The sequence below is a fragment of the Phalangium opilio genome, unplaced genomic scaffold (genome assembly GCF_054372755.1).
Source record: "Phalangium opilio isolate 3A_F unplaced genomic scaffold, DU_Popi_V2 ptg000200l_1, whole genome shotgun sequence".
Lineage (NCBI taxonomy): Eukaryota > Metazoa > Arthropoda > Arachnida > Opiliones > Phalangiidae > Phalangium > Phalangium opilio.
The window spans coordinates 2967248-3039336 of record NW_028324213.1 but is presented as its reverse complement, the minus strand read 5'-3'; positions in this window follow the sequence as shown (position 1 = coordinate 3039336).

Genomic DNA, 72089 nt, shown 5'->3' with positions numbered 1-72089 from the left:
CCACAGCTAACCGACAGCGCCCTATACTAACTATTACCGTTAACCTCTGCAAGTTTTGATGGAAAGGAGAAACCGGGTTAGACCGCGGAGGAAAACTCCTTTGACAAGCGGGGAGAGAACTTGCAAACTCTACGCAGAAGGATTTGTTCCCAGATTTTCACCCGGTGCCACAGTCCGGGATCGAACCCGGGATCCTCTTGCTGCGAGGCGAAAGCGCTAACCGCTACGCCACCCCACCTCCCCAAAGATGAGGGACTCCCTTTATAAAAATATATCTCTTAATCAAGGGTTTAAAATCTAATAGAAAAATACGTACATTATATATAATTTTAAAATTTTAGAAAAATTACAACGAAACGAAGAGGTAATGCGTAATTAAATCAATTTGATGGGTTAAAACTAAACAACAGGAAAATAAGGGTTACTAATGAATAACCATTTTAAAAATACGGGAAAAATACATACATTTTATAGTTTCAAATTAAGAAGACTTGCAATAGAATCAGTAAAGAAGAGGTGATGATTTAGCGAAATATAGTTGAGGCGTTAGGAACTAAAAGACACTAAGATAAGGGTTAAAATTGCCTAACCATTTTAAAATACAAGAAAAATACTTGCATTTTTGCAAGACTAGCAGAATAAGCGATAGAGCTTTTGAAAGTTTATTGCGTTGTAGAGAATCCAAAAGCTTTAATGTTGTATTTATACATAATTTTTCACCCATTTGTATACTAGGACTCCGATAGTAAGACGAAACCGTTCATCGGCGATAGGATAAGTTACTTATAAAATTGTCTATAACTAAGTTTAGCCATTAGGTTATAAATTATCGAGTTTGATAAATAGTAAAAAAAACAGATGTGCTTGGAGACTTAGAAAAATAACAGATAGGAATGAAACAAAATATCATTGAATATATAATAATGAAAATATAGACTTATAAATGAGCGAGTTGGATAAAAAGTGAAAAGAAGCAGATGTCGTTGAAGGTTTAGAAAATAAAAGATACGGATGAAATTTGATATTATAACGCAAATAAAGACGTTCATCGGCGATGGGAAAAAGTTAGTTATAAATTCTCACACGCCGATAACTAAGTTTAATCATGGCTCTCGAAGTTGAGAACGCAAGCTAGATGGAGTGCTTCTTTTTTCTTGCTTTGTCCTCCCGCTCTAGTTCTTCACTTTGCGCACGCTAGCTTGGGTCCTCATCAATGCGTTGTACCACACCTCCTCGGTGGTGAGAACTGGTAACCACTACGTTTTGTGGGCTAAGCGGATACGCGCCCTACCCAAGCCAAGGGCTAAATGGTACTGGGGAAGTAAAGCTACGGTATCGCTAACGATCCTCTCGGGGCGCCAGGCGACACCCCGTTGTAACTAGCCTTCCACCCGGTTTGGGGGACTACTGGGTGGCGACCATTTACTTGACCCTTACTCGTGGGATCTTATGGATTCTAAGCATAAACTCAAAACTAATTGTAAAATTACTAATTCTACAGTGCAATGGTCTGCTTGAGGCAAAACTCTCACTGGTATCACGACGCTAGGGCCTGGAGCCAGCGATAATTCGTTCCGATTTGAATATTAGAAGTATACAAAAAAATTTCGATGAATTATGTGTTTTTGGATAGTATTCATGGTAAATTTGACGTAATAATTTTTACTGAATGCTGGTTAATAAAGACGTAACAATATATAATATAGCCAATTACACACAGATAACGAGTAAAAAATATCTTTATAATAAAAATCATGGAATAAAGGCCTTTATTAAAAATGATTTTAGGTTTAACTTTTCAGAGACTGAATTGTATAAAAACAGTCAATTGGAAATTGATATATGTTTGAATGGGGGGTTCCCATTCAACCGAATCTCAATGGACAGAATCGCATTTGACAGAAACGTTTTGGCTAGAATTTCAAAATCTAGCCCAATAGCTATATTCCCGATGGACCGAAATCCCAATCGTCCGAATATGCCCTAAAAAGTACATCAATATAACTTGAAACACGATAGCCGTCAGCGATTCGGTGGTGTAGTTTTAAAATATATTAATTAAATGTTTCGTGATACTAATTAAAACGCTCACTTTCATTCCTTTCAAGGCAAGAGATATTTAGAAATAATAAACGAATTGTGCTTAAAATGAAGTATAATCTTAATGGTAGTTACATCAAGTTTTAAATTAAAATTTTAATATTTTGGTTTCGGGTAAGTTAGGTTATTTTCCTATTAATTAGCTACCACCTTTTCCAAACATTCTCCTACTAATTAGCTACCACCTTTTCCAAAATATTCTACTAATAGTTAGCTGCCACCTTTTCCAAAACAATGGTTCCAATAATTCGTTGCCACCTTTTCCAAAATATTCTCTTATTAATTAGTTGCCACCTTTTCCTAAATATTTTCCTATTAATTAGCTGCCACCTTTTCCAAAATATTCTGCTATTAATTAGCTGCCACCTTTTCCAAAATATTCTCCTATTAATTAGCTGCCACCTTTTCCAAAATATTCTCCTAATAGTTAGCTGCCACCTTTTCCAAAACATTGGTTCCAATGATTCGTTGCCACCTTTTCCAAAATATTCTCCTATTAATTAGTTGCCACCTTTTCCAAAATATTTTCCTATTAATTAGCTGCCACCTTTTCCAAGATATTCTCCTATTTATTAGCTGCCACCTTTTCCAGAACATTCTCCTACTAATTAGCTGCCACCTTTTCTAAAATATTCTCCTATTAATTAGCTGCCACCTTTTCCAAAATATTCTCCTAATAGTTAGCTGCCACCTTTTACAAAATATTCTCCTATTAATTAGCTGATAACGTGATAAATATGACTTAAAATAATAAAAAAAAAACTACAATTCCCTTTAAAAAGTAAATTTTCGGGGATCTGAAAGTATTTGGTTCTTCTAAACTAAAATAGGTGCTTAATATTTTATAGAATGTTCGCGTATGGTGCTCAATTTCTTTGACAATTATTTTATTATAAATCAAGGAAATTGTTTGCTTGCAATCTTTGCGCTCCCGGGAATTAAATTAATTTTAGTTCCATCGGGTGTATATGCGCATGCATTCTTGTCCCAATGAACCGAATCCGAAACCCGGAGAAGTCCGGGTTTTCGCTCCAATGGGACTGTCCCATTGGACCGAATCCGCCAAAAGTGCGGGTTTTTCGGTTGATTGGGACTGGTTTCGGCCGAATGCGATTCGGTCCAATGGGGCAGAGCCGTTTGAATAACCATTTTCTGAAAGTAATTGTAATATATAGATCTCCCTCCTCAAATATGACAAACTTTATTTATTTATTTGAATCCTACATAGTGACTCTCGCTAAAAATCCACACACTGTTATTTTGGGTGATATGAATATAGATATAATGAACCCTGATGTACATGGGAATGAATATCTGAATATTTGAAATGGAAACGGTTTTGTACCGTACATATTGGACTGTACAAGGGTGACTTCTACCAGTAAAACGTGTCTTGACCACTGTTTTATAGGAACGCTGCCTGGAGTAAATCCTATTGGTATGATATTAAAAAATTACTGACCATATTGCGATTTTAGCTAAATTGAACCTTAACGAAATTACACCAAAAATCCCAGAACCCATTATTGATGAGAACTGGCCAAAACCTTTTAAAAACAGCTAACGTAGGATTGAAAAGAGCTAAAATGTTCTTAGACAAAGACTTATTATGTATTAATGCAAGTGAAACTAAAATGACACTAAAAGTACATGATTCAAATTGCCAAGATGTAAATAATGCAACTATAAACTGTGCATGTACAGTCATTGTTGAGAAAGTACAAAGCGCTAAGTATCTTAGGGTATATTTTGACCAACATCTGCGATGGGACCTTCACATTACTAATATGTTAAAAACCTTACGGTATCTCCTGCATAAATTCTATCTATTGCGTAAATTTTTTAAAATCTCTATTTTCTTCGGATGGTGTACCACGCGCTTGTCCAATCAATCTTGTCGTATGGTTTGGAGTACTGGGGAACCTGCTCCAATAACTTAATAGATAAAATTGCGAGACTTCAAAATAGAATTATTAAAACATGTCTGAAAAGAAACAACCTCTACCCAACTAGACTCATATATAACGAGTTTGAAGTACTTAACATAAAATAATTATTAATATTTGAGATAGCTATGAGATATCGTAAACTAACATCGTACTTTATAAAACTAAGTCCTATAGGGACGCCGCCAGCTCAGAAAAGATGGACATTGTTAAAATTGAATATCCAACTGCGGTCATCACGGAGGAAGACGTGGGCCCAATCCAGAAGGTGACTCTGGGGTCGCTTGATGGGATACATTCGGGGATCCCTCTACCACGCCTTGCGAATTTCAAACTGATGGCCAGGGCGCTAACGTACTCCTGTGAAGACGAGTTTTCTGGGCAGTGGTTGAAGAAAAACTATTTCTACTCTGTGGTGGGGGATGCGGTGCTCTCAGTGATGAGAGCTAGCGAACTCCCTAAGCCGTTTAAGGTGATGTTCCAAACCAGGGACCAGATTATCAAGGAATCGGTGGTTCTATTCCGGCGCCTGAAGGTCCTCAAAAGTTTTTTTGCCACTGAACGCTAGAGATGTATACAGACGTACGTGGATCGGGACGTACGGTACTGGGTACTGTCCATTGATGGTTCCTCTTCCGATGCCATTAAGAAGGCTGGTTTTGTGGGCTTTACTGGAGTGGATAAAGGTACTTTTAAGCTCCTACAGCCAAAGGAAACCTCTCAAACCGCTGTAGCTGAGTCTGCGGCAGTGGGCGGGAGCAGCGAGCAAAGGAATCTTGATGTAGAGCTCGCTGGTGTCGCTTTAGGTACAGAGGGAGAGAGAGAGGGGCTCATTCGGAAGGCTTATCTTTTATGGATGAGTCCACCCTACTGGAAGAATCGGATGTGGCCCTCCGGGGTCCAGACGATGAGTGTTCTAGTGATCCTGCCTGGGGAGGATCTTGGAACTGGGAGCTTGCCTGTCAGAGGGAGGTGCTACTGGCCCTCTCTGGGGATGATGAGGTGCAGCCAGGTCCCTTCTGAACCCCTCTCTTAGGGAACATGGGGACGCTACGTGCGATTCAAATCAATCTGCACCATAATAAGGTGGCCTCCGCGGTAGTCTGTAGGAGGTTTGCTATAGGGTCTTGACGTGGCCCTCATACAAGAAACGTGCATTTGCCATGGCAAAATCATCGGTCTCGACAAGGCTGGGCGGCTCTTCTATGACCATACTGCTGTTAGACCTTGGGCGTGTATTCTGGTTCGGAAAGACCTCTCTACCGCTATACAGAGTCTCAGGATACGGCGGCCGTGAAGTTGGTATTGGACTCTGGGTGGGCCGAGATGACGTTCACGGCTGCCTCTGCTTACTTTGCCCACGATGTGGACTCTCTCTCGATAATGAAGGTGCACAGTTTAGTCGATCAATGTGAGAAGAGAGGCGATAAACTTTTCATTGGCTGCAACGCCAATGCTCATCACGTCACGTAGGGCAGTTCTGACTGCAACAGGAGAGGTAATCATCTATTGGAATATCTAATTGGTTCTAAACTCTTTTTTCTTAATCAAAAACAACGAACCTACTTTTGTTACTTCTAACAAAAGGGAGGTCATTGACCTTACGTTAACGACGGAGAACCTTGAGTCCTCTGTGTCTAATTGGAATGTATCTAATGAGCCGTCTCTGTCGGATCATAGCCATATTTGCTTTACTGTCGCGACTACTTCTTTCCCGGTGGGGACGGAGATACGCAATCCAAAATGGACCAATTGGGCCGGTTATAGAGAAGACTTACTCCTACACTACGGGGGTGGTCATACTCCTAAGCTAACTTCACCTAAGGATCTAGAGAGGGCGGCTGGTTTCCTACAGTGCTCTATCATTGAGTTCTATCACCGAAACTGTCCACTTAAGACCGTAAACCGCTCGAGGCTTGTTCGTTGGTGGAATGCGGATCGTAGCCAGTTTCGGAAATGTATTGAAGGCTTTTTAATAAAGACAAGCGTTGAGGAGACTAGGCTAGCTATAGGCAGTCTCTTAATACCTAGAACAGGGCCATTGGAGCTGCCAAGAGGGACTCTTGGAGGACCTTCTGTGAGCAAATCTCTAGTGTCCGGGCTACTGCAAAGGTCATGAAGATTCTCGCGCATGCTAACACACATCGGCTTGATACTATTAAGTTGCAAGAGGGTGTGTACACTAGGTCGGGGGCTGAGACTCTCAAACATGCTGGGGTTCCATTTTTCTGACTCTACTTTAATCAAACCAAGAAGACCTGAGTCTCTCCTTCCTGTTTTGCACAGGACGAAGAGGGAGGACAGGCTTTTAGCCAGGCAGGTTGTTACGATTCCTGGTCTTCGTTGGGCTGTCAATTGCTTTGAGCCCTACAAGTCTCCGGGACTCGATGTGGTCTTCCCTCTGCTTTTACAATCGGGCTTAGACTACATAATCTCTCCGTAATGCAAGATCTATAGACTTTGTATCGCTCAATGTCACATACCTTGTGACTGGAAGCGCTCTAGGGTCATCTTTATTCCTAAGCCTGGGAAAGGTTCCTATAACGAGGCGAAGGCATTTAGACCCATAACCTGACCTTCTTCTTCCTCAAAATTCCAGAGAAGCTCGTGAACAGGTACATTAGAGACGAAGTACTCTCGGTAACTCCCCTCCCCTCTCCTCTACACAATTTGCCTATCAAAAAGGCAAATCCACTGAGACGGCGCTTCACGGCCTCACGAATTGCCTGGATTCCAGTTTCATGATATTTCACTGGCCGTCTTCTTCGATATTGAAGGGGCCTTGGGTAAGGTCTCCAGCTCGGTTATTACTGAAGCTGTTAAGAGATTTGGTATCAGCGATACTCTTGGCCGTTGGATCAAGTTCATGCTTACCGACAGCGAGGTTACGGCGTGCCTCCTTGAGAACTCTCTGGGGGTGACCACCAGCGTGGGCTGCCCTCAGGGGGGCGGAGTCCTCTCCCCCCCTGTTGTGGAGCCTGGTCGTGGACGAGCTCTTGGGGTTGCTCGAGGGTGTGGGGGCTGCCGGTGCTTCGGATATGCGGACGATGTGGTGATACTAATTACCGGGAACTTCCCGGCTACTATCGCCACGCTTATGAGCTCTGCTCTCTCTAACGTGGAGCAATGGGGCCGGGTGGTTAACCTCACTGTTAATCCTGGCAAAACTGCCCTTGTTCCTTTTACGTGGAAGAATACTAAAGATCTGTTCAATGATATCTACTTTTTGGTCCGGTCCTGTCAAAGTCCTCCGAGTTAAAATACCTGGGGATGACTTTCGATCGGTGCATCAAGGAGGCCAAAATGCTCTTCTGGATAACCAGGAGCTCTGTCGGCAAGACTCGGGGCCTCAACCCTAAGGCCGTACACTTGCTCTACACTGGGATCATTAGACCCATAATATCCTAAGGATAGCGCTTGTCTGGTGGACGAGGGTCCCGCTCAAAACGGTGCAGGCTGACCTGCGCCAGCTTCAAATGTTGGCCTGAGATCACGGCCATGAGATCTACCCCGACCGCTTCCCTGGAGATACTCCTTGACATGCTTCGTCTTCATCTCTTCTTTGACGAGGTGATTGCCATGGGGGCCTAGAGGCTATACAATAAAGGCTGCTGGGTACCCAGACTTTGGGATCACAGCCATACTAAACTTTTCCGCGAAAATGCTGCACTTGAGCCATCGCTGACGATGTGCTCTTTCAAAACCGTTACCAGTTTTGATTTTACAAAGCCATTCAGCACTTTCCCAGTCTTTTTTGAAGAGCAATTTGCAAAAGTTAAAATTTATAAATTATTAAAGAAGCGTTCAAAGCTTTGCGAATATACATTAAAGAAGACGACATTTTACGTCAAATAAGGATATGTCATGTACACATGGAAAACATTCAATGGGGAAAAACAGGACATGAAGAGTATAAATTTGGAGAGAAATTACCTTTATGTGTTTGTAAAGGCCCAATTGTCCACAACCCAACTCTATACCCTTTATCATCAAAACTGCAATCACATCTAGATTGCCGTGTAAACACCATTCTCTTGTTTCACCTCAACTATATTCATAGTAGCTATAAACCGACTTCAACCAGACCTTTCAATGATCTATTGGCCACCATGATGCTTTCTTTTGTTTTAAAAGGTAACAGTCATGCTAGCAAACTAAGAATATCGTTAAGGCATCGCGTGCTTTAATTACAGAAAATGTTTTATAAACAAGAAAGAAAGAGACGATTTGTCTTTCTAATTTATGTGTTTTAATTAACATGAATGTGTGGGATTCAACAGCAGAATCAATATCTAAAAATTTAGGTTCTTTTTAGACGCGACAATTAAAGTTCTCTAAGCTTTTTGGGTCAAATACAGAACTCTTCAAGAGTTGATATTTTGATTAAATATTGTTCAGAATATAAACTTTATAAAGAATAGACATCTTTAAACTAAACTGTCGATTGTGCATGACAAGTGCATAAAGTGTTTACCACTGAAATACATAATGTACAGTACATACAGTATACCATAAATTTATAAGATATACTTCCTATACCTCGTAATACTATACTGTATTTCTCCGCAGCAAAAAATAATTAGTTTTATCTCGGATTGAAGCCAAAAACTGTCCATACACATTTGTTATTTCGTTTATACCGTGCATATTACCGATGAAAAACTCATTTATTATTGTTTTACATTTGCTAAGGAATATTGAAATTTGGTAAGGGTATAAATAGTTTAATGTAAACTGGGGAGAGATGGGCTCAGATTTTCAATTTCTAAATCGCACACAATATTTCCATCACTGTTATTTTTCATTTAATAGTATCACTGATCAATAAAGGTTTTTTTTCCCAAAAGAGAGATTTTACCTTAATGCCATACGCAACATTTGGCAATTATTTTTCAATGATTGTTTAATACGACGCTTTTCCAATTTCACTCGACACGCAATGAACATAAAAGCAAGTACTAATAACAGAAAGAGAGACAATGGGTGTAGGAAAATCCTGTTCGCAAGCCGTAAATACGAGAAAACCAATTCACCATTTCTGGACTCCAATCGAAAGCCGATCGATTTCCGAAGCAATCGACATAATTTCCATAGCAATAACATCATAAACAAAAAAAGAAAAATCCTAATACTGCTTTGGAAATTTTTCGACTGTACGATTTTCAATTTAAAGGTAGGATTTTCGAAACATTTAAGGTTTGCAAAGAAAATCTCCCCATAAATAGTAAAATAATTGCAACGGATATTCCACATAAATATATAATGAAAATGCCAATAACGTCCGAGGCTTTAATTTGGGAAATATCATTTTTCTCGATTCTTTGAAGGCAGTTAATATAATGTTCGGAACTTTTGTGGATATCTTGTTGTATAAGTCCATTTTCAACCAGGTGAAGAGATCTGATGGAAAATATATAAACTTCCTGGGTAACGTCAGTGATAAAGTTTTTGAAGTGTATTTTTCAAATCCTTGACACTAATTCATTGTTGTTTATAAGGGTGCAAATAGAGCGTCAGGTAACAAATTAGAAGGTTTGGTACAAAATTACCTTAATAAATTACGAGCATCGAAAGATGAGATTCATTACGCCCTAGCATAATAAAATAATATACAGTATAGCTCCCCATAAGTATGAAACGTAGTACATTTTCATACTACAGCATTTGCTTCCAAATTTGGCGCGTTTACACTTTTACGCTACGTGGGAGAACTTCAAGTAAAAGGAGGACGATACCGATGCCGCCACCTAAGGTGTGTGCGAAAAGCAATATGGGCCAAGGAAATATGGCCGTGCCCGAAGAGACACAAGACACTCCTTACCTCGTACCAGTGTAGGCGCTAGCCTCGGTTGCCAAAATCTCGTGCCATCTAGCTAACTGATATCAAGATAGCAAGTTCTATTTTGCATTAAATTAGCAGAGCGTGGTTTCTATCCACGGACCTCTGGGTTATGGGCCAAACACGCTTACACTGCGCCACTCTGCTTAGATCACCGTTGTATGAACAAACTAACTGATATCAAGATAGCAAGTTCTATTTAGTATTAGTTTAGCAGAGCGTGGTTTCTATCCACGGACCTCTAGGTTATGGGCCAAACACGCTTACACTGCGCCACTTTGCTTACATCACCATTGCATGAACAAACTAACTGATATCAAGATAGCAAGTTCTATTTTGCATTAGGTTAGCAGAGCGTGGTTTCTATCCACGGACCTCTGGGTTATGGGCCAAATACGCTTACACTGCGCCACTTTGCTTACAACACCATTGCATGAACAAACTAACTGATATCAAGATAGCAAGTTCTATTTTGCATTAGGTTAGCAGAGCGTGGTTTCTATCCATGGACCTCTGGGTTATGGGCCAAACACGCTTACACTGCTCCACTTTGCTTACATCACCATTGCATAAACAAACTAACTGATATCAGGATAGCAAGTTCTATTTTGCATTAAATTAGCAGAGCGTGGTTTCTATCCACGGACCTCTGGGTTATGGGCCAAACACGCTTACACTGCGCCACTCTGCTTAGATCACCGTTGTATGAACAAACTAACTGATATCAAGATAGCAAGTTCTATTTAGTATTAGTTTAGCAGAGCGTGGTTTCTATCCACGGACCTCTGGGTTATGGGCCAAATACGCTTCCACTGCACCACTTTGCTTACAACACCGTTGTATGAACAAAGTAACTGATATCAAGATAGCAAGTTCTATTTTGCATTAATTTAGCAGAGCTTGGTTTCTATCCACGGACCTCTGGGCTATGGGCCAAATACGCTTACACTGCGCCACTTTGCTTACAACACCGTTGTATGAACAAACTAACTGATATCAAGATAACAAGTTCTATTTAGTATTAGGTTAGCAGAGCGTGGTTTCTCTCCACGGACCTCTGGGTTATGGGCCAAATACGCTTACACTGCGCCACTTTGCTTACAACACCATTGCATGAACAAACTAACTGATATCAAGATAGCAAGTTCTATTTTGCATTAGGTTAGCAGAGCGTGGTTTCTATCCATGGACCTCTGGGTTATGGGCCAAACACGCTTACACTGCGCCACTTTGCTTACATCACCATTGCATGAACAAACTAACTGATATCAAGATAGCAAGTTCTATTTTGCATTAGGTTAGCAGAGCGTGGTTTCTATCCACGGACCTCTGGGTTATGGGCCAAATACGCTTACACTGCGCCACTTTGCTTACAACACCATTGCATGAACAAACTAACTGATATCAAGATAGCAAGTTCTATTTTGCATTAAATTAGCAGAGCGTGGTTTCTATCCACGGACCTCTGGGTTATGGCCCAAACACGCTTACACTGCGCCACTTTGCTTACATCACCATTGCATGAACAAACTAACTGATATCAAGATAGCAAGTTCTATTTTGCATTAAATTAGCAGAGCGTGGTTTCTATCCACGGACCTCTGGGTTATGGGCCAAACACGCTTACACTGCGCCACTTTGCTTACAACACCGTTGTATGAACAAACTAACTGATATCAAGATAGCAAGTTCTATTTTGCATTAAATTAGCAGAGCGTGGTTTCTCTCCACGGACCTCTGGGTTATGGGCCAAATACGCTTACACTGCGCCACTTTGCTTACAACACCATTGCATGAACAAACTAACTGATATCAAGATAGCAAGTTCTATTTTGCATTAGGTTAGCAGAGCGTGGTTTCTATCCATGGACCTCTGGGTTATGGGCCAAACACGCTTACACTGCGCCACTTTGCTTACATCACCATTGCATGAACAAACTAACTGATATCAAGATAGCAAGTTCTATTTTGCATTAGGTTAGCAGAGCGTGGTTTCTATCCATGGACCTCTGGGTTATGGGCCAAACACGCTTACACTGCGCCACTTTGCTTACATCACCATTGCATGAACAAACTAACTGATATCAAGATAGCAAGTTCTATTTTGCATTAAATTAGCAGAGCGTGGTTTCTATCCACGGACCTCTGGGTTATGGGCCAAACACGCTTACACTGCGCCACTTTGCTTACAACACCGTTGTATGAACAAACTAACTGATATCAAGATAGCAAGTTCTATTTTGCATTAATTTAGCAGAGCTTGGTTTCTATCCACGGACCTCTGGGTTATGGGCCAAATACGCTTCTACTGTGCCACTCAGCTTACATCATCACTGTATGAACAAACTAACTTATATCAAGATAGCAAGTTCTATTTTGCATTAATTTAGCAGAGCGTGGTTTCTCTCCACGGACCTCTGGGTTATGGGCCAAATACGCTTACACTGCGCCACTTTGCTTACAACACCGTTGCATGAACAAACTAACTGATATCAAGATAGCAAGTTCTATTTTGCATTAGGTTAGCAGAGCGTGGTTTCTATCCATGGACCTCTGGGTTATGGGCCAAACACGCTTACACTGCGCCACTTTGCTTACATCACCATTGCATGAACAAACTAACTGATATCAAGATAGCCAGTTCTATTTTGCATTAGGTTAGCAGAGCGTGGTTTCTATCCACGGACCTCTGGGTTATGGGCCAAATACGCTTACACTGCGCCACTTTGCTTACAACACCATTGCATGAACAAACTAACTGATATCAAGATAGCAAGTTCTATTTTGCATTAGGTTAGCAGAGCGTGGTTTCTATCCATGGACCTCTGGGTTATGGGCCAAACACGCTTACACTGCGCCACTTTGCTTACATCACCATTGCATGAACAAACTAACTGATATCAAGATAGCAAGTTCTATTTTGCATTAAATTAGCAGAGCGTGGTTTCTATCCACGGACCTCTGGGTTATGGCCCAAACACGCTTACACTGCGCCACTTTGCTTACATCACCATTGCATGAACAAACTAACTGATATCAAGATAGCAAGTTCTATTTTGCATTAAATTAGCAGAGCGTGGTTTCTATCCACGGACCTCTGGGTTATGGGCTAAACACGCTTACACTGCGCCACTCTGCTTAGATCACCGTTGTATGAACAAACTAACTGATATCAAGATAGCAAGTTCTATTTAGTATTAGGTTAGCAGAGCGTGGTTTCTCTCCACGGACCTCTGGGTTATGGGCCAAATACGCTTACACTGCGCCACTTTGCTTACAACACCATTGCATGAACAAACTAACTGAAATCAAGATAGCAAGTTTTATTTTTCATTAGTTTAGCAGAGCGTGGTTTCCATCCACGGACCTCTGGGTTATGGGCCAAACACGCTTACACTGCGCCACTTTGCTTACAACACCGTTGTATTAACAAACTAACTGATATCAAGATATTTGCAGCCTACAACGGCAGGTTCTTAAATCCCAGATATTCCCAGTCCCCAACGGTAGGTTTCAAATTCCAGATAATAGCAGCCCCCAACGGTAGGTTTCAAATTCCAGATAATAGCAGGCCCCAACGGTAGGTTTGAAATTCCAGATAATAGCAGCCCCCAACGGAAGGTTCTTAAATCACAGATATTTGCAGCCCCCAACGGAAGGTTCTTAAATCACAGATATTTGCAGCCCCCAACGGTACGTTTCAAATTCCAGATATATGCAGCCCCCAACGGTACGTTTCAAATTCCAGATATATGCAGCCCCCAACGGTACGTTTCAAATTCCAGATATATGCAGCCCCCAACGGTACGTTTCAAATTCCAGATATATGCAGCCCCCAACGGTACGTTTCAAATTCCAGATATATGCAGCCCCCAACGGAAGGTTCTTAAATCCCAGATATTTGCAGCCCTTTAACGGCACGTTTCAAATCCCGGATATTTTCAGCCCCCAACGGAAGGTTCTTAAATCCCAGAAATTTGCAGCCCCCAACGGCACGTTTCAAATCCCAGATATTTGCAGCCCCCAACGGCACGTTTCAAATCCCGAATATTTGCGGCCCGCAACGGCACGTTTCAAATCCCGGATATTTGCAGCTCCCAACGGCACGTTTCAAATCCCGGATATTTGCAGCTCCCAACGGCACGTTTCAAATCCCGGATATTTGCAGCTCCCAACGGCTCGTTTCAAATCCCGGATATTTCAGCCCCCAACGGTGCGTTTCAAATCCCAGATAAAAGCAGTCCCAAACGGCAGGATTCAAATCCCAGATATTTGCAGCCCCCAAAGGCAGGTTTCAAATCCCAGATAAAAGCAGTCCCAAACGGCAGGATTCAAATCCCAGATATTTGCAGCCCCCAAAGGCAGGTTTCAAATCCCATATAAAAGCAGTCCCAAACGGCAGGATTCAAATCCCAGATATTTGCAGCCCCCAAAGGCAGGTTTCAAATCCCAGATAAAAGCAGTCCCAAACGGCAGGATTCAAATCCCAGATAAAAGCAGTCCCAAACGGCAGGATTCAAATCCAAGAGATATTTTCTGCCCCCAACGGCAGGTTCTTAAATCCCAGATATTAGCAGCCCCCAACGGCCGGTTCTTAAATTCGCTAAGTCCTGTTTTTCTTGGGATGCGTGGTGAAGATGGTGGTAGGATTTTACCTTTTAGTTTGTCACGCATTATGATACCTGAAAGAAATAATAATGGCGCCAGTATTGAATTTCTAAAGTTTGATTTGAGTGTCATAATACTTCTAAGAAGGTGAATCGGGATTTGGCGGTGTCGCCCTCTGCCTCAAAGAAGGGGAAGATTGTAAGTGGGAAGAAATTGCGAAAGGCCCGCAACAGTTAATAATGCAAAACAGTAGGGAACACATTCCTAAGCCTTTGTTGATTATATTGAAAAAATTGTTATTTTAAATACTAACGTTTGTCTCTCTTCCGTTATGATAAAACAAATAAATTTAACTAGAAAAGTTTGAAACATATAGTTCTGAAAAACATTAGTCGCATAGAATTCAATATAAAATCTTCTTACTACATTGAAATTAATTCTCCGAGCTCCTCTGATTCTAAGGCAGCCATTATTTTATTTATTTACTCCGGAAGTTAGTTCACCGGAAATATCTTATATGGCGAGTATACCCGCCTAAAGAACAGCCAGCCTTTGGCAATGCATTACGAAAATGATCATTATGGTCAATATCTGACTCTTGGAATACCTATTATGGTTGTCTAAATTCTAATAAGTTCCGAGAGAAATGTTTTATTACTTATGAAAAAGGGAATAATTTTTCTTCAAACTACACTTTGATTTAAATTGAAAATTAAGATAAGGCCAACTTTTAATTTCATTGAAACACTACTAATCGGCTACTGTCATTTTATTACAACCAGAATTTTACTATGGCCTAAACAAAAGCACAAGATTGGTGCCTTATTCTCTAGGGACTTAATTCTTTTACTAGTTATAGTGTCTTATCCCTTCTCTAATATCCCCGCTTCGTAGCGGACGCTGGGAAAATCTTCATTGTTTGCGACTCGGCATCACTTCTGTACAATGGGTACGTTCAGTAACCCTCTTTGATGAAAGCGCTTACTAAGCTATGTGAAATTTTCCCTACTGTACGCTTTTTTGCGTTTCCGGTTTTGACGTCAAGATGCTCAGCGCTTGCTCATCAAAAACCATCAAATCGATATTGGTTTTTTGAAGGCTTGACTGTTGAACACTTTACACACAAAAAATTGGCTCGGGATTTAAAATTGAATTCCAATAACGCTTTTTCTACAGTAATTGTACTAGTTTTCTTTACAAAACTACTTCCACCATTCAAATTGACATAATTTTCTTAAACAATTCCATTATTTCCGAGCTTGTTTATAATTGAAAATAGCCATTTGTGCTTAGTAACGTTTGGAGGGCCAGTAAGACGTTTCCACATATCCATTTTCAAAAACAGTGCTACCTTTAAAATGTGACTTTTCCGTTCAACAACCTTTTACGTCACTGTGACGTCTTGAGCCCATCAACCACACACCAAGAAAACAGCGATTTTCTTGAGATTTTCGTTACTGAGTGTACTCAGTGAATGAGACCTGAATATACAGTAGGCTGTGGCGCTAGGCTCGATGTTAACAGATGAGTATGACTATATTACAGTTACAAATTGAAATCATATGGTGAAAATCATTTTTAAAATAACAATCACGCCGAAATTATATTGATTGTTGGTTACAGATAAACATATTTTTTAACAACACCTTTTACTAGAGATGTCGCTTGAAACGGGACAAACTTGCTATACCGCCACTTTTAAAATTATTACGTAGTTATGCGTGTTTCCTGCAATATAAGTTGTTATTCGAGAAAAAAAGAAAGAAATATAGTAACTTTAACTGTTGTTCTTTGAATTCTCTTATATTTTGGCTTTGAAACCACGGAGAAAGGTCTAAAAATGTAGAAACTAAATTTACCGTATTGCCAGGTTTCATTAGCAACGTTCAGCTTGGTGTACCATAAAGGCGCCTTAGGTTACCGGTTCCGTATAAATAATAAAATCCGGCACTAAACCGAGAACTCGGTAGTGGTTGCTGAACGCACTTACACTTTTCAAACTTTGTCAAGAAAACAAGTAAGCGAATTCAGTTTTGTACTTATTGTCATGGAATATGATTTTAAATGGAAAATTTATTAACAAATAGGATTTTATTTTGCGCAAATTACTTTTTAGTAGCATTAAAGCACTAACAGCTCATATTTTCACTTTGAAATCTTTTTATAACGTCTTTTTCAAAATATAGAACTTAAGTCTCGGTTAATGAGAGCTGCTTTCTTTGATTCTTTCAAGTTTCAAGGCTGCAGCTAAGGCTTAGGGGAAGTAAAAAGAGGGCCGGTTCGCTGGTGGGGAAAAATTATTAAAAGTACGGTACAGGCCCGTAATTAAGATAACCAGGGTTTCAAGAAAAAATTAATTCAAGAAATTAATGTTTTAAGATTATTCCAATGCACCCCTTTTCTTCAGTCTGTTTTTCAGTCCCTTTGATATTTTTTACTATTAAAATAAGCTTAATTAATTAATGTGAAAATAGTCCTTGAGTAAAACATAGGTTAGTACCATAATAATAGATGTCTTTATTTCAAAATCCAGTTTCCAATATGCATCGCCAATTTTTATTTACCGAAAATACAACGGTGACCGTTCAAGTGTATTACGGTAATGAAGCTATTCGCGGAAGAGGGCGCGCTAGGGGCCGCCGAGGTCCTAATAGGGCCATAGGGCGACCCGCCCGAGGCCGTGGGGCTGCGATAGGTCGACGACCTGGAAGGCCCCAAGGCCCAGGGCCGATACCTCCACCTGAAAAGCCCCAAAGGACCTGGGCCGATCCCTCCACCTGGAAGGCCCCGAGGCCGTGGTATTGGAAGGACCCGAGGCCGTGGTATCGTGCCAACCCAAGACCGTGGGCATATCATGCCACCTCGAAGCCGTGGGGATATAATGCCACCTCGAAGCCGTGGGGACATAATGCCACCTCGAGGCCGTGGTATCGGCCGTGGCAGAGGATGTCGGTACGGCCACTCGGGCTTGCTACAAGAGAACGGAAGACGAGTCCGTGGTATAAAAATTCATTTATTGCTTGCAGGTTAAATTTTACAATTATATTATACAATTCCGATAAAAGGGACTGCTGGAGGTCAACGGGGATCGTTGGAGCCTGTCCCTGGGTACGGTGTCGTTTTGTAAAGCCTTTCCTTCTCCCTATCCGTAATGGCTATGGGGGGCTCGAAAACGGAGGAATATCCTGGTAAAAATGTGACGTCATTCATTGGATACACTGCTTCGCGCCATCTCGCACCAGAAAAATAATAAAAAAAACATGTTAAAACCGGTTGGAAAATGTTCGATTTTTGCCCTTGGTCTGTCAAGGAGACGGTGACACGTGCATTTTCCTTACCATTGGAGATGTAGACCCGATTTCTCTCAAATAAAATCAAGAATAAAAGCGTAATTATGGATATTTCGGTAGATCATAATTATATCAAAAAATACAATTCAAGAAACCCACAAAGGCCCAACGAAAAAAGATTGAAGAAGGTAAGTGAATATTTACAAAACTTTGGAGCCAGCTTGGCAGTACCCAACTATCTATTGAGAAATTTGTATCAGTTTTTACGGATGACAAACCGGGGCTTTTAGATAAAGAAAATTTTACAGAAGAAAGACACGGGCTTTTTACAAACGGAGAATTTGCCGAGGAGTTAAATAGTCTTTTTTACATATGAAGCCATTTAGGATGCTTGGGCCAAAGGATCAATTTTTGCTCAACGTCTTTTCAATGAACTTTATTTTCTAATTATTTGGAAAAAGAAAAATTCGCTGGTACACAGTGAACCAATTAATTGGCCTCTACGGCAGCCCAAAAGTTTCAAGAAACTGCTTAGTTAAAAAGAGTGATGCAACCGAAGCATATTACAGTGGACTGCAACTCAAGATAGAGGAGGGTTGTTATATTTGTCAAAACTAGCATATGATTTTTTAAATTTACCTGTGATAAGATAGTTCCTTTTGTGCATTCTGATGCACCTTTAAGAGACAATGAAAATAGAAATGCTAAGATCATTGATATTTTAGAGGAAGATATATTTATAATGGAAAATTGGGAAAAACTATGGGGGGATGAGAAGGAAAATTTGAAATCGGCCAGGAAAAAATGTTTCAGTATTCTTATTAACTGTCACTTGAAGGGATTAACGAGAAGCATAAAAAATGTATACCAGAATGCAAAAAAGGACAGTTTAACAAGCAGCGGTATAAGGAAAGAGCTTAAAGCTCCAACCCATAGAAATTTAAATAAGCCTTTCACTAAGAGTAAAGCAAACTTGATTGATTGATAAATGTATTTATTTATTTCTCCAATAAATTTCCTGATTTATGATGGGTTTGTGCAACATCTTGTGGCTCTTCTTGGAGTTCCTTACAAGCAATTGTTTTTCGGTTACACCGTTTTTTCTGGGTTGGCGTGCAATTTTCATTTTTAACTTTAGGTATTAAGGATATCATGAGTTTAAGTCTTTTAGCCCCTCGCCCATATCGGCTGACGGTGGATTTTCCCTAGAACCACAAGATCCTCTCAGACGTCCAAAATAGTTTTCAACCAAATCCTGATTTAAATTCGCTGTTAATACATAGGGTGCTCCTTTTTCTAACAAAAATTTTACAATCTCTATAGTTGAATAAACTAAAAGAATTAAAGAGAGTTAAAATTATTAAACAGTTTGGGATTATTCTAACATGATGTTTATTTTGGGTGAATGTCGCCTTAACGTTCAACAAGCGGCATTGCTTTATGCCGAACGCTTCCCACACCGACGAAGGCCGGTTCGAAGAACCTTCACGAACATTAGAGACAACCTACGAGATTTCGGGAGTTTCGTCGTGCAAGACCATCAACGTAGAAGAGACCGTATAATTAGTAATCATGATAGGGAAGTCGACATTCTAGCACGTTTTGAAGCCAATCCTCATACTAGTAGTAGAGCAGTCGAAGAAGAGGTTGGTCTAAGCCATTCAACCGTTCTTGCCATCTTACATTGGCATCACTACCGGCCCTATCATATCCACCTCCATCAAGCCTTAACGGACGACGACTACCTAAGACTTCTGTCTTACCATGCGCGAGCTAATTGAAGCCGATCCATTGTTCTTAAGATAGGTTCTTTTTTCTGATGAGGCGACATTTCACAGGGATGGTACGGTAAACCGACATAACTTACATTACTGAACCCAACGAAATCCATAATGGTTACGGCAACATTACCATCAAATTCGATGGAAGATAAATGTTTGGTGTGGCATTCTGGGGAACACAATCATCGGACCTTTCTTCTTCGAGGAAAACATTACTGGTGACAGGTATTTGCACTTCCTGCGCCACGAGTTTAGTGATGCGATAGACACATTACCATTAGTAGTGATGCGGGACCTGTGGTTCCAGCAGGATGGTGCGCCACCTCATTGGGCGGTCAATGTTCGCCAATGGCTAACTGAGCACTTTCCAAACCGTTGGATCGGTAGAGGTGGACCAATTCCGTGGCTAGCAAGATCCCCTGACCTAACCCCACTTGATTTCTTCTTTTGGGGATATGTTAAGGGGGCGGTGTATGCAACAGAACCTTTAAATGTAGACGACTTGAAGGCCAGAATTCGAAGAGCAATTGAACGAATCACTCCTCAAATGCTAGAAAACGTAATACAAGGCATGGACAATCGTCTTGAAGAGTGCCTACACCACGACGGTAGGCACATCGAACATTTACGCTGATGGGTTTACCAAACAGCCCTTTAATTTGTAGTGTGATGCCTTAGTTCCTAAGCTTAATCGTAGGTCTTTAACGTTTCAAAGTGCGTATCATTAAACGATATTCACTATGATACTTGTTGCACGTTCTCATTTGTATACAATGACACATGTGACACCCTGTATACGAGCTCGAAAATGTACTGCAGTGAAGTAGTCCGTCAGGGGTTTTGGGAGTTTTCCACAAAGGTAAGTGTTACTCTGATCTCTTCCACACTGTACTTCCAATTCAAGTGTAAGGCACTCTGATTCCGAGGTGTGCTCATTTATCAAAAATGATGCAGTTTCTGTATTTGTGAAATTTGAAGGTTGATCTAAAACTGGAGTTGTTCCACTTAGCGGTAATGTAGCAGTTGTAGCCCAAACTACTATTTTCAGAAGATTCTTCATTTTCTACCATTGGCTCAGTTATATTTAACGGTGTTCCAATATTCTTCACAGATAGCAGGCCTAGGCCATAGATATGGTCACCTGAAGCTGAATTTCGAACAATTTGAAAAATTTGAACTCTGTTAAAATATGCACAACCTAGGTTAACTATTAGGAAACTTACCTATTATTTGGGCTTGCTGAGAATTTGATTAAGAACTGCTTTCCAAAGTAATTTTCGCCTATCATAAATGGTTATGATTGTAATTTTAGTACTACAATTTTAGACAAAAACAATTCCCTACTTGCAGGTTATCATTATAGGGATCAGGATTATCATCTGTGGGCCCATTCCCACCAATAAAATGCATAGAGCAGACATAATGATGTGACTTAACATCATTATGAGTTCTTATATCCTCACGGTTTATGCCATAAGCAACCTTATACATTTGAGACAGTTTTTCCTGGGTTTTGGAACTGGATAATATTTTATGCCTTGACTACGGGACTCATCTGACGTGTTGTAGTTTTTACAACTTTTGTACACACAATATTTTCCCATTTTCACATTAAAAATTTGTTGGAAAAACTTTCAATCAAAGACAGATGAAGACCTTGCCAAACCCAAAACCGCCAAAACTAAGCCTGTTTTCTATTTTATCATTATATCTCCAAACCGCGGCACTAGATGGCGCGAACTACAGAGTTCTGGCAAGAGGTTTGGTTTCTATGGTAACGTAGAACTTAGGTAAACGTTCTAATAGTGTGCGATCTACACTTTTTCAACGCACCCCGTTCACCCGTTGTGGGAGTTCACATCACAGCTAGCTACGATTTCTACTCTTCAAAACGACTCCGTACCCCATTCTCCTTGGCCAGGTAAAGGAGAATTTCAAGTAACGAGTGACGCAAATTCAATTATAAGATGAATGATTTCATGCTCACCAATTCTCTTCAATGACGTTACTATTGAAGATTCCAACAAATAAATTAACTGGTGAAGAAGTCCACCAGCAAGTGAACAAGCAAAAAAAAAGAGATACGGCAGCGAGAGACGGCGCGAGGCAAAAAGGAGACTTAAGAGAGCACCCACATCGCCTACCACCGGATAGCCAGCACTCATTTTGTTTTCCACCGGATATCCAGCAACCATTTTGCCTGCCACCGGATCGCCAACATCTTCTTCGCCTGCCACCGGATCGCCAACATCTTCGCCTGCCACCGGATCGCCAACACCCTCTTCGTCTGCCACCGGATCGCCAACACCCTCTTCGTCTGCCACCGGATCGCCAACACCCTCTTCGTCTGCCACTGGATCGCCAACACCCTCTTCGTCTGCCACCGGATCGCCAACACCCTCTTCGTCTGCCACCGGATCGCCAGCCTCCATTTTGCCTGCCACCGGATCGCCAGCCTCCATTTTGCCTGCCACCGGATCGCCAGCGCCCATTTTGCCTGCCACCGGATCGCCAACACCCATTTCATCCCGCCACCGCATCGCCAGCACCCATTTCGCCCGCCACCGCATCGCCAACACCCTCTTCGTCTGCCACCGGATCGCCAACACCCTCTTCGTCTGCCACCGGATCGCCAACACCCTCTTCGTCTGCCACCGGATCGCCAACACCCTCTTCGTCTGCCACCGGATCGCCAGCCTCCATTTTGCCTGCCACCGGATCGCCAGCCTCCATTTTGCCTGCCACCGGATCGCCAGCGCCCATTTTGCCTGCCACCGGATCGCCAACACCCATTTCATCCCGCCACCGCATCGCCAGCACCCATTTCGCCCGCCACCGCATCGCCAACACCCTCTTCGTCTGCCACCGGATCGCCAACACCCTCTTCGTCTGCCACCGGATCGCCAACACCCTCTTCGTCTGCCACCGGATCGCCAACACCCTCTTCGTCTGCCACCGGATCGCCAACACCCTCTTCGTCTGCCACCGGATCGCCAACACCCTCTTCGTCTGCCACCGGATCGCCAGCCTCCATTTTGCCTGCCACCGGATCGCCAGCCTCCATTTTGCCTGCCACCGGATCGCCAGCGCCCATTTTGCCTGCCACCGGATCGCCAACACCCATTTCATCCCGCCACCGCATCGCCAGCACCCATTTCGCCCGCCACCGCATCGCCAACATCTTCTTCGCCCGCCACCGCATCGCCAACATCTTCTTCGCCCGCCACCGCATCGCCAACATCTTCTTCGCCCGCCACCGCATCACTAACATCTTCTTCGCCCGCCACCGCATCGCCAACATCTTCTTCGCCCGCCACCGCACGCCAACATCTTCTTCGCCCGCCACCGCATCGCCAACATCTTCTTCGCCCGCCACCGCATCGCCAACATCTTCTTCGCCCGCCACCGCATCGCCAACATCTTCTTCGCCCGCCACCGCATCGCCAGCATCTTCTTCGCCCGCCACCGCATCGCCAACATCTTCTTCGCCCGCCACCGCATCGCCAACATCTTCTTCGCTCGCCATCGCATCGCCAACATCTTCTTCGCCCGCCACCGCATCGCCAACACCCATTTCGCCTGACACCGGATAGCCAACACCCATTTCGCCTGAGACCGGATAGCCAACACCCATTTTACCTTCCACCGGATAGCCAGCACAAATTTTGTCTTCCACCGGATATCCTGCACCCATTTTGCCTGCCACCGGATCGCCCACACCCTCTTCGCCTGCCACCGGATCGCCCACACCCTCTTCGCCTGCCACCGGATCGCCCACACCCTCTTCGCCTGCCACCGGATCGCCCACACCCTCTTCGCCTGCCATCGGATCGCCAGCACCCTCTTCCCCTGCCACCGGATCGCCAGCACCCTCTTCGCCTGCCATCAGATCGCCAGCACCCTCTTCCCCTGCCACCGTATCGCCAGCACCATTTTCGCCTGCCACCGGATCGCCAGCACCCTCTTCTCCTGCCACCGGATTTTCAGCACTCTCTTCTCCTGCTACCGGATCGCCAGCACCCTCTTCTCCTTCCACCGGTTCGCCAGCACCATTTTCGCCTGCCACCGGATCGCCAACACCCTCTTCTCCTTACACCGGATCGCCAGCACCATTTTCGCCTGCCATCAGATCGCCGGCACCCTCTTCTCCTACCACCGGATCGCCAGCACCCTCTTCGCCTGCCATCGGATCGCCAGCACCCTCTTCGCCTGCCATCGGATCGCCAGCACCCTCTTCGCCTGCCATCGGATCGCCAGCACCCTCTTCTTCTGCCACCGGATCGCCAGCACCCTCTTCTCCTACCACCGGATCGCCAGCACCATTTTCGCCTGCCACCGGATCGCCAGCACCCTCTTCTCCTTCCACCGGATCGCCAGCACCATTTTCGCCTGCCACCGGATCGCCAACACCCTCTTCTCCTTACACCGGATCGCCAGCACCATTTTCGCCTGCCATCAGATCGACGGCACCCTCTTCTCCTACCACCGGATCGCCAGCACCCTCTTCGCCTGCCATCGGATCGCCAGCACCCTCTTCGCCTGCCATCGGATCGCCAGCACCCTCTTCGCCTGCCATCGGATCGCCAGCACCCTCTTCTTCTGCCACCGGATCGCCAGCACCCTCTTCTCCTACCACCGGATCGCCAGCACCATTTTCGCCTGCCACCGGATCGCCAGCACCCTCTTCTCCTTCCACCGGATCGCCAGCACCATTTTCGCCTGCCACCGGATCGCCAGCACCCTTTTTAAAACTCCGCGGTTTTTTTTGGAATCGTGGTTGCTATTTCGAGAACTGCTTTACGGAGAACTCATATGAGGTACACCCGGATCGCCAACACCCTCTTCGCCTGCCACTGGATCGCCAACACCCTCTTCGCCTGCCACTGGATCGCCAACACCCTCTTCGCCTGCCACTGGATCGCCAACACCCTATTAACCTGCCACCGGATCGCCAACACCCTCTTAACCTGCCACCGGATCGCCAAGACCCTCTACGCCATCCATCGGATCGCCATCACCCTCTACGCCATCCATCGGATCGCCATCACCCTCTACGCCATCCATCGGATCGCCATCACCCTCTACGCCATCCATCGGATCGCCATCACCCTCTACGCCATCCATCGGATCGGCATCACCCTCTACGCCATCCATCGGATCGGCATCACCCTCCTAGCCTGCCATCGGATCGGCATCACCCTCCTAGCCTGCCATCGGATCGGCATCACCCTCCTAGCCTGCCATCGGATCGGCATCACCCTCCTAGCCTGCCATCGGATCGGCATCACCCTCCTAGCCTGCCATCGGATCGGCATCACCCTCCTAGCCTGCCATCGGATCGGCATCACCCTCCTAGCCTGCCATCGGATCGCCAGCACCCTCTACGCCAGCCATCGGATCGCCAGCACCCTTTTCGCCAGCCATCGGATCGCCAGCACCCTTTTATCCTGCCACCGGATCGCCAACACCCTCTTTGCGAGCCACAGTATTGCCAACACCCTCTACGCCTGCCATCGGATCGCCAGCATCCTCTGCGCCTGCCATCGGATCACCAGCACCCTCTTCTCCTGTCATCACAAGAGCGGATTTCATAATAGCGGTCCTCATAACAACAGTTCTCTAAATAGCGGTTCCCGAAATGGCAGTTTTCCCCATACAGCAACTACCGTTACAGCAGTTCTCTAAAGAGTGGGAAAATAGATATGCGAAAAACCATAGTTGTTTATTATGGTGTAAGCTTGCCCAGCTGGGTTATATGAACTCAAAAAGAACTAGGTTGATATTTTGGTTAGGTTAAAGTTGATTATTTCCACTAAATATTATTAGGTCAGGTTAGGCTAGGTTTTGATTCGTTTTGTTAGACTTAGGTTAGAAATATTTTGGAAATGGTGTAACAATGTTACGCTTTTTCCAAAAACCTTAATGTTTTCAATTATCTACTTCTGAAATTAAATAACCCTTCTCGAATTATAATATTCCTTTTCCAAAACATTACTGTTTACAATTATCTTCTTCCGAAATAAAATAACCTTTCTCGAATTATAATATGCCTTTTCAAAAATAATACTGTTTACAAGTATCTAATTTCGAAATAAAACAACCTTTCTCGAATTTTATTATGCCTTTTCCTAATTATTGTAAACTGATGCAGCCTGAAGAATAGCACAATATTTAAATGTACTTTTAAACAAGACGGCCCAAGGGCTCGTAATAGTAGCCATATCGTACGAGTGAATAGCCCCTCTATACCCTACCCTAATGAGTGGATAACCCCTCTATACCCTACCCTAATGAGTGGATAACCCCTCTATACCTTACCCTAATGAGTGAATAGCGCTATCTTTTTCAATGCTTAAATGATTTACCGTGCATAAAATCAGAGTGAATAGCCCCTCGATTCCCTACTCTAAACAGTGATTAAATTATAACCGTATAAATTTACTTATGCTGTAATTCTAATATTCCGGCGAATCGAAGAACAGATAGTTTTTAGTGATAATCCCCTAGATGAGTTTACAACATAGACTTATGCCGATGCACACTTATCGCATCTTATAAATTTCTAACAAGGACTTATGCCCAGAAACTTTTGAAAGAGAAAGTTTAGTTATAGTGATTACGCATTTTAGTGATTATCCCCTCGAATTACCTTTAGCAATGCTAAAATGATCAAACGCATAACGCTCATTTAACACTATGTTAGCTCTATCTAAACCCACATTTGAATTAACCGCCAAAAAGTTCCAGTCAAACATAACATAGATGACGATAGCTACCGAACGAGAACGAAACACATGAGGAGCGAGGTAGGAAACGGGGAAAATCGTTATCTATTTAATTAGCACATACATAAAAAGAAAATAAATATAAAAACCCCAAACATACAAATTCATAAGCATCCGACCCCACAGATAAAAATTCAAAAGTTTCCGACCCCACAGATTAAGAGGTACCCCACCCCACATCACACCGACATTTTAGAGATAAGAATAAATAATAAAAAACTCGGAGTTTCTATCAAGTCTCTATGGTTCAGTTGGTAGAATGTCTGCCTATTGCACCAGCGACCCGGGTTCAATTCCCGGGTCTGACCTGAAAAAATTTTAATTAAAATTAAATCTCTAACCGAGCCCAGTAACCCCTATGGGTGGGTTGTGGTAATATAAAGTTCCCTTTAAGCTAAAATTTGACGATAACGAAGCGACAACCCCGGCCACTACTACTACTACTACTACGACGGCTCGGGTCAAACTAAGAGCCTATCGTATACTACGATATGGCTAAAAAAATCATAAACACCATCCGTTAGTAGGTCACATTACTAATTAAATAATCACAGAAAAAGGTAGTTTTTGAAAACCAACGAACCAACGAATACAACTGTATTGTTAAAAAATGCTCAAAACCCAACACAAACACTGCTATTTCCCAAAACAGCAGCCGCTATTTCTAAAACAGCAGTTTTTAAAAACTCCGCTGTTTTTTTGGAATCGTGGTTGCTATTTCGAGAACTGCTCTACGGAGAACTCTCATATGAGGTACACCCGGATCGCCAACACCCTCTTCGCTTGCCACTGGATCGCCAACACCCTCTTCGCTTGCCACTGGATCGCCAACACCCTCTTCGCTTGCCATCGGATCGCCAACACCCTATTAACCTGCCATCGGATCGCCAACACCCTCTTAATCTGCCACCGGATCGCCAACACCCTCTTAACCTGCCACCGGATCGCCAACACCCTCTTAACCTGCCACCGGATCGCCAACACCCTCTTAACCTGCCACCGGATCGCCAAGACCCTCTACGCCATCAAACGGATCGCCATCACCCTCTACGCCATCCATCGGATCGGCATCACCCTCTACGCCATCCATCGGATCGGCATCACCCTCTTAGCCTGCCATCGGATCGCTAGCACCCTCTACGCCAGCCATCGGATCGCCAGCACCGTTTTCGCCTGCCACCGGATCGCCAGCACCCTTTTCGCCTGCCACCGGATCGCCAGCACCCTTTTCGCCTGCCATCGGATCGCCAGCACCCTCTACGCCATCCATCGGATCGGCATCACCCTCTACGCCATCCATCGGATCGGCATCACCCTCCTAGCCTGCCATCGGATCGCCAGCACCCTCTACGCCAGCCATCGGATCGCCAGCACCCTTTTCGCCAGCCATCGGATCGCCAGCACCCTTTTATCCTGCCACCGGATCGCCAACACCCTCTTTGCGAGCCACAGTATCGCCAACACCCTCTACGCCTGCCATCGGATGGCCAGCATCCTCTGCGCCTGCCATCGGATCACCAGCACCCTCTTCTCCTGTCATCACAAGAGCGGATTTCACAATAGCGGTCCTCATAACAACAGTTCTCTAAATAGCGGTTCCCGAAATGGCAGTTTTCCCCATACAGCATTTACCGTTACAGCAGTTCTCTAAAGAGAGGGAAAATAGATATGCGAAAAACCATAGTTGTTTATTATGGTGTAAGCTTGCCCAGCTGGGTTATATGAACTCAAAAAGAACTAGGTTGATATTTTGGTTAGGTTAAAGTTGATTATTTCAACTAAATATTATTAGGTCAGGTTAGGTTTTGATTCGTTTAGTTAGACTTAGGTTAGTAATATTTTGGAAATGGTGTAACAATGTTACACTTTTTCCAAAAACCTTAATGTTTTCAATTATCTTCTTCCGAAACAAAATAACCTTTCTCGAATTATAATATGCCTTTTCAAAAATAATACTGTTTACAAGTATCTAATTCCGAAATAAAACAACCTTTCTCGAATTTTATTATGCCTTTTCCTAATTATTGTAAACTGATACAGCCTGAAGTATAGTACAATATTTAAATGTACTTTTAAAAAAAATCATAAACACGATCCTTTAGTAGGTCACTTTACTATATAATGATCACAGAAAAAGGTAGTTTTAGAAACCAACGAATACAACTGTATTGTTAAAAAGTGCTCAAAACTCAACACAAACACTGCTATTTCCCAAAACAGCAGCCGCTATTTCTAAAACAGCAGTTTTTAAAAACTCCGTTGTTTTTTTTTTTGGAATCGTGGTTGCTATTTCGAGAACTGCTCTACAGGGAACTGCTCATATGAGGTACACCCTCTACGCCAGCCACCGGATCGCCAGCACCCTCTTCTCCTGCCACCGGATCGCCAGCACCCTCCCCGCTTGCCACCTGATCGTCAACGCCCTCTTCTCCTTCCGTCGGATCGCCAACACCCTCTTCTCCTTCCGTCGGATCGCCAGCACCCTCTTATCCTGCCACCGGATCGCCAGCACCCTCCCCGCCTGCCACCGTATCGCCAGCACCCTCCCCGCCTGCCACCGGATCGCCAGCACCCTCTTATCCTGCCACCGGATCGCCAGCACCCTCTTATCCTGCCACCGGATCGCCAGCACCCTCTTATCCTGCCACCGGATCGCAAGCACCCTCTTATCCTGCCACCGGATCGCAAGCACCCTCTTATCCTGCCACCGGATCGCCAGCACCCTCTTCTCCTGCCACCGGATCGCCAGCACCCTCTTATCCTGCCACCGGATCGCCAGCACCCTCTTATCCTGCCACCGGATCGCCAGCACCCTCCCCGCCTGCCACCGGATCGCCAACGCCCTCTTCGCCTGCCATCGGATCGCCAGCACCCTCTTCTCCTTCCGCCGGATCGCCAGCACCCTTTTCGCCTGCCATCGGATCGCCAGCACCCTCTTCTTCTGCCACCGGATCGCCAACACCCTCTTTGCGAGCCACAGCACCGCCAACACCCTCTTTGCGAGCCACAGTATCGCCAACACCCTCTATGCGAGTCACCATATCGCCAACACCCTCTACGCCTGCCGTCGGATCGCCAGCACCCTCTGCGCCTGCCACCGAATCGCAAACACCCTCTTCGCCTGCCACCGGATCGCCAACACCCTCTTCGTCTGCCACCGGATCGCCAACACCCTCTTCGTCTCCTCTAGGAGATGTACTCAAGCAAGGCTTTAATGAAGAATTATTTCTTTAAAATCAATGGTTTTCGCAATAATATAGACAAAGCCAAGATTATTAATAACAAGAAAGGTAACTCCATATTGATATTTATTTTCTGTTTGACACACCACAAAAGGAGCCACCATTTCAATCGCTGAGTTAATAAAACGCGCAGATTCCATATTTATAAGCGTAAGGAGACAATTTTAATTTTAAAGAAAAAAATATCACAAACAGATTTGGGCGGGATATGGTATTTTTAAATTTGGAACAATGTCTTTGTCACTTAAAGCAAGAAATTCAATGACATACTAGTCACTGTACCAAAAAAAGTTAAAACATGTTTAATGTTATAAAATTGTAAAACTGAGTTACAATTAAAATAATTTTTTAAAAACCAAATATTCATTTTATTAAAATCTAACTTTATCTAATATTGGTGATGACAAGTTTACAATGCCAGCTGCAATTAAAAACATAGGGTTAATGAAAGACGTCATCTCCCAATCCAGTTTTTTATTAAATATTGAGTAAAGTTTTAATCTTTGTATCAAGCTGTCTATGTGCACTCTTGCTTTTACTATTTTGAAGTTATCGAGTGATTTTGTTTCCGTAAACTGATTAGATTCTATCAGAAATGGTGGCATGAAAAATTCAATATTTTTTATAGACATTAAGTCTCTATTCTGAATCCTTTATCAACCATGCATGCGTCTACATAGGGTGTTAATTTGTCCAATACTCTACTGTGCAAAGTGATAACTTTGTTGGATGCTCTTCCTACATAAGCTCTACTGAAAAAACAAATAAAACCAGCCAACCAAAATTTTAAGAGTGTGGTTAGATTTATAATTTGAATAAGACAAGATTGTATATTTAAAACAATTTGGTTTCTCTGTTGGAATTTCAGTACAATCCAATACCAACACAGTTTTTTCAAAGCCTTTAAAACATTGGGGCATGGTATTAATGATTTCTTCCTTTGAGCGCCATTTAAAAACTTGCGCGACAATAAACACTGTTTGTTTAAAGTATCGGCGGCTACTTGTTTCAGACAAATTAAACATAGTAGAAAGAACCCCGTACGTCAAGTTTAGTTAAATTTTCGTTAAAACAAGAAGAGAAAGTCCTTCTATTGGGATCTGAGTTTCAAAATTTATTAACACTGTCATAGATTCCACAATGGCGTAAAATAATTTGAAATTGGAGATTCCGGTCATAGGACTTAAATCCGTGTCAGTTTTAACTGAATTCATAATATTAAAGGTTTCAGAATAGTAAATGGTGACTTGCACTGAAACATCTTTTCTCTCTTGATGCAAAGTCTCACAAACCTCAGTTGCGAGAGCATTCAAACCAAATTCAATGTTTGCTTGTTTGTCTGTGGATTCTGGGGCACCTTCTATTTCTCTTTCTGAACTCGACTCCCTATAAGTTGAAGGTTCTGCATCATTTTTAAATTGTATTTGTCGATTATCAGCCCTTATCTTTCTTCCATTAACTTTCTTTCTGGTGTCTTCGGAAATAATTTCGTCATCGGTCAATATAGGCAAACATTGTGAAGGGTAAGTTCCAAGTTTTAGTTTTTTTTCCCTGTCGGTATATCTGAAATACAAATACATTTTAGGCTGGTCTTAAATTCTTAATACTTAAAAAAAGAACATACTAGGAAAAGAGTAATCAGTATTCTTGAAATGTAAACTGCATACAACCATGTGATTTGAAATATCTTTTCCAATCTTTAGGATACGTTGCCATTCTTTACGCAACTTCATTTCATTTGGAAAGCTATGCATACTTAACCCAGGGATATTTAGTTTTAATCTAGAATTACATTGCGGGACACTGCAATACTTTTTGCTAGGCGCCATGTTATGATCCTCCTATGATAACTTAAGCCTCGCCACTCGCCCGGGAGCCTGAGGAAATTTTACTCCGTTAGAACAGTTACCACAATTACCGCTAGTTGGCGCGTCACTTTTTCGCGATAGCCAATAGGATCTCATTGGCGATAGCCAATAGCTTAAGGTCATTTTATGTCTAATTTTCAAACTTGAAGTCTCTTCAACTGTTCAACTGAAAGTAAGTTCTTAAATATAATAATTAAATATGTCATAATTTGCTATTTTTTTAAGCTTTGGCGTAAAATTAGAATTTGCAACACTTAATTTTGTTGCCAAGTTTATAAATATATGGAAAATAATGATATTTTTATGTTGTTTCAAATAAATAATTTATCGTTTATTGATTTGGGCTTAGAAAATGGAAAACGTATTGAACCACTTTAATAAAGGATGTATGGTTAGTTTTTATGGTGGAGGAGGACGTTGAGGAGGAGGAGGACGTGGAGGAAGGGGAGGAGGTGGGCGTAGAGGCGGAAGTACTGGTGGAAGAAAAGGGAAAAGGATATGTTATATCTGCAAAAAACCGGGGCATATTGCCAAAAATTGCCGAAATAAGGAAGGTAGGACAAGAGAATAATTTTATAAATTTATCTGGGTCTTTTAATGGAAAAAAACATCCTTATAAATTATAATTTAAAACTATAGAAGGCGTTGCCATAAATTTTCAAATTCAAATTGCCTGAATGTATTTTACTATTTTTCGACATTTTGGTATATTATTTCCTTGCGTTTCTAGGCACTACACTTATCTTTTACTATTTCGCGTCCTTCCCTAGAATTACAATTGTTATTTTTATTGGTTTAAGTATAAGCATTTGTGATATTAATAAACAATTGCGTTTAAGCAAAAATAAATTTTCTTCTGGTTTCCCAGAATTTTGCTGACTTGTGACAACACTGATAGGGCTATGGAATAGTGTTCTTTTGTTAAACTTATATATAGCAGAACAGTAGGACAATATTCGTAGTTAATGTTAATTAATTTTATATCCATCAAATATTAGACGAAAAAAGGAAGAAAGAGAGGAAAAAGAAAAAAAATTGAGGAAAATAAAAAAATGATGAAGAAGAAAAAAATGGAGGAAGGCGAAGAAAAAAATTTAAAAACAAAAAAATAAAAGTGTAAGTCACTGATAATTTTTTTCCTTGAATGAAAAAATAATGTTGAGATTATGTTTCACGTAGGTTCTGGAAAAGCCGAATTTTTAAACATATATAATTTTTTTTATTTTTTTATAAATTTTATAAACGTTATAATTTCTTTTTTAAATTGTATAAACATTATAATTTCTTTTTTAAATTGTATAAACATTATAATTTATTTTTTAAATTGTATAAACATTATAATTTTTTTTATGATTTAAAATAATTTTTTCCAGCAGTTTTTTTGGCTCTATGTTTAAAATAAACAAAATTTAAAATTGAAAGCGAACCTTTAATTCTTCCCGCCTTTATTTGAATGTTATTGCAATGATAAAAGCTGGCTCAGTTTACATCAGTACTTTGAAACTGACCGTTAACTTCCGTAGAATCCGTAATATATATATGTATGTATATCATCAATGACGTCGACCGATGGCAAAGAAGAAGTATATTTCTCATAAGTGAGAATGAGAAACAGAATAGTCATCTTTGTTGTCTAACAGACTGCCTGGCAGCCCGGTATTTGTTTAACACTAATGCTTTTTAACCTCTAATATAAATACTTCTAAAGTCTATGTGACATTAATTGATTCTGATGATTCTTGAATGAATTAAAGTCTAAACATTTTATAAGCCGTATTGTAAACAAAACATTTTTTTAAATTTAAAGAAGCTAGGCGAATTTGGGGCTTTGGTCAAATCTCAGACAGTCAGACAACACATTTACCCTGATACTGTTATCCAGACTTGTCGCTGACTTATCAGGCCCATTTTAAATTTTCCAGACTTGTCCCTGACTTTTAGGCCCATTTTAAATTTTCCAGACTTGTCCCTGACTTTTAGGCCCATTTTCAATTTCCCAGACTTTTTAGGCCCGTTTTCAATTTCCCAGACTTGTCCCTGACTTTTTAGGCCCATTTTCAATTTTCCAGACTTTTCCCAGACTTTTTAGGCAGGCTAATTTCAATCGAAAAAAGTTATTAAATGAATAACTCTTAATGGTTATAATTATGTTTAAATGAAAGCTATTAAATCCATCTCTTTGTCATTTGGCTCCGTTAATTTCTGAAACTTACCAAAAACTAGTGTATTACATATTTAATTAAAATTTACGTTAATTAACCAAACAAAAAAACATTATGAAATAAAGAGCCTGAGAATGGATCCCCTTAAAACCAGAACCAAGACCTGTGAGTGTTAGTTTGAAACAATTTTTGAAAATGAACACTTTCGTTTCTTTGATATTTACCTACGATAATTTCAGAAACTTTGAAGGCTTAGTTGCAGAACCACTGTAACACTGAACAGTGTGTTACACATTAAACATAAACCAAAATAAATATAATTTTAACTATACATCGTGTTATAAACGCCTTTAAAAAAAACGCGCCCTCAAAATACAAAAGCTACGTTAGTATGTCGAAAATTAAGAAAACATGTCACACTGGGTTGGCACTGAACCAACCATACCGGTTTTAACCAGGTGGTTTTAACCGGTTATAACCGTCTGAAAAAATCCGGCTTTTTTGGCTTTTTTTTTAAAAAAAATATTTTATTAAAAAAAAGCATTTATTCACGGACTGCAATTGCGTTGAATCAATGTCAAGATTATCAAGTGTGACCCCATCATTAGGCGAGTCTAAAATGTTGCTTGAAATTTGTTTCTGTACAATATATTTCTTGGGACATTTCAACAAATGTGCTTTAATACGTTCTGGTCTTGCACTAAGGGACCGTCCATAAACTACGTCACGCAAAAAATTGCATTTTCTGACCCCCCGTCCCCCTGATCTTACTTGGTCACGTTTTACTTCACATGAACAGTATTTACATTTAACCTTAGTTGATGTCGATGAGGATGATCCAATCCTTAAAACTTCACTCCAAATAGGATCTTCTTTCCTTCCGCTTGAACTAGTTTTTGACATCTTTATTTCATTATTTTAATGAATTTAATCTGATATTCCCATGTAAACTTGTGAAGTAATTGTCTAACGCTAAGTAGAAACTTCAAAAATAATCTCAGAAGTTTGTAGCAGGCAATTTCTCACTTCGAAAAAGTGCGTCACATAAGAAAAATCGGTTGTTTTTATTTTAGCCGGTTATAACCAATAAAAGCCGGTTGTAACCAATAAAAACCAATGGCCTGGCTTTTTTCAAAAAAATCCGGCTTTTTTCTAACCCTGAATTATTCTGAGCCAATGAACAGCAATCTTTTGCACGTTTAATACAAAATTTAAATTTAAATAACGCGAATATAAAATGTTATTAAATGAAAGGCTATATACAGTTCTGTTTGTCATTATTTCCCTTGAAAAGTTGTCGCTAGCGTTCAGCCAACGGAGGTTTCATCATCAAGGTGTAAAATTTATCCCTACAGCTGATTGATGTGTCCTAGCTGTCACAGATAATAATGTAGTAATTAATTGATCTACCAGTAAGATTAATAATTAATTTGAACATACCAACAGTATTCGTAATGTCTGGCTTTTATCTCAACCTGCCTATTCCTATAACATCAACATAACGGCAATGCTTCCTTGACCGAGGCTTAGCGAAATTGGTTAATAATAAAATATTCTGTTGGCTTTTAAATTTAAAATTAATTTTATTAAATTTCATTGACGTTTTTTGTTGTGCAAACAATAAAAATCATACCTAATTAGCCTCCAGTTTAATTCCAAATCCAAAATTTTAATTTTAACCGAGAGCTCAAACGCCATGTTTTTCTTGCTTAATATCCCGCTAACGGCGTGAATCACGACACAAACGCCGTAAGTCCAATATAAAAAATGAGGGCTAAAATGCGTGTCTCTAACAGTGGTAAAACGCCGTAATTCCAATACCCAAAACAACGTAAGTCAAAGTATGTGTTAATAATGATAAAAATCAATACTTAAACTTAATTTATCTTAATGAAACTAAGGAAAGGCACATCTATGGACTGTTATCTTTCATTTAAGATGGTTCCGAAACGTAACGAATGAATAGTTTTCTTTGTACACAATCTCAATTAAGGTCATTTTTCAAAAAAATCTCATGTTATCTCTATGGAAGAATATAGTATTTTTCACCAAATGTCTGATTCATTTTATGGATTCTAAAACCACCCTTAACAACTTTATTCTTTATAGAATTAACTATTAGTTGGATCTCTTTGAAATTTTAACCACAAAATTAGGGCCCAAATTTTAGTTCACTGGCAAAATTTCAAAGCAGCAAACACAATACGAAAAAAGTTACGGTCAATCAAAGAACCCTCCTTTAGCATTAGAGGCAGTATCAGGTCTTATCTAAGAGAGCGACCGCTCTCCTAGAATTCGATCCTAACTGCTACGTAACGACGATTACTTTTAACTACGGCCTTTTTTCTCGGTTCCACAGACAACTCGGACCTTCTTCAAAGTTATTCCCAAAGAAACCTTTATGTTTTCCTTATTTTGTAGAAAGTTTAAGGTTAGGGGTGTTTAAAATTTGGCCAACCATTATTACAATGGTTTTTTAACAGTATTTGTGCTTTTTTAACAGACGTATTGTTACAATTGTAACACTACAGACCTTGTATTTCTAATGGGACCAGCAATACCGCAACACTGATCCGAAAAACCAAGATGGTAATTGTTTGGACCTCTCGGGTCAGGACATTGGAGGCCCAAACATACCGTGGTGTCACGTGTCGAACGTTAAAGCGACCTTCACCAATATACACACCATGACCTGCTCAAGCTGGCAATCTTTGAAAACTTTGAGGAACTTCCGGTCTCTTTAGATATACAGGGTCTTTCAGTGTCGCAGCTAAGGAGTAGAATTACAGTAGTTAGTCTCGTTTCCTAGCAAAATGCCAACCTATTCTAACCAAGACAAATTGGACAGCACGTTTATTTTGGGTGAAGGTCGCGGTAACGTTCAACTAAAGGCAGTGCTTTATGCCGAACGGTCTCCACACCGACAACATTCGGGTGCGAGCACCTTCGTGATTTCGGTAGTGCAAGATCGTGAACGTAAAAGAGACTGTATAGTCTGTAATGAGGATAGAGACTTTGACATCGTAGATAGTTTTGAAGCCAATCTCATGCTAGTAGTAGAGCGGTGGAACTTGAAGTTGCACTAAGCCATTCTACTGTTCGTGCCAGTTTACAAGGGCATTACTACCGGCATAATCATATCCCCCTACATCAAGCCTTAACGGCAATACCATTAGTCTTACCATGCGTCATGAGTTTAGTGGTTGCAAAAGTAATGTAAGACACGGACAATCCTCTGGAAGAGTGCCTCAACCACAATGGTAGACACTTTGAATATTTACGTTGAGTTGTTTACCAAACAGTTTAGAGGTTGCAATTTGAGATCCAGGTTCTAAGAGACTAAGACTAATCGTAGGACTGTGCTTTAATATATTTTGTTGCATTCAGGAATACAATAAAACATGAATTCTAAACATTTATTTACACCCAGTATAATTTAGTATGACATCTCCCGTTGGCAGTATTGGGGGTTTTACATAAAGGAAGCTGTTGGTCTGATCTCGACAACACTGTATATGTATACAGTGTACGAAACAAATATTTTTCTTCCATATTTCAAATACCGTCGTTTTTAAACTTCTTTAATAAATAAAGTACAACATTATATGCTTATCGAAATCAATGTTTTTGAATATAAGTTAAATGTAATTAACGATACTTAAGTACTTCTTTAAGCAATTAGAAATAGATCAACCCCAAATGTATGACGGTAAAGCAGAAATAAAATTATTCAAATTTTAATTACAATAAGACTGAAGTGACAGATATTATAAAAAAACGTCTTGGTTTGGACCAAGGCCGAAAAAACAAACGATATGTGTGAAGTTTATCATTTGACTGAAGTTTCAGATATTGCAATTGTTTTAGTTATTTTAATCCATTTAATCCTTAATCAATATTAAATTCAATCAAATGATTTTACTGTTAATCGATCTAGTCCCTCTAAATTAATTGAAAAAATTACATATCTACGCTTTTTCAAGAACAATTACATTTTCCGAAAACATTTTATCATGAAATTAATTATTTTGAAGGGATTTCGTGTCGTTGCTCACTAACTTGTAAGCACCTTGACGGACATAGTTTTAATTGTTGCTGGCTTAACAAATTTTCAAGTTTGCACCAAAAAAGTTTAAATCTGTAGTAAGTTTCTGAGAAGACTGATTTTAGAGAAAATATGATAAAGAACTTTTCTTCTCAAACTAATGTCGTCTTCTTGAGGCAAAGCAACAATGCTTATCCTGTGTGGTTTCGTTTAGTAGGTGGCTCTCTGTAGCACAGGAAAAATATGATATCGGCAAAAACGGATTTATGGGATAAGAACGTCGGATCATAGCTTTAGCCTCTAGTACCATCCTCGCATACTTTATTGAGAAACTTCGTCTGCTTATATTTTGACTCCACCCACAAATTCGATCTCTAGAAGTAGCTATATACAGAATTTGTGGGTGGAGTCAAAATATAAGCAGACGAAGTTTCTCAATAAAGTATGCGAGGATGGGGAGTGAATTCGCTAACTCCGACGTTCTTATCCCATAAATCCGTTTTTGATATCGGTATAAATATAACCAGCAGTAAGATAAGGGACTAGAATTAAAGTGCCCTAGCATTGGTAATAGAGCCTAGCACTAGTGAACAAATTTGACGATTTTATGCCGCTTCCATCACCAAGTGAAGAGTTTGGTTACCTCGTTACTTCTAGTCCCTTATCTTACTTCTGATATAACCAAAGGTAAGGGTAAAGATTACATAAAAAGAAATACTTCTCAGTACCAATGACTTGTTATATTCATTTCATGCGGAAATAATATGGGTATACACATTATTCATTACCAGTTATGCGAAGGTCACACTTTACTCCGACCCCCGTTCCTCTGTTTTCCCAATATAAAATTTTTTAAAAGCACCAGTGGTTCAAGTGTATGGGTCATCTGAGCCGTCGCAACACACTCAGCCAATAATACCATATAGTTCGAAACCTTTTCACATTAGTGACTCTCCGGACTTGCCCGCCAACCTTAATAACCTAAAACTATAAAACATTCCTGTACATGAATGATTATGGTTGTGGCTTGTCACTCACTAGCGCCTGAAGGACCGATCACTCAGTGTAATTTGTGTACATTTGTAAGTGAGTAGACCATTTTAGAAATTACATGCAGAGAAACTAAAACACAAGGGTGATGCCGCCATTGGGGTCTTCTCTCTCTCGCCTAGAAGCACCACTATAGGCAGAGCGAATTGACTCCGTCTGGCGGTGACCCTTGGTGCGAGGGATAATACCCCAATGGTGGCCTCGCCCCTGTGTGTTTTCCGAAATGGTCTTTAAGCGTGCTAAAATGATTACGCGTAATACGTAACCGGTGTACAAGTAGCGCCAACAATGTAGAAAGGGGTGGTGACGTTTCAAATGAAGACTGAGTTATGACCAAGAAATTTTAAAGCACGGAGAGGAAAATTGCAGTGCAATCTTTTCTTCATAGAGGCGACAATAGCAGGGCCGTCTTAAGTGCTATATGGGCCCCTGGGCAGTGCAGTATATTGGGCCCCTAATCCCCTATACAAAACAAAATAATCGAGAAATAAAAATAGTTATTATTTTCTTCAAACGAAAGTCTACAAATTTAAAAGTCAACGCAAAGTCAGAAACATTTGCGCACTTTCTTCCTTGAAAATTCCTTTACAATTGGATCGAAGTCGATCCTTTTTTGGATCGCCATTACGTAATTCACGTTTGAACACATTTTTTGACAAATCTCTTGTCTTGGAATTCTAATGCTTTCTCCATCCTCTTTATACACTCGGCATGTCTTGGAAATGTCGCTTTCATGGTTCTGACAAGATGTCGGCCCATTTCGAATCCAGCATTCAACTGTGTTAGGATTGCCGATGACCAATAGCCCTGCATCTGTTTCCTGGAAGGAAGATGTTTTCGTTTCACATTTAGGCACTTCCACTGGTGGAATATCCTCATCTGGATCACTTGTAGGAATAAGTCGGTTGGAACTGTGGTAGTCGTTGAAGGCTTCGGTGATATTGTTGAAGGAGTAATTTTACCAGGCTCAGCACTTCTCATAGCATTTTGATGGAACCATGATGTTACCTTGCGAAGTTTGTTAGCTTTCTCTTTCTCCTGCGCAGCTCGTTTTATCTTCTGGGCACCGCTCAAAGTATTACGTTTCATTTTTGATTTGATCACTAATAATCTCTATTTATAGTTTGTCTAACATCTCAGCCATAATTTTATTCATAACAGGAATTTTATTTTAAACAGAGTGGTCTACTTTCAGCAGGGAAAGAAATAGACTTGTACCCCACGTGCCACCTAACAGCCGGAATGAGCGAAAAAATTTCAGGTTTTCTCTCTGCGCATGGGCAAAATGGCAGTATAGACTGAGTCTGATTTAGTGTGTTGGTTTCAAACTAAACCGATGTGCGGTTGTGAAGTGAGGCCATGGGGAGGGGAGATAATGTAAAAACCTAGGCAATGGGTGACTATCTTATAGGTCTCAGACTTCTAGTTTTACATTTTTCAAGTTCGAAGGCCAAATTTTTCATTGAAAAGACTGAATGACAAATGGAAAGTAGTTTATATTTTCCAGTGGATTTCTTGTGACAAGAAATGTAAATTCAGTATTATTTGACAACTATTTCTTAAGGGGCCCCTGGGCCAGTGCCCAACGGGCCCAATGGATAAGACGGCACTGGACAATAGAAATGTAGCATTTCGATTAAATTTTCACATTTTCCTTTCGAATTATGTCAAAGTTCGCTTGCTCTTTTTAGAAAGTCAATAGAATATTTCAACACGTACTCCCTTCAAAATAATTAATTTCATGATAAAATGTTTTCGGAAAATGTAATTGTTCTTGAAAAAGCGTAGATATGTAATTTTTTCAATTAATTTAGAGGGACTAGATCGATTAACAGTAAAATCATTTGATTGAATTTAATATTGATTAAGGATTAAATGGATAAAAATAACTAAAACAATTGCAATATCTGAACTTCAGTCAAATGATAAACCTCACACATATCGTTTGTTTTTTCGGCCTTGGTCCAAACCAAGACGTTTTTTTTATAATGTTCTATGAAATTTCCATAAAAATATATAAAATTCAAGAGTGTAGTGCGTAAGGGATCTATTCCAATTGATATTTCTATAGACTTTACTATAAACTTTCTATATCTTCATTTTATAGATTTTATATAAAACAGAAACTATGCGTTTTTATGTATGTGTTATGTTAATATTCTATAAGCATATTTTATAGAAATTTTATAAATTATTTTATCTTATTTTCCACAACTTTCTATACGATTTTTGCTAATTTTCTATTATAGTTTTCAGAAAATCTTGTAAATGCGTTTGAATTGTGATTCTACTGTTTTCTACAATACCTTAATAGAAATTCTGTACAATGTATATATTGTACAATTTATACAGTTTCTTAACATAAATTTGTAATATGATTTACTCTTGTGCTTAATGATCGCTCCAGCCCACTTTCAGTTCGCTACACACTGTAGAAACTAGAGGTCTAAAAATGGTCTCTTCATGGTTTAAACTAAAACATCATACCAGTAATAGTTTAAATTTAGGTGTATTATTTTTTGAAAACGGTTTCAGTCAAAACTAACCATAAATGGTTTCTCCTTAAAGCTAGATTAAACCAACAATGTTCTGGAATTAGACATGGAACCAGTGATGTCAGGTGGGAAAAATAGAATTTCCCTTTCCGACCCTTAAAATTTTCCTTTTTGGACCAAAATTTCCCTAGTTCAGGACTGCCAGATTCCGCGCATAGAAAATGATACAATTATAGCATGACATCTGTTTTTTGCGATGTATTTTCGTAACGACCACAATGGGTCAGTTATTTAGCAGACTACTTTCAATAATTCAAAGTTTGGAAATTACAAAAAACAATAGCAGGGCTGCTATATAATGCGAATCCAACGTAATTAATAAGTCAATTTAATGAAGTTGTTTAATTTTTTATGTTGAGATTGTTGGCTTTGAATAAAATATTTCTTCCCATGGAATTTCCCTAGATTTAGCTATTTTTTGGTGGAATTTCCCTATTTACCGTTTTTGGGAGTCAAAATTTCCCTAGATATGGGAAATTTCCCTCAATCTGGCATCACTGCATGGAACCGTTATGTTCTACTATCAGTCCATGGATTAAATATACCTTACAGGGATAGTCATCTTGGGTAAAATCTTTCTTCCAGACGCCCTTGTCGGTCATTATTGTCAAAGACCGGAAGTTTCAAAAATACTGATGCACGGGGTTAAAAGGGAGCTGGGTTTCGTCTGCTATTTTTGTGAACATTGTAGGTCCAAAGGCCCGTAGATTAAGTATTTCGGAGTTGGAAACTAAGTTGTAAAAAAATATTTTGTAATTTTAAATTCTTTGCAACATGTCTGAAAACGCCCGATTTTTTCGAAAACGCGCGATTTAACGGTTTTATCATTTCACGTGGTCGACGCGAGATGGCGATATATCAAGAATCTACTTCAGGATGAATCAGTAAATTTGGGGAACGACGAAAATATCTGGCTGCCTTGTTTGAAACAAACGTGTTCAACTCGTGATATACTAAAATGATATACTAAATGTAAGGTATATTTAATCCATGATCAGACCCATTAACTAATGTTCTGCTTTCAGAATATGATTCAGAAATGTACCGATTTTAAACTATATCTCGTTAATTTTCCGTCTTTAAACCATATTCCGTTAATGTAGAGTTTAAATGTTCTAGAATGAGAATTAAAAATTTACTATTCTGTTATCAGAATTAAAGTTTAAACGTTCAAACAGCACCTATGATAGCTTTCTAATAAGGTGTAACACCCCGAAGCTCTTTCTACTGCCAGTTCACTTAATGAGAATTTCCTTACTATAAACCCAGTTCCCGGTTAAGATGGGATGAATGAATGTAATGAAAACTTGTCTGTTCTGCAGGATTCTTAGGGCACTGCAGTATTCCATGTAACAATGAATTACATTAAGTAACTCACGTTGGTACAAGTGCACTTAAACATGGAATAAACCAAAGCGGCTGAAGACCACTGACAGGTATCTCCACCCAAAATGCAGTCTACTTACAGCCCTTTTGCAACCCATTTACAGCTAATCACTGAAGCCCCATTGGAAGCACCGTTATAGTTATTCTGTCCCTTTCAGGGCCCTCATGTAAACGAAAAGACGCAAGATCACATAGAAGTGTCTTTAATTAAAAAACTTTATGTAATTTAACCTATTTTTGCCCCTATACCGATCATTTTAATTGGCTGACAGATAATACGTGCAGAAATTTAGCAGAGCTTCATAAAGTCTGTTTTTAAGATACAGCATCTTATTTTAAGGGCTGCTTACAAATGTATTTGATGTTATATTCCAGTCAATGAGATTTGCAAACTCCTTCCTACTGCGCTTGAGTGCATCTATATTATGGCATATCACATGGGCTACTATTACAGTTTGATTTCAGTCATGTTGTAGTATCATCAATTTGACTTATTTGCAAAGCTTTTCCAACCATCTAACAGCGATAACTTGAAAATGGTCCAAAGAAACATTCAATTTACAGAATTTTAATACCTGCAGCTATATGGCTACTTTTGCAGTTAGATTTAAGTCAGTTAAGCTGAACTAGCAGCTGTAGTGCAGCTCTTAATCAACTTTAGCAGAAAAATGCAGATCGATTTTTTAGCTAAATAATTTGCGGGATGAGTCTGCAGTCAAATGTAGTCTAGGTTCAGAGAAGGTCCAGCCAACTATTCTAAAAACAGCTATAGTTTACACCTTATTAACAGCCCCAAATTTATGTTCTGGAACGGTTTTCCATAACCTTTGTTTTTGATTCAAATTAGTCATATTCCTAAGGTATCGCATAACGCACAAAAATTAACCTCATACTTTTGATATATACCTATATATTCATGTTTTTTAGTTTCGATGAGTCTTGATAATTTCTTAACGTATTAAATAATTATAAATTAGAATTGTAGACAGAGATTCATTTATTTGAAATAGAGAACATATCTCATTTTGTTTTTTATTGGAATTTTTACGTTTGATATGGGGACTTCACTTCCTTGAGCTTTTTGTGGTCTTTGCTTTAGATGAAAATTATACATAATAATACATATACATACAAAATACGTATTTTTTTCGCATCTTCCTAATTCATTAGACATAAAAATCAATCCAATATGTTTTTGTTGTGAGTTTTTAAATTCGATTTTGGGACCCATTTTCTTAATGCGTTTGATGAAAATTCTTAAAATTCCAAATGGAGATGTTGAGTTCTCTAATGAAATTACTCAACAAAAATTTCTTCCTGGAGTCAATGATCGAAATTATGCAAAACTGGGAAAGAAAAATTGACAATATTACTATTAATGTGGAAGTTTATTGGTTATGTGGATTCCGAGGAACCGCTTCAAATTAAGAGTGTAGTCCCACCCGAAGATGTTAAGGTATAGGCAATCTCAGAATTGGACAATAAACTGACACTATGGTGCCCATTATAGAAATGAGGGATGTTTTGAGGGTGACCAAGGACCAGGTTCAACTTAAACCTAAGCAATGGGTTCGATTTAGAAGAATTATCTATAGACTCGAGTTTTTGATATATACCTTTATAATTGAAATGTATAATTCATCCCATATTGTATGTAATTTTCAATTTTTACATCCGCTATGGGGCCCCTCGTTCTAACGTTTTTCCATAATTTTTTCGATTAAAATACGTGAGCTTCGTCAGGTTTAGGGTATCGCAAGTACGTTGAATTTTTGGTATCTACCTATTTATTTAAAATTTACAATAGATACAATTTTTTGTTTCATTTTGACTTTCTTCATCCGGTATTAGGACCTCTTTTCTAACGGTTTTTCATTATATTTCTTATTAAGGTGTCGTACAACGCACTAAAATTTACCTATCATTTTTGATATATACAATTTTCTTTGAAATAAAAAGAAAATTCTATTTTGGCTTTTTAAATCCGCAGTGGCAACCTTAGTTCCAAAGATTTTTCATGTTTTTTTAGTTTCTATTAATCTAGATAATTTTTTAAGTTATCAGGTAATGCACTACGTAAGAATCGTAATCCAGATATACATCTGTTTTTCTAAATTGAGAATAAATCACACTTTGTGTTTTATTTTAGTTTTTACATTTGATGTGGGGACCTTTTTTCCTACAGGTTTTCGTGGTCTTGCTTTAGATGAATATCACACTTAATCAAGCCAGGTATTTCTTCTATCTTCCAAATTCATTAGACTTAAAAATCAATCGAAAATGTTTTTGGTGTTGAGGTTTTACATTCGATTTTGGGACCCTTTTCTTCATGATTTTTAAATTTTTTTTCTTGAAAATTATTAAATCTCCTAAGGTACAACGCACTGAAAATAGCCTCGAATTTAATATATAAACATATTAAATTGAAATTTAAAATAATTCCATATGAAATCTATTTTAGAATTTGGATGAAACTAGATGATTACTTAAGATTCTGAATCATGCCGTACACTCTTAAAAATGTTGGGTTGTTTCTGACCCAAAGTGGGTTATTTTTCAACTCTTTGCTGGGTCAATATTTAACCGACCCATTTTTTGGGTTGTTGATCCTTGACCCTAGAATTGTTTATTTAACCCAATGTTGAGTCAACGTAAACTTTAACTCAGATTTCGGCTGACCAGTAACTACATTACTGGCTAAATTGTAAAATCATATTTGGGTAAAAAACAACTCTAGCAAGGGTTAATTGTAATTTTGACGCAACTTTGGGATAAAAGGTAGCCACAAATTGGGTTAAATTCTTACATAATTTTAGGTTGAACGAAACCCTAATTTGTGTTGTTTAAAACCGCTCAAAATAGAACCCAAATTGCTGTTTATTACATAGCTAAGCGTTTTTTCCCACCTCACGTTCCATATTTTAGCTTCCATCATATTGTATGATCGCTGATTAGTTTTACCTGACGTATGTCACGGAGAGGTTCTAATTTCGTCTGTTGTTACACCCCAGGGCACCGCGTTCGCAGTTGGAAAATCGGATCAAATGTGCTCTCAATTTCCGGACCGAATTTACAGGTCCCGGAAATTTGCATTCAAATGCATTGCATATCAGTGGTTGGGCTTCACCAAAGGTGCACACAATTGCGCTGTTCTGATCCATTACTAAGATTCGATTCATGTATTTGAGTAAGACGAAACAACAGGCGTATACTTCATTTAAAACGTCAATATTAGTCTGTATCTCAATAATGTTCAATAGTTATTTTTTAAAACGATGCAACCCGCAATAAAGTAAATAACTATTGAAGAAAATGTGAAATATTAATTGTATTTATTTTAATATTTAAGATAATCATGTTTATCAACTCAAAATTAATAGAGAAAGAGTAACAAAGTCACCTAAACATCCATCTAGTGTACAATATCGTGTATTTGTATGCTAGGTTTGCCTAAAATTGCAAATGACCCAATTTGGGTTACTGCAATAACCAAATTTTTTGGGTTTGAAACAACCCCATCCCAAACTACCAGGGAATGTTTATTCAACTGCAACTGGGTTATTTTTTAACCAAATTTTAGTTAAAACTCAAATAGCCCAACTCATTCAACCCATGAGTTTTAAGAGTGTAAATTAGAATCATAATTTAGATATAATGTTTAATTGAAATCTAGAATAAATCTGGATCTATTTTTAACTTTGACTTTTTACCTCCAGAATCAACGGTTTCTAGTTTTTTTGTTTCAAAGTTATAAAAAATTTAATATAGCCTTGAATTTTCAATATCTTATTTACTTGAAATCCAGAAATGTCCCATCTCGTCTCTAACTGTTTACGTCCGTTATGCTGATCGTTGTTCCAAGGGTTTTCATATGTTTTTAGATTAACTAAATAGCTGCCCAATGGTGTACTTAAAATAGGCTAAAAGTTTTGATATATACCTCTATTTTTCAAATTGAGAATTAATCCCTTTTTGTGTTTAATTTTGACTGTTTATACGCGTTATGAGGACCCCTGTTATAACGGTTATACATTTTTTCGTCGTAAATTTCACGAGCTATCTCCTATTACACGTAAAACCGCTCGATTTTTTGAGGTATTCTAAAATTATTATTATTATTAATAAATCCAATTTTATGTCAATTTGTCACTTTTACATCTAATATGGGAAAATTCATTAACAATTTTCATGTGGTTTTTTTCTCTGTTTAAAGGGAATTACAAAAGTGATAAACGGATTCAAGTGTATTTATAGTCAAAAAAAGTATATCTGTTATATTTACTACTTAATAGTGTTCTTTCCTAAGAAAAGTAATTAAATGTATAAAACAGTAGCATTGAAAATTAGAGCTAAAATTGAAAGTCGTTAAGGCTCGCCATAGAAATTTAAGAGCCCGAAACCAGATTTTCAACATGCAGCTAAAGGCTCGATGCTGGATAAGAAACTCGAGACTCGGCTCGAAGCTCGAAAACCGAAAAAAGAGAGGCGGGAGGCTCGACTCGAAACCAAAAAATCAAGACTCGCACAGCCCTTATATATAGTACATTATATATCAAAAATCTTAGTTACGACACCTAACCAAGTTTACTATTATTCAACCAAAAGAAAAATAATGAAATAGCGTTAAAAAAGGTCCTCAAAGCGGATGTAGTAAGTCAAATTTAAACAGAAAATTTTAATTATCACAAATATCAATTAAACAGGAAGAAATCAAAAATACAAAGCTCTTGCTACTGCGTTGTACGAAACCTTAAGGAATGGTATTATTTCCTCCTAAAGCAAAAAACATGAAAAACCGTTGGGTCAAGGGTCCCCACAAAGGGTGCGAAAATCCAAAATTAGACACAAAATGGTGTAAATTATAAATTTCAATTAAAAAAGTATATATTAAATTATAAATTTCAAATAAAAAAGTATATATTAAATTATAAATTTCAATTAAAAAAGTATATATTAAATTATAAATTTCAATTAAAAAAGTATATATTAAATTATAAATTTCAATTAAAAAAGTATATATTAAATTATAAATTTCAATTAAAAAAGTATATATTAAAAATTTTAGATACGACACCTTACGAAGTTTACTATTCACCTGAAAAATAGTGTAAAATGGGTGATATTAAAATTACAATTCAACGAGAATATATCGAAAATTGATTTTATTTACTTACAAAGACTACTAACTAGAAACAATGAAATACCGCTTGAAAAAGGCTGCCCATAGTGGATATAAGAGTTCAAAATTGAACAAAAATGAGATGTATTATGCATTTCAATGAAACAGGACAGGTAGATATCAAATATTCGAGGCTCTTTTAATGTGTTATACGATACCTTCGGAAATTATCCAGTTTTTATCTAAAGCAAAAACGTAAAAATCCATTGGAAGAAGGGTCCATATAACAGGTGTAAATAGTCACAGTTAGAAACAATACGGGATTTTATTAACATTTCATTTAAACAGGTTTACATCAAAAATTGTAATCATTTTTCGTGCGTTTGGTTGAGGAAGTTTTTTAATACTCATTAAAAGAAAAAAAGACGTACAATCGCCATCTCGGGTATAAAAATTTCACAGTTAAACTCAAGATGAATCATAAATTCTTCAAATTTTCCTTTAAAGCAAAGAAAGTGAAAAAATTGTTGGTACAAAAGTATTATAGATGTAATAAGTCAAATCAAACACAAAATAGAATTTACTCTCAATATCAACTAAACAGGTATTTATCAAATTTATGATTATTTTTTTAAGTGCAAAAATAAAAAAATAAAAAACCATTGGAACACTTTGCAGTAAAAAATGAGCATTGAAAATATTTTGATAAAAGAGGAAGTTATTAAAAACCCTATTCTAAGTTTAATTGACGATGCTATTCGTAAATATATCCTTCTAACCTTTGTCATTCTTTAGAGTGTATTAGACTATAAAAATATAAATACAGTATATTATACAAAAACGAGTTTTTCTTCGCAGTGCTTAAAAAACTTCACATATAGACAATCATTGGCCTCAGTTTTTTAAACACACAAAGGCCCAAAAATTGGAAACTAATAAATGTTTTACAATTTGAATTTCAGTTTTATCAATACGAGAAATTTGGTTTTAATTGGGGAGTTCAAACATTTGCTATGATTCGAAATTTTACAACAAAAACGTCTAACTCGCAAACTATTATTTTCTCATTTCGAAAAGGAAGCCTTCGTATGCGCCGTATGTCCCAAAATGCATTCGTTACTAAATACCAAGAAAGACGGCGCCGCTACTTTAACACGAGGGGGAAACCACTTGTGAAATCAGGTGTACAAAATTTTTGAAATCACGATTGAAGTCCATAAATTATTTTTGAAGTCTCTATAAATCGAAAAATTATGTTGAAATCTCGGAAGTCTTAGGAAGTCCCTAGAGAATCACTTGAAGTCATGAGAAGTCCCATGGAAATCGCTTGAAGTCATGCGAAGTCTCTAGGAAATCTCTCGAAGTCTCTCGGAAGTCTCTTGGAAATCTCTTGAAGTCATACGAAGTCCTCTTGAAGTCATATGAAGTCCCCTTGAAATCTCTCGAAGTTGATGAAGTCCGTTGGAAATCTCTTTAAATCTTATAAAGTTCTTGAAAAATCTCTTTAAGTTCAAGGAAATCCGTTAAAAATGTCATGAAGTCTATTGAAATTCTGTTTCAAATCTATTCAAGTCTCATGAAGTTCCTTGCATATGAATTTTTTTCTCTCATTTCGTTTCTTAAAGATTGGGTCATTAGGTTTGGAATGGAGCAATATTCCACCTGATAGGCACAATCCATACACCAGTGATAAGCTTACTTTGCGAAATTTTAAGGTTCTTTCGCACTTCACTTCTAATGTTTACGGTCAAGCTACACAGCTTATGTTAGTCAAAGAATACGATAGTATTGTTTAAGGTTTGCGGGTTTTTTTTTTGGAAAATCGTAGCTGGAAATTTCCTCTTATACAACTATTATTTTCAAGAGTCTTGGTCCGTTTTGGAGTAACGCCTCTTCTACAGAGGTCCCTCAATTTACGGCCGTTTTTGGAGGTGCAATGCAACCAGACCCTCGTGCCAGACATTTTGCCCCAGTATTTCTTGCCTTTTTGGACTTACTGTCGGCGGCTTATCATTCCGTTTTCAAAGAATATTCGTAAACGATACATTTTTGTTTGTGACGAAGTTATATAGGTAAATATATAAAGAAGGATTAGTTAATTTAAAAATATAACAAATCGTCAGTATCGAGTGACGTATCTAGTCTGGAGAAATGGCGCTCGCGCTCGCTCTCAGAATCGTAAGTTCATGGATAAAGAATGCGCGTGAGGAAATTTGTTTTCATGTTGTAGGATAGTTTGAAAAAAAAATTCGTCTCGCGCATTCTTTATCCATGGCTTCACGTATCCATGACTCAATTCACGCAAAAAATCGCGGCGTGATGACGATTTCTTATTTTCAACAAGTTCAGCAAGACCAAATACTTTATACAATCACCTATTGGCTTAATAAACTATTCTTTAACTAAATTGGGAACCTTAATTTCAAAACGTGTAAGAAAATTATAAAAAGTCAGAGAATACGACATAGAAGCTGTCTATTTAAAAATTGCGCCATCTAGTTCTCTGAACCATGAATCCGAGTATGAATCAGACGATAATCACTTACAAAAACACAGCCCACGCGCTCAGGAACATGATCGAGTTAGCTATGCCATATAAAATCTTCTTTCCGTAAATGGCGGCCGATCACGTGATCATATTTTTCCCTCTTATAACGCCACAGAACTCTTGAGAGTGAGACATAAAGCGGCGATCAAATGGACCAATACTCTTCGGGCTTGTATCTGCGCCATATAATTCGGCACATTAGTACTTAATAGCAAAGTACAGAGATACTTTTCAATTATTGCAAGTTAATGAAGTCTTGAGAAAAAATAGAAATCGGATTTAGTCTATAAATTCTATTGAAGTCACTAACTTTTTTTGAAGTCACTAGAAGTCTTCACATATTATATTGAAGTCACTAGAAGTCTTTACATATTATATTGAAGTCACTTGAAGTCATATTGAAGTCTATACATTATATTGAAGTCACTTGAAGTCTTTCTAAATTATATTGAAGTCATTTGAAATAAAATACAGTTAGTGAAGTCTTTGAAGTCAAATGAAGTCTATGATAGTTTAATTGAAGTCATTTGAAATCTGAAATCAGGTGTACAAAATTTTCCTAGTGGTTTCCCCCTCGCTTTAACACCTCAAACAACTAATATCACTCCCAGAAGTCAACACTTGCCCTCACAGACTACACCGACTACAAATAATCCACAGCATCTGAAGCAAAACTTTAAAGATGGCCCTCTCACAGCTGAGGGAAGAGAAATTATCGCACAGTTAACCAGAGCTATACCTCAATTTCTCGAGAACGCACTCAATGGCCAAAAAATGGTTATGACTGAACTACTGGAAGAGCTACAAGGAATGAAGCTAGAGCAGAAAAAAGTATCGGATGAACTCACTCTGTTGAAGAATGTAATTATTGGCAACATAGACAAAACTGGAAGTGTCGATCTAGAGGTAAAGATGGATAAATCAATTCTCACAATCGCATCACTTAGAAAAGAAATAGTAGTAACAACAGAACAGAATATCCAGTTACTTGAAGATATGAGTACTCTGAAGTATCATATACTCTCAAATGTCACGGAAAATGCCAGCGAATTACAACGCAATATGAGGGATGACTTGTGTCTCCTAGTGCAAAAACAACAACCGCAGCTAGTTGAAAACGTAATTGCAGTCGAAAATATGGCAACGCAAATGACAAAAACCCTAGACGATCTTAGAATAAATATAGAAAAAAGACCTGTTTCCCTAGAGGAGGGAATTGAAAACGTCTCAAGTGAAATTGCGGATCTCAAGACACAAAACCAGTCCATAAGAACTCTCCTGAAGGATATTAAAACATCGAATGACACCAGTCCAACCTCCAGAGATGATACACACAAGGGAATAGACAGAGTAACGGCTGAACTAAAAGAGCTAAAAACACAAAACTCCGTCATAACAGGTCAAATGAGCATAATAGACGAAAAAATAGATAAATTTTACAAACAAAATGAAAATACATCACCAATGATGTCCTACAGCGATGCAACGACCAGAAATGTGGATCAACTTTCAGTATTGACTACGAGGTCTCGCAACCAACCGGAATATAAAAGTAAACAAAGAAAGAAAAATAGCAGCAAAAAAGCGCCAACGTTTGGAAAACGAATAACTACAACGATTAAGGCAATACTACCAGAAGGCATAAAAGTTCTCAGAAAAAAAGCGGTTTTTATTACAAGACTAGATCCGCATTTAACAGCGTCAGAACTTTGCAGTTGGTTGCTAAAGGAATACTCACTAAAATCAATAGTGGCAACCCGCCTCAAAACTAGTGTTTCCAAGCTACGCATCATTCCACGTCGCAGCTAGCAATGCCGAATTTGACATTATAAATGATCCCGAAATATGGCCAGAAAATTCTATTGTTGCACCTTTTCGGGGATGGCTTCGAAGTAATCGCAAATACTACGGACAAAAAGATCAAATAATAGACCTAACCTATACCGAAGAAGAATGCATTAGTAAACCGTAGGTAGATAGTGATCAGCAAGTCGAAGAGGGAGCAAAATAGTAACTCTGACCAACGCAATGAATAGCACGATCGTAAAGATAAAATATCAAAATGTAAGAGGACTCCGTACAAAGCTGGACATTTTACATACCTATTTAACTTCAAGCGACACTGAACTAATATGTCTCACGGAGACTTTCCTCAATGGCACTCACTTCGATGCAGATTTCCTACCTAACGACCTGGAGGCATTCAGAGCAGACAGGCAACAAAACTCCGACAATTCGACGAGAGGAGGTGGTGCTATTATTATTGCCAAAAAAACACTAAACCTAATAAGACGATCAGCTCTGGAGTTAACTAACGAATGCGTTTGGGTTGAAATTACTGGACACCGCGGTGGTAACATTCTTCTCGGCAATCACTATTTTGCACCACATTTAAAAGTTAGTATCTACGAAAACTATCTAACGCCTTTACAAGAGAAGCTAGAATCATATCAAGGAAAAATAGTTATTGTCGGTGACTTCAATTTACCTCAAGTCGATTGGACAGTTTTGACATCTAATTACTGCAACAGCATGGTCAGACCAAAAGCCGACGTTCTATTGGAATTCATTCACGCACTAAACCTAACTCAGGTTAATTCCATTACGAACTGCTCGGGTAATATCCTTGATCTGGTACTAACAAACTTGGAAAATATTAGCTGCAATTTGGACGTGACAAACATCATGCCAATTGATAAGTTCCATCCTCCACTTACCCTGGAAATCAAAATTGAACCAGCAAAAATCGCCCCGACTAAAACTAGAAAATCAAACAAACTTAATTTTAAAAAAGGAGACTACGACAATATCTACAAAGGTCTCAACGAGCGTAACTGGACGGATGTCACGGAATCCAAAGACGTTAATTTAGCAGTACAAATCCTACAAGAACTAGTGCAAAAAATAATAAGAGAAAACGTCCCTCAATCTGGAAGGAGATGTTCAAAATATCCAATATGGTTCTCTAAAGAGCTGAGAAAAAGCCTCAACAAAAAGCATTATTACCATAAAAAATATAAACGCACAAACAACGCTGATGATCTTCTGAGATTTAAGGACAATAGAAGACAAGCACAGAGGCAAATAAAAATCGATCGTGAAATTTGGAGTTCCACAATAGTATCCGACATAAAAGAAAAACCTGGTAGGCTCTGGACATATGTAAATAATAGACTCAAACCTAAAGATAGGGAGTCTCTTATAATTGCGGACGAAAACGGTATATTAGTTACCTCAAATCAAGAAATTGCCAAGAACTTTGCAAATCTGTTTGGAACGATAGGACAAACAAGTATTGGTGGCGAAATAGACTTACCTTCTGACTATGGAAATTGTGAATCTTTTCACCATTTAACCATTACTCATAAGGATGTATATTTTGCCATTAAAAATTTGAAGCCCAAAAAATCTACCGGTTTAGACCAAATACCAGCTTTCATTATAAAAGGCTGCATAGAAGTATTTACTCCGCTACTCGTACATATCTTCAACCTGTCTATTGCCACCGGTCAGTTTCCCGAGGATTGGAAAACCTCCGTAATCATTCCCATTTATAAAAAAGGCCCTAAGAAAGACGTCCAGAATTATAGGCCAATATCTTTAATTTCCGTATTCTCCAAAGTATTTGAAATGGTGATGCACAAGTACATTCGTGCCTGGTTCAAGCCAATGCTTGCAGCTGAACAGCATGGATTTTGTAACTCGCGATCTACAACAACTAATTTAGCATCTTTTATAAATTACGTCGCACCACGACTTGAAAATCAACAACAAGTCGACGCCATCTTTATGGATTTATCCAAGGCCTTTGATAGGATGAGTCATCCGATGCTATTTAAAAAACTTGAACATTACGGACTACGCGGCAATATTTTCAATTGGCTTAAAAGTTATCTAACAGGAAGAAATAACATTATCAAAATCAACGGGGAATTAACAGAAGTCACATACAAAACGGAGCGTGGTGTACCGCAAGGATCATCCTTGGGACCATTGCTTTTTATAATTTTTATAAATGACTTATATAACCAACCAAGTTCGGAAACGCAAACAAGAGCATTTGCTGATGATAATAAGGCATTCCGCGAAATAAAAACCGTACAAGACTGTCACCATCTAGAAGAAAAAATAAAATTAATTACAAAATGGGGCAAAGAAAATGAAATGCCTCTTAATGCGTTAAAAACTTATGTGACTTCTTTTTCAAGAAAGACAAACACAATAACCCACCAATACAAAATCGACAATATCGCTGTCGAGAGAACAAATCTCATAAAAGACTTGGGCTGTCTACTACACAGCAAGTTATATTTTAACGACCATATCTCAGTGACTGTTTCAACCTGCTTGAGAACTTTATATGGAATTCTGAGGATAGCCAGGAATTTAAAAAGGGCATCCGTTTTTATAAAGCTATTTATAGCAGTAGTCCGACCAAAGCTGGAATATTGCTCCCTTATATGGGGTGGATGCGCGAACACAGGAATTAAGCGGATGGAAAGGGTACAACGGAAGTTTATTGAGCTTTTAAACAAAAACTTTCTCAAAAACGAGAAATATAGTTATTGCGAGCTACTAAAAAAAAGCACTTACTTTCAATTGAAAATAGAGTAAAATATACAGAAATTATGTTCGTATACAGTATCTTACATAATAAAGCGGATTGCTTGGAATTTACTCCGTTGCTAAATTTCCGCGTTAACTCTAAAAATACAAGAAACCCATCCCTATTTCATCTTTGCGACAAACCAAGACTTAACAGTATACAGAGAGCCCAGGACACAAGTAACGCTATATGTGACCAAACAAATATTTTTACCGGAAGCAAAATTAAGTTTAAAAACGAACTTAAAGCTATTTTACTAAGTACCCAGCATTAACTTTTAGAGATGCTAAGTAAACCAATTGTTTGTTTTTTTTTACCTTAGTAATTTCTTGCCTTTGACAATAATATATTTTTATTTATTTATTTAAACCATTTTTACATATTTATTTAGACTATTTTTATTTATTTATTTATTTATTTATTTATTTATACTAATTATATTTTATATAAAAACCATTGTTGACAAAATTTAATTTAAACTCTGTGCATCTGTAAAAAGTGCGAAAGCATGTTGTTGCATAGAGTCAATAAAATTTGAATTGAATTGAATTGAATTATCCACCTCGTAATGTTTAGCTCCATAGAGATTAACATAACGATTTCGAATTCAGTATAAATAGAAAATATTCAAATACTTTTACTACGTGCTAGAACCTATTTTATTGAAAAAACCTTTCTTTTAAATAATTGTTCTGGAAAGATTTAATTCTTGATTAAAATATCGAACCGAATTATTTCCTATCAACCCATTAAGCTATATTATATAATATCCAGAAAAATGCTGTGAGTTGCCTAATTTGGACATTTTTGGCTATAAAAAAATTCAAAATATTAATGCGGGAGTGAAAAGGGATTCAGGCTGGAATGATATTTCTCTTTGGATGAGAAAAATTCCCAATTTTTAGCTTCCACAATTCATTTTTTCTCCAGCGCGCGTTACGGTGAGCAAACAAGACGAGTTTATAGCCCTTCCGCCTCCCCCCCCCCGTCCCGACCTTCTGAATTGAGACTGAAGCTCGTTTATGTTTCTCTCGGCGCAAGCCCGACGTTTTCAAAATATCTTCCGCAGACCGATTTAAAAAGCGGGGTTGAGCAGGCAGAGCGTACTCGTTCTCGCTGATGTAGTACCCCCTTTCTCACCGGATCTATCTCTCAATCAGTCTACTGAGGATAGCGGCCCCTTTGACATCGGTCTATAATTGTTAAGTACCGTAGCATTGGCTTTATGCAGTTTTGGATTGTCATTAAATTATCTGAAACTTATTATAGTTCTAGGAGAGTGGTACCTCTCTTACATAAGACTTCATACAGCCTTTAATGATTAATGAGGTGTTTTTTTGAATGGTTTTAACCTTTTTCGTATTATTTTTACTGTTTTGAAAAAAAATCTATAGAACAACAACCCGGACTCACAATATGTGGTTAAAATTTCGAAGAGATCCATCTAATAGTTTATTTTATAAAAAATCAATTTGCTAAGGGTGGTTTTCATTAACATAAAATTAATCAGCCTTTTTGAAAAAAAAAACTCGAAACTTCCCATTGAAATAACATGGGATTTTTTATTTAAAAAAAGCCAAATTCTGGACCGTATATTCCAAAAATTATAAATTGCTTAGAATTCAAAACGTTTTTAAATGAACATAAGATCTTTATATTAGGTCCTTTTCTACTTTTCATTCAGAAACTTTTATGTTAAGTATATTCAGTTTTAATTTTTCAAAAATACCTCGATTTACGATTTTTTCAATGATGCCCTGTTTTATTAGAAATTGACAGCGCGTTCGTGACAGCGTTTAGTGATTGAAAACAATTGGAGTAATTCTATTTAAAGTTTTATGGATGAAATACTCTATAGAAAGTTAAGTAAGCTTGAATCCAAGCGCTGTCTGTTCGCGAGTCGATAACCTCGGTTGAAATCTAATTAATTTTCTTTAAGAATACAGCTCTGCACAAGTCTATGGCATTAAACTAAGGAGTAACATTGATTTCTTACTGTTTAAGACAAACAACGAAATTCTGATCATAGGGGACAGGAACTGTAACCTCAAAGCCACCATGCTATCGGCAAAGGTTAGACTACTGGGGAATTTCATACAAATGATAACATCGCCGATCAGAATTACCCTAAACTCAACAAGTTTGATTGATCATATTTATGTAAATCACCGGGAACGAATCACAGAGGTCATAGTAAAGGCATGTGGAGCATCTGACCATGACCTAACATGGATCATAAGGAAGAAAATGAGTATAAAACTGCATAAGAAAATTACCTCGAAATTCGTTCAAGAACTCCATACAAAATTAAACAAGGCTAAGGAATTCATTGACAGCCCAGAAAGGGGCCTACAGATGTTACAAAATGAAATAATTGACCACCTGGACAAGCATACTCCGCTAAGAGAAAAATATGTATCTACTAAAAGCGCCCCGTGGCTAACCTCAAATATAAAACATCAAATTCACATAAGAGACAAATTCAAGACAAAGACAAGAACAGTAAACCATGCTCATAAGGAAAAGTACCAAAATATGTACAGGAAACAGAGAAACTTGGTCAACACTCTTATCCATAAAGAGAAGACAAGATACTTCAAAATTAATATTGGAATCGGCAGTAATGAAACGACCAATATTTGGCAAACCATTAAGCAAAAGAATACCAAACCTATAACGGAGATGGAATACAAGGCCAATAAAAACAAAGATACAGAAACTGTAGCAAACATGCTTAACGAATGTTTTGAGAACATAGCAGGAGAACTGCAAAACATGAAGAGTGTATCAAGATGATAGCTAAAGCGGAAAAATTTGACTCACTTACAGCTGCCAGCGCAAAAGCTAATATTACATCTCTGCAACATAATTACCACCTAGAAGTGCTGAAATTCATGTACAGAATAACAATTAGTTATTACCCTGACTTTATTCAAGGATGGTTTCAAACAACAAATAATAACGTAAAAACTCGTGGCACAACAAATAACTTCTATACGGAAAACTTCTCCAGATATAGAATTAAAAGCTTGAAGCATAGGGGTATAGAGCTCGGGAATAGACTCCCAATGGACATCAAACAAAAACAATCTTATAAACTTGTTATAGATAAGATAAACAATTATTTGAACAATCTTACTAGTCTTAAGCAGAGGTTTATGACTTCTTATCCAGGATAAGAAGTCATTAACTTCTGTCTCGAGTAATAGCAGAAAAATTAGAGCTTTTCTCTCTTTAATTTAAAATCTTAACTGAAAAACAGGATACTTTTGTAAATAAGAAAATTCTTAAAGGTATATCCTAAATAAAAGCCTATTATCATTATTATTATTATTATTATTACACTCGATTTTCGTGGTATTGTGCCTCTTTTTGTGGGTTTAAATGCCTCCGCCTAAGGACCCGTGCGTCTGCTATGGCCAGCCTCTTTTTGGGAAGCAGAAGCGTACGCAATGCGCTGCTGGGTGCCATAGACAAGCACACGCAACTTGCTGCGCGACTTCCTTTACATGCAAGGAATGTAAAGCGTCTAAGAAAGCTGCCCGTATGAGTACTTCGTCCAATACTTCGACTCTGGGGGAAGTTTGCATCGACCCAGCTACTACTGGGGAAAAGGCCTTAACATTAAACTAGGTCCATGACGCTCTCAACCATCTTCTGCGTTCTGATAGCTTAACCCGAGAGCCCGACTCTATCCTGGATGTTATATTACATAAATTGGACAATACACAGTCGCTGGTAATTAACTTGCAAACCAATATCGATAAACTAGAGAAACGTGTTGATTCCCTGGAACGAGAAAATGCCAGATTGAAACAATCTTTATCTGCACGACCTCCAGAGTTTCCTCCGATTGCTGGTTCTGTTGGGTTTCGTGTTACACCGTCCTTAGCCAACCGGCCACTACCCTTTCCGGTTAACAATAATGCCACCATTGCTATGAACTTACTTCCGGAAGATTCAAATGCCTCTTCCGCTAGACCAAAGCGCCGTTTAGCTCCGCGTAAGGATTTTGTTTCGGGATCTTCCCTAAATTCCAAACTCAAGGTGGCACCGCGCCGGGAACGTGTTACCAAACGGGCTCTATTTATAAGCCGCTTGGACGAAGACTTGACATCCCAAGTTTTGAAGGACACGTTGATTGAGGAAGCGGGTATTCAGTCCGCTAAATGTATCCGTCTACGCACAAAACATCCGAACGCTAGACACTCCTCCTTTTATGTTACCTGTGATGATCAATCCGAGTTTGATCACTTGCGCGATCCTGCTATATGGCCTGTTGATTGCTTAATAATGGACTTCTATGGTGTACCCAAGGACGACCATAAACATAGTTCTGAGCTTAAAGTCGACACCTCCATTCCGGTGCAGGTCACTGATAACCCGTCCGATAATCAAGATGATTGAAGTACATTTTGCTTACCAAAACGTGCGAGGCTTAAGAACTAAATCTGATGAATTTTTCAATAACGTTATTGTCAATGATCTTAGTATAATCTGTTTAACCGAAACTTGGCTAAATGATACCCATTTTAGCCTAGATTATTTTCCTATAGAATATTCTGTTTTTCGCGCGGATCGCCCTGATCCAGAGTTTCTTAATGTTAGAGGTGGAGGTGCCCTGATTGCAATAAAGACGTCCTATGTGTGTACCAGGCGTCGGGATTTGGAGGTCGCTGACGAATGTGTGTTCCTTGAGGTAGAGGTGGACAATGATTCCACATTAATTCTTGGTTGTGGCTATTTCCGTCCTTCAACCACGGACACCCAATATCAGCAATACGCGTCCACTTTAATTGAAAAACTTAGAAATTTTGAAGGGAACATATTACTTCTTGGAGACTTCAACCTCCCTGGTGTTGACTGGGATCTTTGTGGCACTCAGGGCTGCTCCCATAGTACTAGATTAAAATCGTCGCATATTTTGGATCTCTGCTATGAACTAAATTTAAACCAAATTAACAAGCCTGTTGGTGACAGTAACTTACTAGATCTATGTTTCACTAATATTAACGGTCTGACACTCTCTAAATTATCTGACCCGTTTGTGCCTGTAGACCATTTTCATCCTCCGTTCACGGTCTCGCTTTGTGCAGATTTCTCAACTCCAGTCTCTCAAACTGCGCCAGGCTATAACTTTAGCAAAGGTGACTATTATCAACTCTACTGTTGCTTTAGGGATTTTGACTGGTCACTTGTTTACAATTCTCAGGATGTTAATTTTTGTGTCAAAACCCTAACACACTGCATAACTAGTGCTATGGTAGATTCCATTCCCCTAAAGCCCCCTCGTTTGCACTCTAAATTTCCGCTTTGGTACTCTAGTGAGCTCCAAAAGGCTATTAACACTAAAAAATATTTTTATAAAAAGAAAAAGCGCACTGGTGCCTTGGCGGACATAGACAGCTATCGGTCATGTCGTGTTCAAGTTAGGAAACTCCTTGATCGCGACAAGTCCATTGTGGCTCGCCTGGTTTGCCGAGACGCTGTAGCCCATCCCAAAAAATTTTGGCGTTTTGTTAATAACAATTTAAAATCACGGGACAACACCATTTCTTTGAAAATGGGGTCAAAGTTCATATCCGATTCTGATGAATTGGGACGTACATTCGTTGAACATTTTTCAAACATTGCCCTTGATAAAACCCCACCCGGCACAAAGTACGAAATGGACACTAGTAGTTTGGTAACCGATACCTACAGTGATCAGGCCATTTCTCAAGCTGATATTTATCAAGCTATTATGAAACTACCAACTAAGTTTTCCACTGGTGTTGACCAAATTCCTTCTTTTATTGTAAAAGGTTGTGGGGACTTGCTTCTGCCAGTCCTGGAGCATATCTTTAATTTATCCATCCGACAGCAGTGCTTTCCTGACTTCTGGAAAAGGGCTGTTGTTGTGCCAGTTTTTAAATCTGGTGCGTCCAGTGACGTCAAAAACTACCGTCCCATATCGTTACTTTGTGTCTTGGCCAAGGTTTTCGATCGCGTCATGCACCAACATTTACAACGTTGGTTTAGTTTTTTGCCTAACAATTGTCAACATGGCTTTATCCCTGGCAGAGGAGTGGATACTAACCACGTCGCCTTTTTAGACTGTGTCGCCCCCCAGGTTGAGGGTCAGGGTCAGGTAGACGTGATTTTCCTCGACCTGGCCAAGGCCTTCGATCGAGTCTCTCACAATTACCTTGGAGATAAACTGGAAGCACTCGGTTTGTCTGGAAATATTTTGGCTTGGATTAAACACTATTTGGTTGGTCGTGTCAACGTTCTGAAATGTAATTCGAAAATTACTACCGTTACGTATGGTGTTTCCTGCGGCGTTCCCCAAGGCTCGTCGTTGGGGCCCCTGTTATTTAATATTTACCTCTATGATTTGCAATTTTCGATTCGACATTCTAACTTATTACAACTAGCAGACGACAATAAACTTTCCAAAATTATCAACACTAAATTTGACAGCCAGCTGTTACAGCAGGACCTTGACGCGATTGACGGGTGGTGCTCCCGCAACAACCTCGCAATTAATCCAACCAAGTCTATTCACGTGTCATTCACTAGGCGGGTCTCTCGCGAGATACAAAATTCTTATTCGGTATTATACCATGTAAAACGTCTGTTAAGGACCTGGGTATGCTATTCGACCGCGGTCTATATTACAAGGACCACATAACCAGGACGGCTGGTTTGTGTCGACGGACTCTTTCAGTTAGTTCGTTGAACACTGTCACAAATACTTTCTGTCCCATGAACCCTATGATTACCGTAAGTTACTTGAAACTCTGAATTTAAAATCTATTTCTTACCTATGCCAAATTAATGATTTCAAATTTGTATATAAATTAATTCACAACCATTTAAACTTACCAAACTTATTAGTAAATCTGAACTTCCATGTTCCTAGTGTAACAAGAATTCGAAAGACATTTTCTAGCCCTAAGAGAACACTGAATCCCTTAAACCGTATGCAGGCTAGCGTAAACGCTTTTAATCACCAATTCGACATCTTCTCAATTAAATTCCCCCCCCCTCCAAATCCCCCTGACGTCATCAATTCCCCCCTCTCATCTCCCCCCCACCAACACCATCACGTGACGTCATCAATCCCCCCAATCCCCCCTACGCAAAGGGTGACTCTATAACACCAAAAATTTTACCCCCGCCCCCCTGAAAGGGGGGGAAGGAAGGGGGGGTAAAATTTTTGGTGTTATAGGGTCACCCCTACTCTCTGACGGAGCGGCGAAATCTAGAGTCTGGTTTGTAAATCAATGGCCTGATCAATTCCAAAATTTCATCACATACCATTCGGTTCATCCTGAAGTATCTATCGACGAATTTAATATAATATTATAAAATTAAATACTATGGTTAGTTCATACAAAACAAACAGAAAGTTTGGCTTACTGAAAGTGCTTTTGCGGATCCAGCTGACGGGGTTCACTTACTAAATTGGCTTGAAAGCCCTGTTCTTGCCTCTTCGTAAATATGTCTCTCACCCAAAAACGTTTCTTGCGAACATTTTGATAGTTTTTATACAACAAATAGGTTAATAGCGTATAATTATAAATGCTTAATGTGGACACGATTTTAACAGAAAAATCAGAATCCGACAGTTCCTCCATTTTTTTAACAAAACAGGGACTGACGGACAGGGAGTGGGTAGCGCCCTCTAATTTTTGTTTTTAAAACTTCAAACCACGTGACTTCGTTCAAATTTGCTGTCACAAAAATTCCGTTCAATGAGAATGGAACACCGTCGGAGCCCGGCGTGTTCAAATTTTCAAGCCGCCGAGCGGTAGGTTTTCGTCGAGATTTTCCGTCGAGTGAGAATCAAGCTTTAAGCGGTGTATAAATCCGCTGAGCTTTACGGCGAAACTTTGATGTTACGGGCTTTTTAACTAGTTTCGTACTTTCCCCCCAAAGAGGGGTTTATAATGATCTACTGATTTTAGGGATTTTGAAAGAAATTGTACTAACCGGAGGGAGGTATAGATGTAAACATTCCCCTTCTGGGAACACTCCGTGAATCCGAAGTTCGTGTAGTACACGTTCGTTCGTTAATCCAAAATAACTCTAGCAGCCATCCACTCTACATGGAATGTAAAGCTGGTCTCTTTGCTTTTTCTCGTGTAGTTTACTATACGAAATGCAACGACGGATAAAAAATGGTTTCAGGATATGTTAATTATAAAACTAATTACAGGCTGCTACGGCATTTATAAGAGCGATGGCAGTCCGGAAACGTGCATGTAAATTCCTAAAAAGAAGGGCAAAAGTTGAACGTTACAATCCTATGTTTTAACTTCGTGAAATATTACTTGCGAGACTGCTCGCTCGTAAACGACATCGCTGGTAGATGCCAAGGGGAAATTAGCGATTGGTTCGACTACGGAGACGGAGCTTCTTGTCTGGTTCCGGCGAAGTCAGGGGTTGTTTTCCAGGGCCATCGTTCTCCGCTCTCCGTAGTCAAAACTCAATTCTTCTCCCGCTGCAATGTTGCTAGCCGCTAGGAGAATAAGGTATGGACGGCCAACCATTGCGTAGACTTAGGTTTTAAGGTTCGGCTGGCAGGAATGTGAAATTAGCCGACCCAAACGGCCACTTTCAGCGGTGGCGTCGACGCTAGAAAGAGATGTTGCAAATTACTATGTGTGGTTAATATAGCAGTAAGGAAAAAAGATGATCTAGCCCATATTAAGCAAATTTTTAAGGTACAAATATACTTTTAGTCAAATATCCCCTAATATAACGGTGCGAGGAAATTTTTTCCAATAACTGCGAACCAATATAAATCACACAGCGCTTTCGCCACACTTCCTCATTACCGTTATTTATTTAATTACTAAAACTCCAATTCGGGTATAACTGTTAGTCTCATCGATTTCTGGAAGACATCTCTTTTTGAACAGGGAGGACTTTGGCAACAATAAAAATTTTTACATAATGAAACCAGCATAAAATTAATAACAATAATGAAAATAATAAAAATGTTTTTTTTTTTCTTTTTTTTTTAAACAAGTGAAAGGAAAACTAGCAAAGTGCAACGCGGGGCTACTGAAGAAAATGGCTCAAATACGATTAAGGTTGTATCCGCAGAGAGTAGGATGCCCATTTCCGCACAATTTTCGAGAATCATAGTCCAATTTCGCACACTTTTTATGGCCCATCGGAAGAGGGATCAGATTCATCCTCGTTAAGTATGGTTTTCACTTGACCGAAAAAACTACTTGGCAGCTGTACGTCAAACGTCAGATTCGTTTTTACGTTGTCGCCCAGCGTTATAGCATTTTCACCTAGCGTAGTTACCGCAACTAATGGAAAAAAGGCTTACCAGACAAGCTGAACATTACACCAATAGCGGCCCCTCTATTGTCTTTCTATTTTGGTCTTTGTAATATTTATGTCCCTTCTCATAGAGAAATGGATGGTTCCCAACCTCTTCAATGAACCTTTCAGCATTGAACTTCGGCATTCTCAGGGATTTGTACTAGTAACTGGCTCGATTGGCAACTAAATATATAAAAACATGGCGGACCGCGACCGTTCTCTTCCGAACACGCGTGGTCGAAAATGACGTCACGACACAAGCTTCTTGCTGGTTGGCTCGCGCAGAGCCTTAACAATGAACGCGGCCGAAAAAATAGAAAGCCAATATCGCCACACGCAACTTAATTTCTGTCCAGCGTAACTACTTTTTTTTGTTTGTCGTTTGACGTCGGGAGAAAAGTCGTGATAACCATGCTTTATGCTAATGGCGTATAAACAGTGCACACAAAAAAATTAATGTTTCTTTGGAGTAAAAATGGTGTACTTTTTAAATACACATATATAAAGCCTAACATTTTACATGAAAAAAAACGGTGTTATATTGGTATTTTAAAGGTGACCATTTTTTCATCGATTTATGATTATGATCAATATTAATATGAAATAGTTTTGTGGATAATTAATATTTAGCGAAATGGAAGTTTCAAAAGAGTGTAATTTAAGAAAACACTTTTTTTACAAATTAATAACACCCAAAAGAGAGTTTCGTCGCCTTTAGTATTGCCGGACAATTTCGGTAATAATAACCTTTAAAACACTGTTTGAAATTAAACATGCAAATTAAATAATAATACTGCAGGATAGAAAATCAAAAACTTGTTTTTTAAATGAGGTCTTCAGTATATGTTTTAATTTTGAAGTCAATCCAAAGATTTTTAAGTCAAGGAAAAAGTCTTAATTTTTCGTTTTAAATTAAATATAACAGCATTTTTAAAGATGATATTTTCTTAAGAAAATATTATTATCCCTGAGTAAAACGTAGCTAAGGAATTGGTGATCAGGTGCTATGGTAGCTTTATAAAACACTTTTAGAAGCGTTACGCGACACTTTCAAAAGCCTTACCCCACGCTCTTAAAGGCATTACAGGACACTCTTAAAAGCGTTACGCGACGCTCTTAAAGGCATTACAGGACACTCTCAAAAGCGTTACGCGACGCTCTTAAAGGCATTGCAGGACACTCTCAAAAGCGTTACGCGACGCTCTTAAAGGCGTTACGCGACGCTCTTAAAGGCGTTACGCGACGCTCTTAAAGGCGTTACGCGACGCTCTTAAAGGCGTTATGCTTGATTTCCACTAGGGTGCGTGAGTACCTACACGCGATAAAAAGCGTCAAAATTACGTTGCGTACTTTTTACGCGATGCGCAAAGCGATTTCCACTTCAGACATTTCACGCGCTTGAAATATTTTGGCGCAATTATTTGAACCAATAAAGTAATTGAAAATTTCCTAATCCTATTTTTAAAAGCAAAAAGGATATCGCAACGATCGCTACTATTTCAACTCTGGGAAGTTTAGCAGCTAATTTAAGTGTAATCAATTTGGGATTAGTTTTCCTAATATCAAGAATAATACAAAAGAAAAGAAATAAGTACCGCAAATCATTTTGGGTTAGAAAAATATTTCAAAGACGAAAACAACATGGCTACTACAACAATTTGGTGCATGAAATGCGCAAGAGCGATGATGAAAGTCATTTTAGGTAATTGTAGGAAAAGGTATAGGTTTATCAGATGCATAGTTTGACTGTTTGAGTATATCTTCATAACAGATTTTTTCGGATGACTGCAAGTCAGTTTGATTACCTGTTATCATTGATTGAGGCAAGAATAACAAAGAAGGACACCCGTTTTAGAAAAGCAATATCAGCAGCGGAACGTTTGGCGATAACACTTCGGTGTGTGCAAAACATTTGTTGGGCCTTATTGCCATTTTAACCTAATATACTCTTGACAGTTATCTAGCTAGTACTGACATGAAACTAAGTGTCGCTTTCGCTTTCCGTGTTGGTCCGGCCAGTCTCGAAAATTGTTCGTGACACTTGCGATGCCATATGGGAATGCTTAGCTCCTAAGTATTTGATTTTTCCGAAAACTAAAGAAGAATGGAAAAACATATCAGCCGGGTTTCCAGGAATGTGGAATTTGCCTCACTGTCTTGGAGCTGTGGGTGGGAAACACGTTGTTATAGAATCTCCCTCCAACAGTGGTTCTAAATATTTCAACTATAAAGGAGCCTTTAGCATTAATTTGATGGCTATGTGCGATTCCCATTATCGATTCACAATGGTAGACATTGGAAGTTACGGCAGTCAAAGTGACGGTGGAGTTTTTTCAGAATCCACATTTGGCTCAAAGCTTTTGAATCAAAAACTAGAAATTCCTGATGAAGAACCACTGCCAGGAACAAGTGATAACTTCCCTTATTTTTGCGTTGGTGACGAAGCCTTCCCATTACATCACAACCTCATGAGACCCTATCCGGGCCGTAATAACCCCCACGAAAAGAAGATCTATAACTACAGGTTAAGTCGAGCGCGACGCGTGATTGAAAACACGTTCGGGATACTATGCTCAAGGTGGAGAATTTTTAGAAGACCCATTCGTGCCAAACCAGCCAACGTAGATAGTTATGTTCGAGCTTGCGTTTGTCTGCATAATTTCTTGATGACAGACGATATGGGTAAACCAAGGTTTCAACGAAATTACAACGCCCCTTCAACTGGAGACCAAGTGCGACAAGATGGGAAGATCATCGACGGAAAGTGGAGATCACAAATAACTTCATCATGCGCTATCAGAGGTGGTTGTGGCATTAAATCTGGCAACAACCACAGTAAAAAAGCCGCGGAATTAAGAAACCGCCTAGCTTTGTATCTGTGCAATGAGGGGGCAAAATGAATATGTAAATAGGGGAAAATTACCCGAGGAATAGGGAGATGGACAAACCTCCACAAACTATTTTACTTAAAAAGGTTTAATGGTACATTGTATTTGTTTACTCTGAATAGTTTTTGTTTGTACATTGTTTTACATAGAAAAGATAGCTTGAGAAGAGCTCTTAACTTATGTATTTTTCATTTTTCTGAGTCTCAAAAAGTAGTTTCTCAATATTGAACCTGGCTTCTGCCTGACTTCTGCCTGGCTATCTGGAGACAACTTTCTTACTCTTTCTTCAACACTCTTGAAGTAGTGAAAGAGTTCATCTTGCTTTTCTGTCTCCTCTTTTGGTTTATTTTCCATAAATGCACTCGCCATGGTTTTAGCCAGTAGAGTGCGATTGAAGTCTTTCACGCTGTCAGTGGCCTTTTCCACCAACTTCATTAATTTGATGTCTGTAGCGTCAAACTTGCTTCTTTTGGGCTTGGGTTTACATTGATAATCCGACTCCTCGTTTAATTGACTAGGTCCATCATCACCATTACTACTATTAGGTTCGTCAATGTGCCTAAATAAAGGAAACTGTCGGGTATAGATTCCAAGTAAAAATTAAACTCAGTCATTTACTCAGTATCTGCATTTCCATCGAGATCAGGACGAGGGTTTGTTATTTCTTGGAAAAGTTTTGTGGCCTCCAAATCTCTGGTTTTTTCTTCATCAATTTCGTCTTCTTTGTCCTCCGTATATTCAGCGTCATCATCAGATACATTGCTTGTAGGGGTAGCTCTAGCTCTGTGTGATAGATGATAGAAAAAAATATTTTAAATTTTTTATATAAACCGATTTTTTTAAGTATTGACTAACTGTCGATGAGAAACATGAACCTCCAATAGATTTTTAAGTATGTCGTAAAGTTTCCATCTGGGTGGAGCCACTTCACGACTGCCAGCTCCACTTTTTAAACTGAGTTTATATGCTTTTCGTTCACGAATAAAACGGTCTTTGCGACCTTTCCATTTAGTAGCAGCTTCATTTTCTAATATAATAACAGAAAATGGAAAATACTTTAATATCAGCTCTTTTTTTAGATTTATGAACAGAAATAACTAGATTTAACTAGATTTAACTTCTCAAATTCCAGAAATTTGTATATTCAAAATTGTAATGAGCGGCTAAATGTTTTTTCAACTAAATAAATTATCCCCTTTTCTAAAATAGTACTAAATTGGGTATGTTTTTATCCCTAAATATTCCTAAATATTCCAAATTATTGCTAATAAGCTTGATTACAGCTATCTTTTCCACAATATTGTTATTATAGTTTCTACCCTAAAAAGAGGAGCACTTTAAGTCATTCGTGAATTATATAATTTTCATATCATATTCTAAATTCCATTTCCTAAAATATCAATTGCTAGTAAAAGCTAATATCAATTGAAATTGATAGGATTGACCAAGGGTTAGCGTAGGCAGTAATAGTACTTACGAGATAGTCCAAACTTTCTTCCAATTTCTCCCCAAGCGTTTTCTTTCTTAAGACAGTCTTTAAAATGACGATCCGAATTATCATAGATAAATTTATACGGCCTGATTTCTTCAATAAAAGTTTCTTTATCAATGTATTTGTTTATACTTTTTCTACTCGTCTTTGATGCTGCCATTTTGTTCATTTGTAGTCGACTTGACGACGGAATCGGCTCTCCGCCGCCAAGAGAGGGCAAGATCCTTCTTTTTGATTGGTCGAAAGTTTTGCGTTAAAGTTGCGTCGCGTAAAATTTAGAAATTGAATGTCGCGGCGCGTAAACGACTTTTGCGTGTCGTAGCGCGTGAAAATCTGACGCTTTTTGTCGCGCGTAGGCATTTGCGCGTCGTTACGCGCTCTAGTGGAAATCAAGCTTTACGCGACACTCTCAAAAGCGTTACGCGACGCTCTTAAAGGTGTAATATTCTTTATTTATTTAGTTAGAATATCAAACTTGCTGAACCTTATTTAGTTGGTTAAATAATTGTGCATTGTCCTTTAATGTTAAGATAAACTTTAATCTTATTCGGCATACATTTAGACTTCGACTAGGCGTCGATCATAACAAAACAATACTGGTTAATACGCGTTGTGGCGAGTCACGGGGGACCCAACTGTTTATGCTTACAACGCCATCTGGCCATATTATAGTACACTAAAGTAACATATATATCAAAAGGCATTACAGGACACTCTTAAAAGCGTTACGCGACGCTCTTAAAGGCATTACAGGACACTCTCAAAAGCGTTACGCGACGCTCTTAAAGGCATTACAGGACACTCTCAAAAGCGTTACGCGACGCTCTTAAAGGCATTACAGGACACTCTCAAAAGCGTTACGCGACGCTCTTAAAGGCATTGCAGGACACTCTCAAAAGCGTTACGGGACGCTCTTAAAGGCATTACAGGACACTCTCAAAAGCGTTACGGGACGCTCTTAAAGGCATTGCAGGACACTCTCAAAAGCGTTACGGGACGCTCTTAAAGGCATTGCAGGACACTCTCAAAAGCGTTACGCGACGCTCTTAAAGGCATTACAGGACACTCTCAAAAGCGTTACGCGACGCTCTTAAAGGCATTGCAGGACACTCTCAAAAGCGTTACGCGACGCTCTTAAAGGCATTACAGGACACTCTCAAAAGCGTTACGGGACGCTCTTAAAGGCATTACAGGACACTCTCAAAAGCGTTACGGGACGCTCTTAAAGGCATTACTTGTTTACGCTTCAAAATAAATGACTTTCCGGTTTGTCACTTCTACCCACTAAGTACTGTTTGAACATCTACCTTTGATGTTTAAATAATCCTTGGTTCGTTATTGTACATGGTTGTTATGCTGTTGGGTACTTATGAACAGGGTTCACTTCTTTAAAATAGCTACATTCTTCAAATGGTATAGTGTGTTACCACGAACTTTGTAGTGACGTCACATGCTCTTATCTCTTACCTTATTTTCAGGCGACCATATTGGAAGTCTCGAGACGTCGTCATCTTGGGCAATTCAAATTCGGAACCCAATATTGACGTCACAGTTTCCTCCCCCCCCCCAGCTTCGCGGTAGCACACTATGGGTATTAATTTTTTCACTTTGAGTTTACCATATTGTTGCTTCAAATCAGTTGCGCTTGCGTCCTCAAGATACGCTACATCTTCGTTAGTAAAACAGCCAAAATGTGTTTACTGTTAGGGTCATATCAGTTCGAAACCCGTTTATATTTTGCGCCTCATCCTAACTCTGACAATGTCATAGATGGCAGCACCAGCGCATAAAAAACATTACCTTCAACCTAGTTAAAACCAACAGAGCGCTCCTCAGTCAGCGCGTAACCCTAGAGCAAATAAGATACCTTTTTCTTTGTAACAACCAACAGTATTAAATCATTCATGTTTATCAAACGGCTTTATTAATTAAACTAATACCTTCACCCCAACAAATTGGCGACGGAGATGCGCGTTTTCTATTTATCGGGAAGGTAGTTAGTCCTCGCGAGAAAACAATCGCGTAGCCATCCGCGCCTAACGATAAACCAAGGCCTCACGGAAAAGCCAGTCACACTCGCGAGAGAAAAATCGCGTAGCACGCCGGGCCTAACGCAAAACCAAGGCCTCACGAAAAAGCCGGACTTTACGAACCACGTACGCCGATGCCCATAGACTCGCAGCCACATTGATCTTCACTACCACGGGACAATGGCCGCTTTATATAGTCAGTTTGCACCTTTCGATGATAGTACAGAACCTTGGACAATTTATAAGGAACGATTAGACCATTTTTTCCTCGCTAACGATATCATTGAAGATCCCACACCGGGTGCAGACAACACAGTGGTTCTAAAGAAAAAGCGAGCCATGCTTTTAACCGTCATGGGTGTTAAAACTTATGCTCTAGTATGAAGTCTTATTGCTCTTACCAAACCAGATAGTAAGACATATGAAGAACTCACTATAGTCTTAAACAAACACTTTGAACCAGTACCCTCTGAAATAGTAGAGCGTTGTAAACTCTATAAACGAGATAGAAAAACTGGCGAATCCATTACCATGTATGTTGACAGTCTAAGACAAAAGGCTGAATATTGCAACTTCGCCAATACATTGGACACCATGCTACGCGACCGACTGGTCTGTGGCATAAACAACGACTCTGCCCAAAACGTCTTCTCGCTGAACCGGCTCTCGATATCAAGAAAGCCATAGCCATAGCACAATCCTTGGAAACCGTAGAAAAGGAAGCCTTAGATATCAGGTCACAACAAGACTCGGGGCAAGTTAACAAGAAATCAAACTACAGAAGAAAGCAACAAAAAACAACTAACATAACACCCAAATCGAATTTGCCGATGACCATGGCAAATGATAAGGATGAGGTCAAAACCAGCGCCTCCCAATTCCCATGCATTCGTTGCTCCAGTAATAAACACCACGAATGGGAATGTCCGTACAAAGATGCGGAATGTTATCAATGTCGCACGAAAGGGCTTTTAGCAATAGCCTACAGAAGGGCATTACGCAACCAAAATCAATCTAACTACAGAGCAAGACACAGCTCTACTTCTGCAAACAGAAACAACTACAGACGACCGTCTGATAACACGGCTCATTACATCAACGAAGGCGAACAAGAATCGGAAAACATCGTAGGCGATCAATCTCCAGAATATGCTCTTTTTCATATGCGTTCAACAAACAAGCCGCATTCCACAGCCAACGCCGCAAACGACGTCGCTTTACCTACCGTCCATGGCGTATCAACTCCACCGATTTTACTTCCATGTCACATAAACCAACAACCAATCACACTGGAGATGGACACAGGCTCCGCCTTCACGTTAGTTTCCGAACAACACAGCGTCATAGCACCTCATCCTGGGGACATACAGGAAAGCCCGCACACCCTCGCTTCATTTACGGGCCAGAAGGTTAAAATTAAAG